The following is a 72,089-nucleotide window of genomic DNA, read 5'->3' as shown; positions in this document are numbered from 1 at the left end:
CCTGGTTCACAGAGTTCATTTTGACGACAAAGAGAGTTGTGCTTAAGACACAGCCCTGAGGCACACCGTTCTCTTGAGTAAAAGTTTCTGAAAGTGTGGTACCCAAACGAACCTGAAAAGTTCGGTTCGATAGGAAGTCGGACAAGCAGTTGAGCATCCTTCCGCGAATTCCAAGATCTGCCAGGTCTCGTAAAATACCGTACTTCCACGTTGTGTCATATTCCTTTTCAAGATCGAAAAATACTGCTAAGCAGTGCTGCTTGTACAGGAAAGCTTCTCGTACTGTATGTTCAAGGAGAACAAGGTGATCAGTGGTGGAACATCCTTTCTTGTAACCACATTGGTGAACATCTATCAAGTTATCGGTTTCTAGGATGTATGTTAGCCTAATATTAATAACGCTTTCGAAGGATTTCGCCATAGAACTTGTAAGTGCTATGGGCCTGTAGCTTGTTGGTAATGTAGGGTTTTTTCCGGCTTTGAGAAATGGAATTATAATGGCTTTTTTCCACTCTGTTGGCATTCTGCCAGTGATCCAAATAGCGTTAAAGAAGTGCAGCAATGCCTTCACCGCTTCCTGGGACAAATGGGCGAGCATTTGATAATGTATTCTGTCTGGGCCAGGTGCTGTTTTTTTACCTTGAAAAAGCACTCTGTTAATTTCCTGCAGGGTTAAGGGGGAGTTGTATGATCTGTCTTGATAACCTGTAATAGGAAGCTTTTGTTTTTCTGTAGATTGTTTATGTTTTAGAAAAGCTGCCGAATAGTTTGCTGAGCTCGAAATAGCGCAAAAGTGCTGCGCTAGTAGGTCTGCCTGTTCGCCTAAAGTTGTCTGGATGCCAGGGGATGAGAGAATGGGGATGGTGTATGAACTGTAGTTGCCGTTAACCTTGTGCACCTGATCCCACATTCTTTTGGATGTGATGGAGCTGTTGATGGATGAAATGTACTTTTTCCACGAGAGTTTTTCAGCCTGCCTGCGAATAAATCTTGCCTTTGCTCTCGCCTTTTTAAATGCTAGGAGGTTCTCTCCTGTAGGATGTTTACGAAAAATGACCCACTCCTTGTTTTGCATTTTTTTAGCTTGTGTGCACTCTTTTGTCCACCAGGGTTTAAGTTTTTTCTTTATAATGCCGGAGGATTGTGGTATAGTTTGTTCGGCTGCGGCAAGTATGCAGGCGGTGACTGTCTCGTTCATTTCCTCTATGCTTAGGCCATCAAGCATCTCTTTTTCTAGGGCAGCTTTTTCAGTGAACAGTGGCCAGTCTGCCAGATGTAGTTTCCAACGCGGTGGTCGGGATTGAGTGGTGGGGAGGGTTTGTGTTAATTTTATGAGAGCAGGCATATGGTCACTGCCATAGACATTATCTATCACGCTCCACTTTAGTTCGCAAAAGAGCGAAGGTGAGCACAGCGCTAGATCTAAGCAGCTAGTGGCTCCTGTGCTTGGGGAGCAGTAGGTGACGCTACCAGTATTTAAAAGACATACGTGATTGTTCAGAATAAAATCTTCGAGGGTTTGTCCTCTGGTGTCAGTTGTACTGCTTCCCCAAAGCATACCGTGCGCGTTAAAATCCCCTGCGATAACAAACGGTTCAGGCAGTTGGTCCAAAATATGCTCTATATCTTTAATCGAAAAATGCGTGTGTGGGGGGATATAAATGGAACATATGGTGATAGTTTTGTGAGCTAAAATGGTGACGGCTACGGCCTCGATGTGACTGTTGATGGTGATCTCTCTCACTGCAATTCCACTTTTGACGACAATAGCCACACCACCAGACAACCGGCTAGCGTGGACGCGATCGCGACGTACTACGGTAAAACCTCTGAAGAAGTTGGTGTGTTTTTCTCCCAGATTGGTCTCCTGTAAGCACATAGCCATTGGAGAGAGACTACTTAGCAAATCTTTTATGTCACCTATGTTGTGAATGAGTCCTCTACAATTCCAATGGAGGAGAAAAGCCATTTTGGGCAGTGAACTTGAGCAGAAAAATGGAGTAAGAATTGATTTGTTGGCAATAAAACCTTGGTGACATGCGTGTGATACTAAAGTCAAAACAGAATGGTACCATAACCTTTCAGGTTATGGAAAACGAAACTTATTTTACAGGGCTTTTTGGAGGCCCTGTAATTTGTCTTTTGTCTTTTTTGGAGCGGTCGAGAGAAACTCGCCGCTCCTTCGGCGCTGCACGCGCCGTTTGACTGGCGGTTGTGTCCATAGCTTCATGAGAAGCGTTGGACCGTTGCTCTGCCGAGCAATCCCTGGGTGTTGTGGGCTTCGGCTCGAGATACGAAGCCTTCACACCCTCTACACCGGACGTCGACGGGGTTCCTGCAGTCTGCCCGTTGCCTTGGCTCGTGCCAATGCATGTCGACGCCCGTGGTGGGGCCTTGTTGGGTAAGGCCGGAGCAGCCTTGGCTGCTCCCGCAGTAGGGGCAAGCGGCGGTCGCTCCAGCACGCTGTGCGTAGCTTGGGCGGCCACCTGATGCTGTCGTGGTGCTGCCCCCTGTTGCACCACTTCAGCAAATGATTTTGCTGCATAGAAAGGGGAGACCCGATGCCTTGCTTCGCGGAAACTTATGTTGTGGGTGACTTTAATGGTAATAATTTCTTTTTCTTTTTTCCATGCTGTGCAGGATCTAGAATACGCCGCGTGTTCTCCATCGCAGTTCGCACAGTGGGGTTCGGCCTTGCAGTCATCATCTGCAGAGTGGCCTGTGATACCACACCGTGCACAGGTAAGCTGCCCACGGCAACTCTGAGAAGCATGTCCGATTCTTTGGCACTTGAAGCAGCGCCGCGGATTCGGAATGTAGGGTCTCACAGACAGTTTTAGATAGCCGGTAACTAATTCTTGCGGTAGTGTGGAGCACCCGAAGGTCACAATTATGTGCTTGGTTGGAATTTCTTTGTTTTCTCTTCTCACTACGATACGCTGTACGTGAACGACGTTTTCGTCCTTCCAGCCAGCCAGAAGCTCATCATTTGTTAGGTATTTTAGGTCATCGTCTGACACAACGCCTTTGACAGTGTTCATCGTTCGGTGCGCAGAGACGGTTACGGGCTTGTCCCCAAATGCTACTAATTTTTCTAGTTTCTGAAACTGTGTCTTGTCTTTAACTTCCACTAGCAAGTCTCCACTTGCCATCTTTGTAGCCTTATAGCCAGTTCCAATAGTCTCGGTTAGGCACCTGGACAAGAGGAATGGGGAGATGTTGCGAGCTTTTTTGTCCAAGCTTTCGCAATGAATAACGTGGTATTTAGGGAAATGGTCTTGCTTTTCTGAAATTGACATTACATTTGCTTCGGTGCGCCACCTTTTGAAGGGGCGATCAATGGATAAGGGGTTTCGTGGTCCCATAGAAAAGTGCAGTTCCTTCAGTAGTGGCGCCTACCACCCACCACGGAGCCCAACAAGGGGACGTGGCAGAACATGTAAACATGTCTGCACAACGCCAGTAGTACGCCACTGCCATAACCTAATATATCTATCCGAGTTTGGATATTTACACCAGGTTAACCCTTGCCGCCAGGAAAAATTGGAAGTAAAATGAAGTGAGGAGAAGACAGGAAAGATGTAAAGTGAGAACAAAAGACGAAGATGTAGGGAGAGAGAGATAGGAAAAGGCGACTGCCGATTTCCCCTGGGTGGGTCAGCCCAGGGGTGCCGTTTATGTGAAGCCGGGGCCAAAGGGGTGTGTTGCCTCTGCCGGGGGGCCTTAACGGTCCAATCACCCAGCGTCAGCTCAACCCCCAGGATCCCCTTTTCCCCGGGCACGGCAAAGCCACGCACGGCTAGGCGTGGGAGGGAGTAGAAACTCCCCCGTTAGCTCGGGTCCGTGGTGTCGCTACACACCAAACGCCTACTTGCGCAGGCGCCCCTGCGGGGGATGCAGCAGATAGCTGCATGGTTTCTGCAATATGCTGATTTCCGTAAGCTGCTTATCGGGTAATTTAGCATGATATGGCACTTTCCGTAAGCTGCGGATGTCCGCATCTTTCTGCACGATATGGCGTTTTCCGTAAGCTCCGGATGTCCGCATCTTTTCGCATGATATGGCGCTTTCCGTAAGCTGCGGATGTTCGCATCTTTCCGCATGATGCTGCTTTCCGTAGTCCAATAATTGCGTATGTACGGATCCGTATATGCGGAACGTTTCAGTAGGGAGGGGCGGATGCATGGACGAACGCAGGAACGGACGCACGCACGGACGGGCGGATGGACGCATGGACGGTCGCACAGACGGAAGCAAGCAAGAACGAATGGATGGACGAATGTTTCGCCCCACTCTCCATTATTCTCTCCGTGGATATGCTGCCAACGTTTTTCTTTTTTTCATTGGTCATCGTTGTTTTTGTGTCTACTGTCTTGTTCCTGTGGGATGGTTTGAAAATGCTGGCTTGGACGCGGTAGAATGAATGAACACAATGAATGCCCGACCGCGTAGGAGCGTTCCACGGCTGCCGTCAGCTCAATGCGCCGATCACAGAATCGCGGGAACGCAAAATAATATTAGAGAGTTTTAGTACTGCGCACGCTGTGTACGTGACGGCGTTGCGCGCGTAAGGACGCCACGTTCTGCATAGTGCGCATACGCAGACGCAATGCGAAACGCCGGCACATTAGCCCCGCATCTTGTGGCGATTCGCATGGAAAAAAATTTAAAAAATTGCTCACATTTCCTTATAGCGTCTATTTATTTATCTAGATGTTTATTATTCTCTTCAAGCAACAAATACATAAACTACGCATTTTGTAATAAATAATTTTTGCCATGTCACTTGCTACTGATGGCAACGTCAGAGCATAGTCGTCTACGTAAAGGACCAACGTCATTGTATTGCCGTGTACGTAGGGTCATTTATACGCACACGTCATGCCCTCATTCTCTGGGCGCGCGCCCGCAAAAGGCAGGTGGAGCAGCGTTTATCTTAAAATTTGACCCACATCCGCGGCGCGTCGCGTTGCAAATTTTGGCAGACGTGATCATGAATGCCTCGTCTACGCATTGCGCTTGTCAGCTCAAAATTGTCAAACTTCGTGAGTGGCCTTTTAATTAACACGCAAAAATCAGTCTTTAATTAAACATTTCTTTCTTTATTCATTAACGAAGGTCTCGTACTGGCAGACTTAGTCCCTCGTATGTCTTTAGGTCACACACGAGGGACTATTGGTCAGCTGCCAGCTCGTAATAAGTTCACATGCTACTTGACGTCAAACAGGCTCATAAAAAGTTTGCCACACTCGCCGCCCCGACTATAGGAGGCGCTGGCTGACACTCCCACGTTTACAATTTGTATATATAACCAATAAAGTGGCTGGGGGGGTTAGCCGCCATGGTATCTCAGTGGTAGATTATCGAACACGTTATTCGAAGGTCACAGGTTCGGTTGCTGCCCCCAGCAAGTTATCGTTTCCCCACTTTTCTTTGTTCACATTTACATTTATTTCGGTTTCATAAGTTCCCCTATGCTTTCCTTGGTATTACTGTCTCTTAGATGTCAATACTATTGTGTTAAGCAGAAAAAAATTGGGCCCTTAAAAATACACTTTTTTTTCTTACTCATTAACGAAAATCTCGTACTGGTAGACTTGGTGCCTTTAGTTTGTATACGAGGGACGATTTGTCAGCTGCGAGCTCGTAATAAGTTGGTGGGCTACGTGACACAAAACAGGCTCATAAAGAGTGTGCCACGCTCACCGCCATGGCTGATGGTGGCACTGGCTGACACTTCCACATTTAAAATTTACATATATACCCAATAAAGTGGGTGGGGGGTAGCCGTCAAGGTAGTTTAGTGGTAGAACATCGAACGTGGTATTCGAAGGTTGCAGGTTCAGTTCCTGCTCATGGCAAGTTATCTTTTCACCACCCACTTTTCTTTCTCAAGATTTGCATTTCAATTCTGTCAAACTACCTATATCTATCTATCTATCTATCCATCTATATATATATATATATATATATATATATATATATATATATATATATATATATATATATATATATATATATATATACATAACTAGTACTTGTGATATCACGTAATAATTCAAAATAGCCTCGACCTCATCAGCAATTGGTGTAATAGTTGGCTAATGTCTCTTATTTCAAGTAAATGTAAAGTAATGTCCTTCTCTCGCAAACATTCTAACTCGAAGTTTTCTTACTTTATTAATGGCAATCCCGTATGTAGTGTTGACTCTTTTAAATATTTAGGTGTACCCTTCACATCTAACCTTTCTTGGACTACCCACATCACCAACATCTGCAGTGACGCCTCACGATCATTATGCTACATACGCCGCTACCTACGTAAGACGCCCACAAATATACGTGCTTTAGCTTGCGTAACATTCGTTCGCCCTCAGAATTCGCTTGTGCAGTTTAGTCCCCCCATTACAGCTATTTAACTAACATACTGCAATTGATCCAGAATAGAGCCGCTAGATTCATCTCATAAAACTACGATCATAGCGCAAGCATAACACAAATAAAAAAAAGCTTATCACTTTCCCTTTTTGAGCAGCCGACGTGATCTAAACCTCCTTTCATTATTCCATAAATACGTACATGAAACAAGGCCATTACCAATGACATTGCAAACATCTGCATTCACACCAAAGAGACTAAATAATCATCTTTCATTCACACGCATATACGGTAAAACATACATTTTAACTCATTTGCACTCCCCCGTGTCATCCGCATGTGGAACAGCCTTCCAGATGAATCGTAGCAGAACGCAATCGGGAAAAATTCCGGCACCTTCTACACAACCATTTCAAGGATTAACTGCTCGTTTTATTCTTATCAAAATTGGTACCTACGCGTTTATTCACTACTAGTATCTCTTTTTTTTTCTCTTACTTTATTCTTATTTTGTTTGATGGTTTGAATACTCACATGCCATTCAGTTCTGTTGTGTTTTATTCAGTGATGTTTTCTTTTGAATAATGGAAAGTGTTTTCACAATTTGTGCTTGTTTTTTAGCTTGTTTTACGTCATTATTCTACGCGTATACTAATCTGATGTTCATTGCCATTCCATTCCTATTAAAATTATATTATTATTTTCTCATTGTTATTCCTGTTAGGACTTGTATGATAATTGACATTTAGTTCATGTTAATTTTTGTATGAAAATTGTACCAATTCATGTATGTATTCTTTTTATGGTCACCTTACTCAATGCCCTGTTGGGTCTGTAAAGTCTTTTGAATAAATAATATATATATATATATATATATATATATATATATATATATATGAGTCTCAATGTCAATCCTCTAATTATATTTCGTATACAGCCTTAACTTGTGGATTCCATTTTCCCTTCAATATATTGCATCGCGTTCCTTGGAATGAAGAGCCAATGATTTTTCGAACGAATCTAATCTAAATTCGCAAAGAGAAAACCTATAAATGTTCCTCGGATGATTGTTGGTTCGTTTCACTCACAATAAATGCATCGCAGAGTATATGGCGGCATATATTGCAGAATTCAGTCGCAATTCGTGATGTCCACATTGATGTCACTGACTAGTGTTTGTACTCTGTTGCACAATCGTAATGCCACGCACACGCGTATGTTTCGCTTTTGAGGAGGAAATGCCGCAGGCTTCTAGAGTTGGCTCGGAATCAAGCTCTTACGAAACTGCTCCTGTAGGGTTTCTCGTTGAAGACAAACTGCTAGGTACGACACCTTCCACATTCCACTTCACAAATGCTTCGGAATTGTGACAGCCAGGTTTTTTGATTTTAGATGCGGAGCATCTTATGCTCGCGCCTTGTAGTGCGCCGTCCGCGCCGTCCGCGCCATCCACACCGCTTCTCGAACATTCGACAGCTGACGCGCGCGCATGCGCCGTCGCGCCGTCGCCCACTCTTCCACCATCTGTGCATCCCTTCCTCCTCTACACACCGCGCGCGCTTCACTCCTCCACCATCTGTGCACCCTTCCTCCTCTACACACCGCGTTCGACATCTACAATTCTCCTGATTCTCCAGTGGACGCGCATGTGGCGTTGCGCTTCGAGAACATTCAACAGCTGACAGTGCATGCGCCGTCGTGCTGTATATATACTCAAGGTCGGCGCTCGCTCGCTCAGTTGCCGCTCGTCGGTTGGTTTGTACGGCGCGTCGACGTCCAAAGTCGCGGTGAAATGAATTCCAACGAATCCACAAACACAATGATCGACGTCCCTTCGACCAGCGCCGCCCTTTCGCATACGTGTGTACGTGTTCACTCATTCAACACCCCCTCCTACAACCACGTTAACCAATTTAGCCATCGACCCAAGTAAGTCGCAATTTAACACCCCATTTCACAACCACGTTAACCAATTTAGCCATCGACCCAAGTAAGTCGCACTTTAACACCCTGTTAACCAATTATATGCTCCGCATCCTCCTCAGTGTTCCCCCGAGGGAAGCTGCGTGCAATTTTTTGAAGCATAGTGGCCTTACCTATTATGCCATTTTATTTTATTTACATGTTTCCGGAGTGCACAGGACTTTCATCTGAGACTTTGTTCGCCTACATACAGACACGTTCCGACTAAGAAATGAATGAATGAATGAATAAACTTTTTTTGAAGTCCGACACGAGTTGGCGGAACAGGAGAGTAATCCCTGAGCCTTGCCACATACCGTTGATTATGAGGGTGGTGCCTCAAGGGACCGCTCAGTCTTTAGACGTGAACGGCATCTTCGGCTTGCTGGGCGGCCCAAGGCTGGTCGATCAGCAAATCGCTGGTGAGTGCTGCTGATGCTGCCGATCCACAACACTGACCACCGTATCGCCGGAGGCCGGCCCCTGCCCTTGTGTGGTGGTGGCAGCACCAAGTTCGTCCTTGCCTAAAATGCGTCGCGAAGGGAGCGGCGGCAGCGACAATAACTTTACAGCACACTCCCGAAACATGAGCCGCAGTGTGGCTCTTTTCCCGCACGCTTGAGACGCGTCCATCGGGTATAGATATAGATAAAACAGGTGCAGGATCGCCGGGCTCGGGTACATAGTTGTCTGTAATAATCTCGAAGTTAGGGCCTCTCTTCTGTTAAATTTCTTGTGTTGTGGTGGGTATTTGCGTCTATCTATAGTCTGCAATATTGTGTAACGTCGTTGAATGTGGTCAGGCGACCACCCCATCACTAGTCCGGTTGTTGCTGTTGCGTTGATAATGTTGCGTCACCCCGCTCTCGGAGGTGGAGGCGGCCACCGAATCGGCCGTGTAGCTACGGTGTGGGCAGGCTGGTTGCCTGCGAGTGGCACGCCGGGGTCCACAGAAAGAAAACAGCCCATTTTCAGTTTTGAGACACAAAGACGACGACGCCTGAGTGATCGCTCCTCGAAGACCGCCGCCGTCCTTGTTGCTATAACTTGACTGAAGTATCCAGGCCGCCAGACACGAGATGTGACCATGCGTGAAGCCACGGACGGCAGCTTGTGAGGCGCTGATCACGACCGCAGCCTCCGATGCTTTTACCAGTGCAAGAGTAATCACCGCCTTTTCGGCCACCTCTTTGTGTTCCATACGCACCGTGGCGCTCGCGATGCACTTGCCCGTGTGATACACAAAGGCGATCACGTAGGCGCGCCTGCCCTCTGCGTATCGCGTGACATCCACGTACACCCCCTCGTCACTGTTGCCATACATTCTTTGGAGGTCACTCGCTCTTTTGTTGCGGTGCCTGACATGGTGTGTCGGATGCGCGTTCCTGGGGAGCGGTGGGACGATGAGACGATCGGTTACCGTTAGGGGAACCATCGTCTTCTTTTCCCATTGCGTGTAGTATGTTATGCCTAGAGATTGGAGGATGCGCTTGCTCGTCTTAGACTTGGAAAATCGCTAGTATTTTGCGATGTTGCGCACCTCGATCAGTTCTCCCAGGCTGTTGTGCAGGCCCCATTCGGAGAACATGTTGGTGCTCGTGTTGACAGGTATGCCAACCACCCTCTTGAATGCCTTATGACTCATGAAATCGACCTGGTTCTGTTGATACGCCAGCTAATTTAGGTAAGCGATTACGAACGTTATGCGACTTATCGCATACGCTTGTACGAGGTGGACGCGCAGCTTCCCCGCATACCACTGCGTATGTTTGTTATACTCTAGAAATTCTTACACGCATAAGGGTGTATTTGTTTTGTCCCATGGGCAACACCCTTTTGGGATGTCCAGGAAGACCCTAAACAATAAGGTGTTTAGAAACACCCTGAAACCGTAGGGTTCAGGGTGTTTCTCTAGTCGGGCAAACGACTGAGACGTATGGCGTTTGATAGACACATATACAATAGAAAAAACACGTAGAAAGAGTAAGCGAGTTTCTGGAGTCACATTTACAACCTATTACATCTCGCAGTATAAATTTCGACATTAAAAAAGAAAACATTCAACAAGGTAGTGTACTTGGGGTTGTATTAATGTAATGTCAGTGTTTGTATACTTCTAACTGCAAAACCCCTCGTCACTGCTGCTTGAACAATCATCTTCAGCTGCTGAGATGACTGGTGTCTTCGAGAGAAATGGGGCGAAGCTGTTCTTTCTGTAGAGGAAATTCAATCCCGGAAACCTAAAATAAATACACAAGGAACAATGACTGAAATTTCACAACGAGTGCAACACTCAGTGTGCACCATGCATAACTAACTGCTTTCTTATGTGTAAGTGTAAATTGAGTGCATAGCAACCATATTCATAGGCATCGGGCTCCCCTGCAGTGAGAAATGGTAGAAAAGGTATGCTGAGTAATAAACGCAATAAAAAGCGCGTTGTGGCAGAATCATTATACCTTTCGTGCCGTAGATATGAACCTTACTTTACCCCTTCAGCTTGCTCACGCAGGCGAATAAAAAGGTGCTGCTCCAGGTTGATAATGTTCTATTAGCTGCATGCAACGACCAATATAAATGAATGTCAAGTTCTATGCTTAAGTATGCATCAACACAGCTGCATGTGTACTCCTGCAGATCTACCATGGTACTCATTCGATTAGTTTATTAAAAGGAATACAGTACGACGCGCAACAACATATACATATTTTATCTGTATTGCACAAAAGCACAATGCCACTGCGCATACATGAAGGTATGCGCATTGAGAAGGTATTCAGTTCAGGTAACTTGTAAAATCAAGTACTGTACATTTATACGTAATGAAAGGCGCATGATACTAGTGTTCTTGGGCTGGCTCACATTGGCACAATTATATAATGGAAGAATTGGCTATTGAGTCATTCCACATTAGACGTACAAGCCATTTTGGTGACCACCACAAATGTATTCGAAAAAAATTGCGCTGATTTTATTGCTTTAAAAAACTAACTGTTGGATAATTTCGCAAACAAATAAATTATTGGCCACGTGGCTGCCTCCTGAACTTCCCGGAATCTCGTCTGAATGTTTGTGAAAAAAAATTATCTCGTAAGTATCTCTTCTTCCGTGCCAAATTTGGTCTACAAGTTAAGTGAAGTGCTTGCGTAAAGTGTTTGAATCTCAGTAATTTTATTACCATCTTTCGACCACATACGCCTCAAATAATTTAGCTGAAATGTGTTATATCTGCATTTTCCTATATCAATACTGCACTTTGAATGAATTTCCGAGGAGTGAATACTTATTCCACATAAGGTTTATTTGCAGTAAAAAATATTTTAGACTTCTCAAGCTGTCAAACTTTACGAGAAAAAATCACAAATTTCAGAAAATAATTGTTTTATCTATAATGACACGCAACTTGCACCATGTGGTGGTTGAATTAAAATAGGCATTGTACCTAAGTTGAAGCAAATAAACAGTTCTTTTCATGTGCGAAATTTTGTCATAGCAATTTATGTTTTGAGAAAAAAAATCACAGCATATCCACGGAGTGAATGATGATGAGTGGGGCGTAGCGTTCGTCTGTCCGGACGCACAAACGGATGGACAGACAGTCTGACGTCAATACGAACGAAAATAAAAACGTACGGACTCACGGACAGACCGACACACAGAAGCCCGGACGGATGGATGCACAGACGAATGGACGAAAGCACAAATGTACGGACGAAATATTCGCCGCACGAATCATCATTTTGTCCGTGTATATGCTGTGAAAACCACTAACGTTATCTATTGTGCAACTCATCAACTGGCGACATAATACTAGTACGACTACAAAGGAGGGAACGACACATGGCCTGAAGAGCTTTGTACATAAATAATTTTTGAAGTTCCAAGTTCCCCATGCGCCATTTGGTCATACAGCAGCCAACGTCTCGAAGTTTCCCATTGCCGTTGATGAGAAAATTCAAAAAATAGTTTATTTCTTGAAATAGAATTGTAATGATGAAACTTTTCACATACAAATAACTGTTTATTTGCTTTCAATTTAGGTGAAAGGTGACTTTTAATTGGATCACCACACGGTGCGAATTGCGTCTCAATACGGACAAAAATGACAATTCTGTGAAATGAGTGATCTTTTCTCGTAGAGGTTAACAGCTTAAGACGTCTAAAAATAATTTTTCATCAAAATATGATAGACATCACAGATTTCTGTAATATGTTTTATCACCGTGAGATTCATGTCATGTTCTTGTTAAGTTAGTTCTATCGCAGAAGAGTGGTGAAAGCCTATTCATAATAAATGTCTATATCAGCCCTAGACAAAAAACCAAATTTAGGTCACTTTTTAGAAAAAACGATCAGCATTACTAAAAAGCAAGCACTGGTTATAGTAGGAGATTTCAACGCGTTGCATGCGGCATGGGGTTATGACAAAGAAAACATCAAAGGTAGAAATCGCTGGATCGACGCCCAACAGGAGGGCCTTACGTTAATAACCAATCCCCTTTTCCCAACTAGGATTGGAAACAGCGAATCCGAAGACACGTCTCCAGACCTCACGTTTACTAAGAATATCATCATATCTTATTGGCTTAACAACACAAAAAATATGGGCAATGCCTACTATATAATTGAGACCACGTTTAAAGCAGGTCCACGTAAAAGAGGAGGCAAAGAACTAAGGATGGTTGAGTGGAATAGTTTTAGAAAAATAAGCGAGAACAAAGCATGCGATGTCATCGAAGACTTAGATGAGTGGCTAGGGAACCTTAAGCAAAATATTCAAATGGCAACTAAGAATATACCAAAAACAGAAAGACTAGAAAGCACAGACAGTAAGCTCCTACATATGTGGGTGGCAAAAGAGCCAAGAAAAACGGTGAAAACACAAAAACACAACAAACGGCTTAGAAAAAGGATAGCCACTACCAGCAAGATATTGAGAAGTACGCGGAGCAACTATGCAGACAACAATGGGAGGGAAAATGTGATGCGCTGGAAAAAAAATGAGTCTCTCTAAAACTTGGAACCTGTTAAGATGTCTGATAGACTCGGAAGCGAGCAAGACAGCACAACAACAAAACTTTATTAGACTTGTCCGTAATTACAAAGGCACGGAGGAACAACTGATTGAAGAAATAAGAGATACAGAGATACAGAGGGGATACAACCAAAGAGCAATTAAGCTCGTACAGAGGTAAAGAAAATGATTCTCTAGACCGACCCATATTATCGGACGAGGCACGATCGGAACTAATGAAACTGAGCACAACATCCGCCCCGGGCTCCGATGGCATCACGAATAAAACGCTCAGAAATTTAGACGACAATTCTATCACGGCCCTTACCAAATATATGAACAAGTGTTGGGAAAAGGGTAAGATACCCAAGCAATGGAAAACGGTAACAATCATAATGATTCCCAAGCCAGGCAAGAAACTAGATTTTGATAATCTTAGGCCTATTTCCTTGACATCCTGCATAGGAAAGTTATTAGAGCATGTCATCCTAACTCGCCTGTCAAATTATATAGAAGACAATGAGCTCTTTCCTCATACGATGGTAGGCTTCAGAGTGAAACTGTCTACACAGGACATTATGCTTATAATTAAACACCAAATAACCGATTTGGGTCTCAATACACGCGACACAAAGGTCATAGTTGGCCTAGACCTTAAAAAGGCATTCGATAATACATCACATAAAGCTATACTTGCCAATCTTCAAGCGTTAGGGGTAGAAAAAATAGTATACGATTAAATATAAGACTTTTTAACTGACTGAGCTGCAAGAACAATACTAGGCGAAGCAGAATCCGAAGAGTTTAGTCTGGGCAGCAAAGGTACGCCGCAAGGCTCAGTCCTACCCCCCTTTCTTTTTAACGTGGCCATGTTAAAACGAATTGCAAACCGGCATTATGGTACGAAGGAAAATAATATGATAAGACTGGTACAAGCTTTTGTCATCAGTCATGTTACATATGTGATTACGTACCTCAGACTGCAAGTGGCTGAGAGAGAAAAGATTAACAGAATCATTAGACGAGTTTTCAAACAGGCGATCGGACTTCCAATAACTACCTCTAATGATAAAGTACTTCAATTAGGGCTTCACAACACATTAGAAGAGCTTATAGAAGCTCAAAGAATCGCGCAATATGAAACACTAACGCAGAGTAAAACAGGTAGAGCCATACTAGAGAAACTGGGTATAAACTACGCAAATCAATTTAGCACCGAAAAGGATATCCCGTATGAAATCAGGAAATGTTTAGTAATCTTACCGATTCCGAAAAACATGCACTCCGAATATCACTGTGGCATAAGCCACAGGAGCGAAGGAAAGACACGCCTGAACGATAACCGATGCCAGCCCGTAACGTGAGCCGTGGCTTCACGTGCCACGGCCTAGCGCCTTTTTTATTTTCTTCTGTCGCCATCGCGCGCTCTCCGGTTTGCGCGCCCGCCCGAAAGAGGGCCCCCCGTGTAGACTGGAAGTCGGAATGTGACATGCCGTTTGTGGTATTCCAACGGAAGATCAGTCGTAGATGAGAGGCTTTCTAGGGCGGTCTCCAGGTACGCCGGCTTGAGTCGGTCCAAGCTGACTGTCTCTTCACGGCCGCTCTGAAGTAGAGTGGCAGTTTTGGGGATGCGGTGAAGGACGCGGAATGGTCCGTCGTAGGCTGGTGTCAAAAGAGGTCTGACCGCGTCGTGGCGCACGAAAACATGTGTTGCAGTGGCCAGATCAGGGTGGACGAATATGGTCTTGTGTTCGGAAGGTCTGGGTGGAGTGGGCCGGAGGTCTTGAACGCAGTCGAGGAGGCGTTGTAGGAATTGCTGTGGCTGGTCTGGTAGCTTCGTTGACGTGAAGAAGTCTCCCGGAAGCCGTAGAGAAGTGCCACACACCAGCTCTGCTGTTGAGCACTGCAGGTCTGCCCGGATGACAGCTCGTAAACCTAAGAGCACCAGTGGCAAGGCATCAACCCAGGTGGCTCTATTGAGGCGGGTAGTCAAGGCAGTCTTCAGTTGTCGGTGAAGGCGTTCCACCATGCCGTTGGCGCAGGGATGATAAGCCGTGGTACGACAATGTCTGGCTCCGAGGATGCGATTAAGGCAAGTAAACAGCGAGGACTCAAACTGACGTCCGCGGTCTGTTGTCACGGTGCCAGGACAGCCAAAACGGGCTACCCACGTAGAAATGAAAACGCGGGCAACTGTCTCGGCTGTGATATCTTGAATTGGAACAGCCTCTGGCCAGCGTGTGAAGCGATCGACCATGGTCAATATATAACGGTACCCCTGAGACACTGGTAGAGGGCCCACAATGTCTAGATGAACATGGTCGAAACGACGGCCGGGTGGAAGGAAAGGTTGGGGCGGCGTCTTAGTATGACGGGAGACCTTTGTCATCTGGCAGGGCAGGCACATGCGCGTCCAAGCGCGCACATCACCGTTGATTCCGGGCCAGACATAGCGCTGGGTGAGAAGACGCTGAGTAGCCCGAATGCCAGGGTGACAGATGTCGTGTAAGGAGTGGAAAACGGTGCGTCGTAATGAAGCGGGAACGAAAGGGCGGGGAACGTCAGCTGAGACATCGCACCACAAGCGCTCAGATGATAATGGATGAGGCACCAGGCGTAGTCGGAGAGAAGGGGGGTTCTTCCGAAAATCGGCAAGCTCTCTATCATCCTGGTGTGCCGAGGAGAATGAGGCCCAGTCGATGGTTGGCGGTGGAGAGTCAACCGCGGCTATACGAGAAAGGGCATCTGCGGCGGTGTTGTCAGCTCCTTTCACGTGGCGGATGTCAGTCGTGAACTCCGATATATAAGCCAGATGGCGGAGTTCACGGGGCACGTACTTGGATGAGTTAGTGCGGAAAACATACGCCAGTGGCGTATGGTCAGTCAGCACGTAAAACGAGCATCCTTCCAGGAAATGCCGAAAGTGCTGTATTGCAGCGTAGATGGCTAGTAATTCCCGGCCAAAGACGCTGTAGCGGGTCTCAGCAGGAAGTAGCTTCCGAGAGTAAAACGACAAGGGTCTCCACTCGGAGTTAATGCACTGCTGTAAGACGGCTCCGACGGCCACGCTGGATGCGTCCACCATCAACCGAGTAGGGGCGTTGCTGCGTGGATGAATGAGAGGCACGGCGTTAGCGACCGCTTGCTTAGCAGCAGCAAAGGCGGCCTGGGCCTCTGACGACCAAGGAATGGCGGAGGACGGGCCGGCGATCGACCGAAGGAGGTCGGTGAGCGGTCGTAGCTGTTCGGCACAGTGTGGTATGAAGCGCCTAAAAAATTCACAAGCCCCCAGTAATTGGCGTAATTGGCGCAGTGTTGTAGGCTGAGGATAATCCTGAATTGCTTTAACGTGGGACCAGAGAGAGCGTATTCCTTTGGATGATATGTGATGGCCCAAGAACTCGAGCTCAGATGCGCCGAAAGTACACTTAGAGGCGTTCACAACGAGGCCGTACTGCTGAAGATGTTGGAACAGAGCGCGTAGATGGTTGTCATGATCTTCAGGTGTGCGGCTGGCGATGAGGACATCGTCAAGGTACGCAAACACAGTAGGAAGACCCCGTGTGACCTCAGAAATGAACCACTGGAAAGTTTGAGCCGAATTGCGGAGTCCAAAAGGCGTCCGCACGTATTCAAACAACCCAAAGGGCGTCGTGATGGCGGTATTGGGTATGTCGGCGGGCTCGACAGGAATCTGGTGGTACGCCTTAACAAGGTCCACTTTGCTAAAAATTGTGCAGCCGTCGAGGCGCGATGTAAAATCCTGGATGTGAGGGAGAGGATGGCTGTCGTGGACAGTCTTGGCGTTCAACGCTCGATAGTCTCCACAAGGACGCCAGTCACCAGGATCACGCTTTGGCGCCAAATGCAGCGGGGAAGCCCAAGCGCTTGACGACGGGCAGATAATGCCGAGCTGCAGCATGTGGTCAAACTCCCGTTTAGCAATGGCTAGGCGGTCTCCGAACAGGCGGCGTGGTCGAGCGGCTGCCGGTGGACCCCGGGTGACGATGTGGTGTGTCACCATATGTTTAGGCGGCTGAGTGAGGTTGCACGGTTTAGTTAACTCCGGGAAACTCGCCAAGATTTTTTCGAACGGTGAGGAAGGTATCAGCATGCGGATGGCCATTGGAGCGATGTCGGACAGGACTCCCGAGATGGAGAGACGAGTCCTACCATCTATGAGGTGGCGCCGCCGCACGCTGACGTCCAAATCGAAGTATGAGAGGAAGTCCGAGCCGATGATCGGTTGAACCACGTCTGCGATGACGAAAACCCACCGGAAAATGCAGCGAAGGCCGAAGTCGACGGTGAGAGATCGGAGTCCATACGTTGCTATAGACGAGGCGTTGGCAGCACGAAGCACTTGCCCCTGTGACTTTGAACGATCAGCCTTAGTCGGGGGCACAACGCTAATTTCCGCACCCGTATCTATAAGGAACCTGGCGCCCGATAGCTGGTCCGTAACCATGAAAAGGCGGCTGGGACGAGAAGGGAGATCACACGCCGCCATCAGTGATCCCGGCAGGCGTTTCCCTGCCACGAACATGGGGGTGTACACTTCGTGGCTCGGTGTCGGAAACGCCGGTGGTACCAGCAGAGGGGTGGAGGGCTGGGACTCCGAGCATCTCGTGTGCGTGGAAGAGCTCGACGACCGGATCGAGGCGAACGAGTCTCCTGCAGGGGGCTCCGGAGTGCGGCAATGGAGGCGGCGAGTTCGTCGATGCGGGCCTCGAGGCGCGAAATCGCTGTGTCTGCTGGTGGTAAGACAGCGTTGACAGATGGGGAGGTCGCTTCATGAACCTGATCGGTGAGCTCCGCCAGGCGGTCGAGATTGACGTCACCGGCCACCGCGAGGACGAGGCGGATTGGCTGAGAAAGGCGTTGGAGGAAGAGCTTGCGAAGCAACGCTGAGTGGGCAGAGACGTCGTGTTTCCCAAGAAGCTGTCGCATTCGGCGCAGTAGTTGGGAGGGGCGCCTGTCGCCAAGGTCTCCCTCTGCAAGGAGCTGCTGTAGGCGGACGCGTTCCGAAGGCATGAATCGCTTTAGCACCTTGGTTTTAAGGTGCTGATATGGCGTAGTGTCCGAGGGGTTGGAGATGACGTTGGAGAGCTCGCTGGCAACGTCAGTATGAAGGACGGAGGCTACGTGGTAGTAGCGTGTCGTTTCCGAGGCGATGCGGTACAGGGAGAATTGCGCCTCGACCTGATGAAACCAAACTTGCGGGTCCTGTGGCCAGAAAGATGGGAGACGCAGTTGCATGGCCGAGACGTCCTGCGGACGTGAGGTTTGTTCGGTTGAGGGTGCATTCGAGTCAGTCATTGTCTTCGTCCGAGGTCACCACTTGTAGGCTTATGCCACAGGAGCGAAGGAAAGACACGCCTGAACGATAACCGATGCCAGCCCGGAACGTGAGCCGTGGCTTCACGTGCCATGGTCTAGCGCCTTCTTTATTTTCTTCTGTCGCCATCGCACGCTCTCCGGTTTGCGCGCCCTCCCGAAAGAGGGCGCTATATCACAAAGCAAGGAGAGCTGAAAGAGCGAAAAATATACATAACAACATAAAATATTTACCGGAAACAACATACGCAGACGCGGCCAAATACAAAGGAAATGACAACATGACTATAGCAGTGTTGGACTAAAAAGGAAATCATAAGGACCGCGGCTCGGTGAGAACGAGCTTTGCAGAAGAGCCAGAGGAAGCAGCTATTGCAATGGCCATGCCATAGCATCCACCTCGACTTTCTAATTGTTAGCGACTCGCAGACGGCTGTGAGAAACTTTGCACGAGGGCGAATATCCCAAATAGCTTTAAGAATATTGGCTAGATGCAAAGACCAACAAAATATAGATATAGTCTGGGCACCCGCTCACTCCTCCTTACACGGCAAAGAGGCTGCGCACCAGACAACTCGAGGACTTACAGACGGAGCCTCTGGATTGCCCTGGTCAAAAGGGGAAAACGACGAGAGATTTGAGCGGACGACCACTTACAGAGATATTACGCAGTATTACAGGCTAAGCAGGAAAGTTTATCCTTCCGCACATTCGTCATTGAACAAAGGACAGGCGGTAGCGTGGCGCCTCCTTTAGATCCACACGTCTCGTAGTCCGGTAACAATGAACCGCTGCGTGCCGGAACTTCATTCGGACAAGTGTAAATTTTGCCACAACAGGGCGGACTTAAGCCACATTTTATGGGCATGCCCGCAGGCCCCCATGAGAGGCGAATTTCCAGACGGGAGTGGATGGGATGCCGCGCTCCTCAGCTCTGAGTCTCAATTACAAGCCCGCTTATTACGGCAGGCCGAAGACGCCGCCAGGGCCCATGGGATTATAGCCGTCGTTTAGGTTTGGTCCTCCCTTCTCCTCTCGCACCTGAAAGGGGAGGAGGACCTTTTTGCTAATAAATGAAGTTTGTTCATCATCATCATCATAAAAATATCTTTTTGGTGAAGTAAGTAGTCACAGCTCAGATATTCATACAAAGTGCAGTATAGCGATGAGAAAATGCGAACATGACACAGTTTGGCTAAATTTTTGCAGACGTATGTAGCCGGAAATATGTATTAATATCTGAGTTTCAAACGCCTTACATAAGCCCCTTTGCTTAACATGTACCAAAATTGGTATAAAAAAGGTGCGGTACTTGTAAAATTTTTTTTTCACAAACAACACTCAAACAGCAGTCTGAAAAGTTTCAAAGGCAACCACGTGACCAAAAACTTTTTTTCAATCCAAAATATTCAGGCAGTTTACTGTTTTCAGTGCGTTAAATCAGCACGAATATTTTTTCAAACACATCTGCCATAGCCGCAAAATTGGCAGGGAAATGTCGAATAAAGTGACCCTGTTACCTTCACTCAATGACCATTGCATACTGCTAAATTAGGGCCATTTGTGTCAATCATGCTGTCAGGGTGAGAAAGCATAACTCCTTCCCGGTGCAGCGTAGGCTGTTCAGTGGCTGTGCGTGTTGTGTTCCCAGATAGATATGCTGCCCTGTCTCACATTTTGGCTGCAGCACATGCTTAGATACCGTGCAGTATGTATAACAATAAAGTGTTTTTGTGCAACAAAAAGCTAATAATACGCTTCACATAGCGAAAATACCTTTAACATCTGAAGTACTTAGTGAAGTTAAAAGCCAAAAAGAGGCGATGGCAATAAGTCTCTGAATAACAAAAATGTTTTGAAAATTACACATGATGGACACCATCTGAATAAAATGTGCTCGAACGTTAGCAGTTATGTTAAAACAAGCGTTTGCGCTGTTCAAGTAGGCGATTCGACCACACACAGAATAAAGGACTGTTCATACAAACGTCCAGCTTCAGCGGTCGATCTGCTACACAGTGCCACGTTCCATTTCCCAAGTTATGTTATCGTCCCAAAACACTACTCAATTCTCAGCGCAAACCGTGCCTGCAGTTTTCGAGAAGCTTGCGAACTGTAGTAGATCATTTCCATAAGATCACGCCTACTCTGCGAACTTTACATAATATTTTGAAACCTACGCCACCAGCTGTGATAACTCTAGAACATTCGACGGCAAGAGTACAAATGCCGACGCGCTTCACCGCTTGTCAGTAGTTGATCGACGGCCGATGCTCCGTTCACTGCTATCTGTGTAGGACTGCTACTGTAATCGAACTTTCCGTTTACCAGGCACAGGTTCGCCCAAATAAATAGGTAAATCCCAACATAAAGTCTCCTGTCTTCGGCCACGTCACGACCTCGTGACATCTCGTGGACTCTCCTGTCTTTGTTCATGTAACGGACGCCCTCGTCAAGCCGTGAACCCAGCCCACGTAGCGGAGAAGACAGCGACGCCAACCAGAAGCAGCGAACAAGCCATCGACAGCAAGGGCTACCATCGGAGTACGGGCTTCTACAAGACAAGGCACGGAAGGCCAAGGCCATGACTGCGACTGCAGCGACAATGACAACCGCAGCGTCCCAGCCCACGATGGTCAAGCATCAACTTAGTGTACCACCAATTTTCCATGGGTCATCGTTCGAAGACCCGGAGTGCTGGCTAGAAACATATGACCGCGTGGCCGCCCTCAACCACTGGGACCATGACGAAAAACTTCGTCGTGTGCTCTTCTATTTGGAAGACACCGCAAGGACCTGGCTCGAAAATCGGGAGTCCACGCTCCGAACGTGGGATGTTTTCTGCGGCGCATTCCTGCAAACGTTCGCCAGCGTCGCTCGCATAGAGAGGGCCGCTGCTTTATTAGAGACTCAGGTTCAGCTACTAAATGAAAATGTCGCTATTTTCACAGAAGACATGACCCGACTATTTCGTCACGTGGACCCAGACATGCCTGAGGAGAAAAAAGTTCGTTTCCTCATGCGAGGGGTCAAACAGGAGCTCTTCGCGACACCGATGAGAAATCCACCGAACACCGTCCAAGAATTTGTAGCCGAAGCGACCACTATCGAAAAGACCCTGTACATGCGCTCGAGACAGTATAATCGTCGCCTGACTCCAGAATGCGCTGCTGCTCAGACCAGTAACTCCGAAGACCTGCGTGAAATGACCCGAGCGATCATGCGGGAAGAGCTGCGCAAGCTGTTGCCTTCGGCGCAGCCTCAAGTGGATTCGATCGCCGACATTGTGCGAGAAGTTCGGAAATCGCTTCGAGTTCTCCAAGCACCGCTGCCCGAGCCGGAAGCTATGAGCTACGCCGCTGCAGTGCGCCACAACGCTCGTCCCCGTCCACGCCAAAACGCCGCCCCATCGTACTTCCGTCGACTGACGCCACCGTCGCCACCACCCCCACCGACGTCATGCCGTTCGCCAGCGGCCCAACGCAGTGCACCGAGAAACACTGACGTCTGGCGCACCCCTGACCACCGCCCGCTCTGCTACCACTGCGGTGAGGCCGGACACACATACCGCCGTTGCCAGCACCGACAGATGGGACTGCATGGCTTCGCCGTCAATGCACCGCGTCCACAGCCAGGAGAATGACCACGTGACATTGCCGACTAAATGACAGGAACTCAGTGGACACCACGAAGCCCTTCGCGTTCCCCGTCGCCCAGCCGCCGCACGCCACCGCACCACCGGCAGTACTCTGGCCCTACGCGGGGCCGGTCTCTTAGCCCGCATTCGGGAAACTAAGGGCAGCAACCGATGGAGGGGTGGTTGCTGTGCGACGAACTACCAAAGATCCTCCGACGACGACGATGCCGCGATGGAGTGGAGCTTTCCGAACACAACGCCAACCAGGCAAAGCCCTGACGGCGAAAACTCACTTACCGAACGTGACCTGACGACGCAACATGGAAACAGTGTAACAAGCCGACGCAGTCGTGACCCGACGCCACGCCCTCACTGTATTGCGAGACGACGAACTAGCGACCTCGACGCTCTTATCGACGGCCACAGTGTGACCGCTCTCGTCGATACTGGAGCCGACTACTCCGTCATCAGTGGGTCGTTCGCCACGAAGTTAAAGAAAGTTAGGACAGCTTCGGAAGGCACTGAAATCCGCACAGCCGGAGGTCGTCTCGTAACGCCTGCAGGAATCTGCACAGCAAGAGTCACCATTAACGGCCGTATTTATCCTACAAACTTCGTAGTCCTACAGCGTTGCTCGAGAGATGTCATCCTTGGCATGGACTTCTTATGCCTCCAGGGTGCTGTCATCAACCTGAAAACAATGTCGATAACATTATCCACAGAAGAAGCACTACCGCCGCGCACGCCGTCAGGAAACCATGCCTTAAATTTGCTGAAAGAACAAGTCACCATTCCGCCTATCTCAAGCGTCATTATTTCAGTCGGCGCTCCTAAATCACTTGACTTAGAAGGCGTCGTTGAAGGCAGTCAGCATCTGTTTGTCACCCGAAATATTTGCGTCGCAAGAGGAATCGCAGAGCTGCGGGGAGGCAAAGCAACGGTTATGCTCACAAATTTCAGCAATGACTACGAACATGTGAACAAAGGAACAACGGCCGCATACATCGAAGAAATTGTCGAAGCCACCAGTGCTCTCGTCCTCGCCAATTCTGCGGAAACTGCTCAGAGGAACCAAGCCCCTCCCATAGCTTTCGATGTCCATATCAAACTTCTGAACCATAAACAAGAACAGCTCAAGGCCCTGCTCCTGCAATACGAAGATTGCTTTTCGTCGTCATCAAAAATTCGGCAGACCCCCATTCAGAAACACCGAATCATAACCGAAGAAAATGCCGGACCACTCTGTCTGAGTCCTTACAGGGTTTTGACGCGAGAACGTGAGGCCATGAAGAGACAAGTTGAAGAGACAAGGCCGACGTGGAGTTCAAGTGGTAAACGCCGCAGTAACACGCTTTCCAGGAGCTTAAACATCGCCTCCAGACGCATCCGTTACTTGCCCATTTCGACAAATTCGCCGAGACAGAAATGCACACTGGCGCAAGCAGCGTAGTTCTTGGCGCCGTTATTGTGCAGAGGGCTGACGGACTTGAAAGGGTTATTAGTTACGCCAGCCGATCGCTTTCCAAAGCAGAAGCCAATTATTCCACAACAGAAAAGGAGTGCCTTGCTATCATCTGGGCTACGTTGAAATTTCGCCCCTACCTCTATGGCAGGCCCTTCAAAGTTGTGAGCGACCACCATGCCTTGTGTTGGCTAGCCACCTTGAAGGACCCTTCAGGTCGCCTCGCACGATGGAGCCTGAGACTTCAAGAATATAGCATTACTGTCATTTACAAGTCCGGCAATCAACACTCCGACACCGACTGTCTCTCTCGTGCACCTGTTGACCAACCACCGCCCAGTGAGCCGGATGACGACTACTTCTTGGGAACGATAACTACCGACGACTTCGCTGAACGACATCGGGCCGACCCAGAACTTAAGGCCCTAATAGAATACCTCGGCGGCAGGACCGCCAAAGTCCCGAAGGTATTCAAGCGTGCACTTGCGTCGTTCTTCTAGTGAAACGGTCTTCTACAAAAGAAAAACTTTTCACCGCTTCGAGCTAAGTACCTCCTCGTGGTGCCTTCAGCTTTGCGACCAGAACTCCTGCAGACCCTGCACGACGATCCGACGGCAGGGCACCTCGGTGTTTCTCGCACGCTCGCGAGGATGCAAGAAAGGTACTACTGGCCACATCTTACCACCAACGTCACTCGTTATGTGAGGATATGCCGGGACTGTCAGCGACGCAAGGCACCGCCGACAAGGCCAGCGGGACTTCTGCAGCCAATTGAATAACCTTGCCGACCTTTCCAGCAGATTGGTATGGACCTACTGGGGCCGTTCCCGACGACGGCTTTCGGAAGCAAGTGGATCGTGGTAGCTTCTGACTACCTCACCCGCTACGCCAAGACAAAATCCCTTCCCAAAGGCAGTGCATTCGAGGTAGCTAAGTTCTTCGTCGAAAATATCGTCCTACGTCACGGCACCACGGAGGTCCTTATCACCGACAGAGGAACGGCATTTACTGCCGACTTAACTCAAGCGATCTTGGCATACAGCCAGACAAACCACCGCCGGACGACAGCGTACCACCCACAGACCAACGGCCTCACCGAGCGGCTTAACAAGACGATCGCCGACATGATGGCAATGTACGTCTATGTCGAACACAAAACGTGGGACGCCATTCTTCCGTATGTGACCTTTGCATACAACACGGCGGTGCAGGAGAAGACGCAGATATCTCCATACGAATTGGTCTACAGAAGGAGTCCGGCAATGACGCTCGATGCCATGTTACCCAACGTCACCGTCGAATAAAACCTCGCTGTAAGTGAGTACCTTCAACGCGCCAAAGAACAAGAGTGGCGATGTGGGCTTGTTGGTGAAACATTTGAAAGAAACTTATGTAGCGCGAGGCGAAAAAAACGAACACAGGAAGGAATAGACTGAGAAGACAGAGCGCTACTTGAGACTGAGAAGACAGAGCGCTACTTGCGTTGTTGATAGTAGCGCTCTGTCTTCTCAGTCTATTCCTTCCTGTGTTCGTTTTTTCGCCTCACGCTACATAAGTTTCTTTCAAGCGCCAAAGAAGCCCGACCACTCGCGCGTCTCCGTATCAAGAATCAACAAACGACCGACAGCCGCCGTTACAATCTTCAACGACACTTCGTGGAATGCCAGCCCGGTGAACGTGTTAGAGTGCGGACGCCGATACGCCGACGTGGACTAAGTGAAAAGTTTCTGCGACGGTACTTCGGACCGTACAAGGTGATTCGACGTCTCGGCCCACTTGATTACGAGGTTGTCCCCGATGGCATCACGAACTCTCAACGACGCCGATAGCGACCTGAAGTCGTCCATGTCGCGCGCCTCAAGCCGTTTCATGCGCGTTGACAAACTTAAACAGTGCTTTTGATATTATAATTGTATCGTAATTTATTCATTGTACTTTCTTGCATTATTGTTGTACCTTCAACTTTAGTTAAAGCATCGGGACGATGCCTTTTTCAGAGGGGGGCAATGCCACGTCCCATTTTCCAAGATTTGTTATCGTTCCAAAACACTACACAATTCTCAGCGCAAACCGCGCTTGCAGTTTTCGAGAAGCTGCCGGACTGTAGTAGATCATCTCGATAAGATGACGCCTACTCTGCGAACTGTACAGAATATTCTGGAACCTACGCCACCGCCAGCGATAACAATAGAACAATCGACGGCAAGAGGATAAATGCCGATGCGCTTCGCCGCTTGTCAGTAGTTGATCGACGGCCGACACTCCGTTCACTGCTATCTGTGCAAGACTGCTACTGTAATCGAACTTTTCGTTTACCGGACACAGGTTCGCCCAAATAAGCAGTTAAATCCCAACATAAAGTCTCCTGTCTTCGGCCACGTCACGACTCTGTGTACGGCTGTCAGCAGTGTCACGCTTCGTTGTGGGTGAACGAAAATACCGGTGCAGACAAATTTAACAAAATTGAATGTATTAGCAAGTAGACAAACTTCGCGGGCGCACCTAACGCAAAGCAATATGCTGTGTTGTCACGCAATGCATCAACCCGAGTTATCACGGTAGTGTTACTGCACAAAACGAAAAAGAAGAGAAAAGAACGACATGAACACCACGCCCTTCTTTTCCGTTCTCGGTCTTTTTGTGCAGTAAGAAAAAAAAATAAATGAACTACCGACATGCCCAAGCATATGCGTCTTACATACGGTTGATGCTTAAAGCTAACAGGCGCCGTCCCCACACATGTATTCATTAGTAAAATAAAATTGATGAGCAGCACGAGCGGGCCTCATTAAAAATGGCTGCCAACAAAGGACGCCGCAAAAATCTGTTCAATTTCTTCGCTGAACCTCAGCGGCGCACGTTCGCTCTGCTCTGTACTCTAAACAATCTAAACAAACAAACAAACTTGCCTCCAATCACACTTCGCCATCATCCCCGTGAATCAGTTCGGACAAATATTCTCGCTAAGTAAGCAATTGCTGATTTGTCATCAAATTATTGAAAACAAAATTGTTTGAAGGCGTTATTCTCGTACTCACGCAGTTAACAAAGCGCTGAGCGGAAGAACGTGAGAGTGGTACTCACTATTCTACTTAGAGTGCTCCACAATATGAATTCACAGGTCCAGTCTTCAGGATGGTGCACCTTCGCAATAATCAGCACTGACAGAACACACTGGTGGAGCACAGAGCACAGGCGCATTTCAAACTAAACACTGACTAATCAGTCCTTCCGATCGAGAAGCCACGTGCACTACATGCACACACATGGGAGTGTTTTTCGCCAGCGCACGCAGTGACATGTAAGACGATGTTGACCCCTTTCCCGCGCTGTGCGCCCGGCACGCAGCAATACCGGGCTGCCAAGGTTGTCTAGGCGACGAGACTTCCTGGCATCGGCGTGCTTTCAAAGCGGCTAGATGTGGTTTAACGCTAGCTCCGGCCCTTTGCTGATAGCGCAGGCGCTGCATTTTTTCGTGGTAGTGATTTGTTGCGTTATATTCGTTTTTAACAATGCATCTGAATCACAGTGAACTACGTGACAGTGCAGTGCGGCCAGCATGAGTTACTAGTCAGAACGCGCACTTGTAATATTCAGGAGCAATGTTTAGCGCACCTTCATCAACCTAATGTAGTGAATTTTGGTAAAAAATGCTTTTTGCTTTGCTCTATGGGTCTTTAGGCACTGCACATTCAAGGTCACGCAGGCGATATTTTATGAGCACTTTCATTTCAGTGAAGACGTTGCAACATTGCATGCAACGACCGTCACACTATTCGATGAGAACATATATTGCCACGTGTGTACTGCTAGGAAGACGAAGACGACAGCGCATACGCGCATCTGCACGCTTTTATACAGCAAGCAATAACAAGAAAGAAGAGGAACGCTCTGGTACGCAGTAAATCAAAATACTGATCTCCTGCTACTTTCTCAACCAGTTAATTACTACTTCTGTCTTCACGTTGCGGCAATACATTTGTACTTAGCTTGCAGTCCTTGAAACAAGACCACGGCTGAAAATATTTCATCAATGTTGTTTTCTCACTACCTACAAAGTCAAGGCTTTGACCGAAGCACGTCTGCTGAAAAGTTACATAAATTAAAAGAAGGGGATCCACAAAAAACGGAAAGAGAGAGAGAGAGAGAACTAGAGAATGCGTTTCGGCTCCCCTGGCGAGAGCTTTCTTCGTAATTTAGTCCACAAGGCTCCCGTCATTGTGAACAAGGCTGCATCAAGGTCACCGAAATGTCCTTATTCTGCACATTTTTCTTTATGATCGTGTCCTCTTTCTAAGTTCCATGACGCACTCTAAAGGACACACGAAGAGGAGCATTGGCCACAGTAATTAAATAAAACGTGCCTACTAAAAATACACGACGTCAGTGTTCGTTTTTAAGGGACGAGATGGCCTGCTGACGTGGTGGTTATGGCTAAACAACTGTGCTGTTGTTGTTTTGCAGGTGGTGGACGTTTTATATCCAGCTTTAAGAGCTTCGATCTTATGGGGGACGGGGGGAGGGGGAGTGTTCTATGCATGGCTACACCAATATGCGCCACATTACCTTGTTCAGACAAATGAGTGCACTTTATAAGTGTTGACTAATCACGCAAATGACACAAATGAAAGAAACAGGCACAGGAGAATCGGCCCTTACTCTATTGAAGAAGCATCGCTCCTATTGTATCTTCCATCTTATAGTAGTTTGCGTGCTTTATCGATGAAAACTGCGTTTCGCTCACATTACTTTCTGCTTCGATTTAATATACTAGACTCGCAAGCAGCTAGTAGTGGGAGCCTTGCTTGTATCAAGATGGTTAACGTATACTAACAGTATAAGAAAAACGGCCCGAAAATGTCGTGCATTTGAAGCCTTGTAGGCACGTGTGCTCAGATTTGGGTGCACGTTAAAGAACCCCAGGTGGTCGAAATTTCCGGCGCCCTCCACTACAGCGACTCTCATAATTGAATGGTGGTTTTGGGTCGTTAAACCCCACATACCAATCAATTGTAGCCTTGTTCATTACACCCCAGATATCAGGGTGTAAATAAGGTGTTTTGAGGGTGTTTTAATTACGAACAACTCAAAATTTAAAAATGCGGCGTAAAAGGGTGTTCATATGGGTGATTTTATAGCGTACACCCGATTTACACCTTTTAGGGTGTATATTTTTTCAGAGTGTATGGGGCGCAAGAGTCGAATTGTGTCGTCTATCGAACGTTTTAGACCATGTAACAACCTGGCAACATGCCACGCTCATGATGCCCTCGTGGTTGTTTTGCTAGCTTCATATATACGAAATTAGGCAATACGTGACGGGAACAGACGACGAAGGTAAATGACTTGTGCAAGCATGATAAGCATGAGATGTGTTTCACGTAACAATATGGCAACATATTCAACGCTCATGATGCGCTCGCGGCCGTTTCGCTAGCTTCAAATATACCAAATTTAGTGTTAGGTGATGCGAACGAACGACGAAGGCAAATCACACGTCCAAACATGGTAATCATGACACGCGTGTCATCGAACAACATGACTACTTGCCACACTCATGATGCACTCGTCGCCATTTCGCGAGCTCCACATAGAGCAGAGTTCATATTACGTGGCGCGAACGGACCACGAAGGTATATGACGCGTCCAAACATGATAATCATGGCGTGCGTGTGATGTTAAACACCACAACCTGGTACGCTCATAGCATGCTAGCGGTCATTTCGCTAGCTCCATATATACCAAAATTGGTCTCACGTGAAGTGGATGGAAGGCGAAGGTAAATGACACATCTAAACGTGATTAGCTTGACATGGAAGTTATGTACGGCATAATTGAGGTTGGCCTCGTAACGTTGCGTTGATCTTAAAGTGATATATCAACGTTACTTGTGCACGGTTTGCATATACCATTGATTACCACTGCCTGTGGGGTATGCCAATTTTCTCTCAGTGAAATCACCGACTTTGCGAAGTCGGCACATTTTCACGGGATGCAAAATCTTTAGCTGACCAGGGCAGCCGCATTCACGTTAATCCAGTGTCACCAGATACACGAAAAAAGCGTTTGATAAACGCTGCGACAGAATTCTTGGACTGCTTCTCCAGAGCATTGAAAGTTCAGTTCACTGCCGTTAACAAACACCACATTGTAACCGACTCCTCGGTGCAACCTCTTCGCCAACATTCATACCGTGGGCCTCCGAAAGAAACATACGTGATTAAACGTGAAGTTTAAGAAATGCTGTGTTATGACGTCATTCAGCCCTCGACAAGTCCGTGGGCGTCGTAGGTTGTCGTAGTAAAGAAAAAACACAACACACTACGATTCTGCGTCGATGACCGACGGCTTAGTGAAGCACAAAATTCGACGTTTATCTTCTACTACGAATTGATGGCGCCTTGGACTATTCGCGCCATGCCCAGTTTTTTTACGTCGTTAGATCTCAAACAAAAGTGCTGCAAAAACGTCAGGCCTGCGTGCAAGGCGCAGCACAGTCACAGCGAAAAGTATAAAAGCAGCCTTTCAAAGTGTTTTTTAACACTTATTGGGTAACTACTGCAAGCGTACGCGCTGTATACCCACTGAGTCATTAATAATAAAATATTTGGGTAGGATGCTGGTGCTCGCTATGCTATTTTTTATCATTCTTCTGAGAAGCGCGGTACCTAAACACTTGCAAAGAATTAGGTGCCAATTGTTCTTGCAGTGGCTCACGACAATGAGGAATTATGGCTGAACTGGGTATGCGCCACAGTTTTTAAGCGAACAACAGCAAGCTTCTGTGATAGATTGGAGCAGTGGACGGCCCACTCGTTACGCTATTCGCATTGTGCGATGAATGGTTGCTCTTCCGCTGCTTTAAAACGCTTTATGAGTCGTATTAACACGATTTCTTTCCCGACATCAAGCCTGCTTAAAGCAAGCACCGGTGTAGCTCAGTGGCAGAATACCCGGCTGGCACCCTGTGCACCCAGGTTCGAGCCCCATTGGAAGGCAGCAGAGGGTGCTAAGAATCTCTGGGTTTGGACAGGCCGCCATTGTAACATGAACTTGGCAACGTTTAATTCTAGAACCTTATGTAGCGCGGCAAGTCTTTCTGTATTATTTGAGCTAGAGAGTGTTGAAGGGGATATAATAGGATTCAGTAAGGTTAGGAGGACAGATGAGGCACATACAGTGCTACAAAATAGGCACGTCCTTTGCTATCGTGGTTTGGCTGCCAGAAGAAACTCGGCATGGGGTTGCTTATCCACAGGAATATAGCTGGTAAGACAGAGGAATACTATAGCTTTAATGAAAGGGTGGTAAGTGTGGAAATTACACTCAATGAGAGAAATGAGACGAAGGTTGTACAGGCTTATGCACTTACAACCAGCCATGATGACGTGCTAGTTGAAAGCTTCTATAATAACGTGGAATCGACAATGAGTAAAGTAAAAAGAAAGTATACTATACTTATCGATGGCTTCAAAGCCAAGGTAGGGAAGAAGCATGCTCGTGACTACGCAGTTAGAAACTATGGCATCGGTACTTGAAATTGCAAAAGGGAGTTCTGATTAGAATTCGCCAAATGCCATAATTTACGAATTATGAATACTTTCTACCGAAAACGAGGCAATAAGTTGACATAAATGAGCTCGAATGGGGAAGGTGAAAACGAAATAGGCTTTATACGGAGTGCGCACAGTGACATCGTGTAGGATGTCAAAGTGCTTGGAAAGGTACAATGCAACTGTCTTATAATAGTAAGGTTTCATATTAGCCTAGACTTGAAGAAGGAATGACAGACACTGATATGCAAGAAGCCAATCAATGAGTTTGCAATAAGAGAGAAAGTACAGGAATCTAGACACTCGGCTCTTATCGAGGATACAAGCCTTAGCGTTGCCACAATGAATGATAATACGACGAGTATCAGTGTGGAGTTCACAGTGGAAGTTGCAAGTACGGTGGTTGAACAGGACACGGGTAAGCTGTCCCAGGAGACAAAGAATCTCATTAAGAAACCCCAAAGCATGAAAGTCTCAAACACGACAAAATAGAACTGTTAGAGCTTTCGAAGTTGATTATTAGGTTCAAGGCATGGAGAGAGTTGAACATGCTCTAAAGAAAGAAGGAAGCGTCAAAGCGGCGAAGAGCAAACTAGGCAGAAACGAGACGTATGTACTAAGGGGGAAGGAACGCAAAGTAGCTACCGATGTAGACAAGATAGTTTAAATGGCAGAGACGTTTTACACAGATCTCTACAATAGCTGAGAGAACCACGACCATAATGTAAGAACTCGCAGCAATTCAGAAGACATCCCGCCTCTAATGACAGAAGTCAGAAAAACCTTCGAGAGAATGCAAAGAGGGAAAGCTGCTGGTGAGTAGCTGCTGAAAGACGGAGTACAGATTGTGTTAGAAAAAAAAACTAGCCACCCTGCTTACGAAGTGTCTCCTGACGGGGAGGGTACCGGAATCTCGAAAAAGTCCTAAAATTACCCCAATACATAAGAAAGGAGATGAAAAGGACTTGAAGAATTTAAGGCCGATCAGCTTGCTTTTTGTCGTATACAAGCTATTTACAAAGGTAAATGCTAACACAACTAAGAAAACGTTAAAATTCAATCAACCAAAGGAACAAACACTATTTTGAACAGACTACTCAACAATCGACCACATCCATACTATCAATCAGGTAATAGAGAAAGGCTTCGAATACATTCAACCACTATAAGTAGCCTTCATAGATTACGAAAAGGCATTTGATTCAGGAGAAATCTGGGCAGTTATTCAGACACTACAGAATCAGGACGTAAAGTAAGCTTATATAAATATTCTAGCAGAAATATACAGAGGATCAACTGCCACCATAGTGCTTCAGAAAGAAAGCGACAGAATACCAATGGGAAAGGGTGTAAGGCAAGGGAATACAATATCGCCAATGCTATTTACCGTGCGCACAGAAAGTGTTTAGGGGCTTAGAACGGGAGGAGTACGGGATAAGAGGTAAAGCAGACCACCTAAGTCACCTGCGCTTCACCGATGAAACTGCTTTGCTGAGTAACTCAGCGAAGGGATCGCTACTCATGATTACTGAACTTGACAAAGAAAGCAGAAAATTAGGTGTTGAAATAAGTTTGCAAAAAGCAAAACCAAGGTGCAACAACCTCGGGACAGAACAGCGCTTCCAAATAGGCAATACTGCACTTGAAGTTGTAAGAGACTATATGTATATGTCTACCTAAGACAAGTAACAACCTATGAGCCTAAGCCCAACATTGTAGTAACTTGAATATTAGGATTGGAGTGGAGCAGACTCGGCAAGCACTCACGATTCATGACTGGTAGATTGCCACCACACTTCAAAAGGAAGGCATATGACAGCTGCATCTTGCCGGTACTTATCTATGAAGCAAAAACCTGGAGGTTTACAGACAGGGTTTAGTCGAAATTGAGGACGATGCAACGAGCGAAGGGAAAAAATGATAGGTGCAACCTTAAGTGCCAAGAAGAGACTAGAGTGGGTCAGGGATAAAACTGGTGTTCACGATATCATAGTTGAAATCAAGAAGAGGAAATGGACATGGGCCGGGCAAGTAGCGCATAGACAGGATAACGTCTGTTCACGAAGGATAACTGACGGGTTTCCCAGAGAAGGCAAGCGGGTTAGGGGGTGACAGAAAGTTAGGAGGGCAGATGAGACTAGGAAGTGTACGGGTTTAAAATAGCACTAACAAGAGCAGCACCGATTTGATTGGCGCATTATGGAAAAGGCCTTTGTCCTGCAGTGGACGTTCTCAGGCTGATGAAGATGATGATGATTATCCTCATATCAGTATGACCTTGAGCACTAGAAGGGGCCGTTGGATGCGAACGCTTAGGCCTTGATTCGTTCACTTCTACCGGAACCAGCGCACCACGATGAAGATAATCCCGTAGAATATGTGCTGCATGCAAAAGAATTGCCAGATTTATATTTTTATGCACCGCAGTTGGCAGACAGCCCAAACAATGACACTCTCGAGGGGCAGCACAACACTTAGATTCTGTGCAGCTGGCCTAAACAACTCGGGCAGGAGCAACAGGGCTTCCTGCCGTACTTCAACTGTAGATACGAACTCAATGTGAGTAATGGACTGATTTACTTGGGCCATAGGGTGATTCTGGCTGAAGCAGTGCGGTCAAATATTCTTCAACTGCTTCATGAGACTCATTCCGGCACGACGGTTATGAAGCACCTAGCACACTTATTGTTTTGGTACCCCAGATTACACCACGACATTAAATAGTTGATGCAGAGCTAGCAGCCATGTGTTGAAAATCGGTCCATGCCAGCAAAGCAGGCCCTTATTGGCTGGCCGAAAACCAACAAACGTTGGTCACGCTCGCACATAGACTACGCTGAGTCCGTGAGAGAGGACATTATCTTGGTCGTGGTGGAGGCGAAAACAAAATAGTTTAAAGCAGTACACGTCAAAACAGTTAGTCCAGAAAGCACAATTGAAGTACTGTGTGAGATTTTCACAGGTTTTCGCTCCCTTCAGACTGTCGTCTGCGACAATGGGCCACAATTTCAGAGTTCAATGAATAAAAAGATTTTTGAACATGATAAGGCACGTCAATTTACACTCCGCCCCATACTAATCTCAGTCAAACGGATTGGCAAAGCTTGCTGTGCGCACTAATAAAAAAGGCATAAATCAAAACAAAATGGGTAGTTTGCTCAGTCAAATGGAAATCTTCTTACTATGTTACGGGACAACACCGAATCAAGGTGGCCAATCGTCCGCTGAGATGATGCTCGGTTTTCAGCCAAGGAGCCGCCTAAGCGCTCATTTTTCAGAGAGTGTGGAGCAGGACCCTGTGGCGAAGATATCCCCAGCGCTGATGCTGTGCTTTCCTCAGGGGACGCCTGTGTGGGCAAGCCGGTACACTCGAGCCAGCGAGAGATGGCTTTCTAGCAGACACGATTACGGCATCAAGAGGCAGCTGCTTGGTCCAGGTGCTCACCACCGGAGGAATGCAGTGTCGTCACATGAAACAATTGCGACCACGACACCACACATTGATGGCAAATCAGGAGCTCTAGGCACTTCAATCTTCTGAGCAACAACCCTCACCACGTGATCCACTTTCACCGGACGAACTTCTGGTAGGCGACAACATCAAGTCAGCAGACGTATCGCTGGGCACATCGCGGTCTCCTGTTGAATCAGGTTCAGGGGCACAGACAACGTCTGAATTTACCAGGCGTTCTAGGCGCATAAAAAGGCAGTCTGACAAACTTGGTTTCCTTTAAGGGACTGGGCTTCGTTTAGGTGCCATATCGCGGCATCTATAGCGCTGACTCGGCACCAACGTATGTGCATGCGTGCGCGAAGACATATAGCATAAGTACAGCAACGCTACCTGGAATAAACGATTCGTGTTCTGACGCTTACGAAGTCTGTACAGCTACGGTGCGATGGAGGAGTAGGCATTCCGAACAGTCTAGGAAGTTCTTTTCGATATTTCACGCGAAATTAGCACAAAACGTCATGAGAAGCAGAGCGCGTAACATGCTTACAACAGGATTCAGGTTATAAAGTTTTGCGTTTGATCTGCGGAGTGCCTGCTCGTGTGGAAGAGCCGAGTGTTGCTTCGCCGCGTTTGCAACAAATGAAAAGACGCACTTTTCAATACAGCAGAATGCTCAGAGCTTGCTGTGCTTTTGTATATACGATTGGTCATTTCGAGTGGTCAGTGACCACCACACGCTCTGTTGGCTTGCCAATCTACGACATCTATCAGGCCGCCTTGCCCGCTGGAGCCTCCGGCTTCAAGAGTACGGCACAACTGTGATCTACCAATTAGGACGTAAGCGTACGATTGCTGACTGCTTATCGCGTGCTCCTGTTTCCCCGACGTACTCCAACACTGAATAAGATTTACCGTTTCTTGGCGTCGTCAATGTGGTACAGATGGCCGTACTTGAACGTGAGGACACTGAGCTAGTTCCTGTCATTCAGAGTCTTTAAAGAGAAGAAGTTATTGTCACACGCCCGCTCTCATGTCTACTAACATCGTGTTGCTAGTGGTACCATTTCTTCTACAACAGAAATTTTGAGCACAGCCAGGAAACTTTTCTCCTCGCCGCTTCAACGGCCCTGCGTGAGGACATTTCATAGCCGTTCCACGAAAATTCTTCCGCCCGTCACTTGGGCTTTCGAGGATATTAGCGCGCATACGACAAAATTTCTGCTGGCCACAGCTGTATTCTTCCATATAGCACTACGCTCGAACGTGCCGTGACTGTCAGAGGCGCTAGGTTCCATCCGTGAAGCCCGCCATTTATCTTCCACCTTTAGATACCTCTCCATCACCGTTTCAGCTAGTGGAGATGGATCTTCTTGGTTTATTTCCAACATCACTTTCAGAAAGTAAGAGGATAGTTGTCGCGACCAACTACCTAACTCGCTATGCTGAAATCAAAGCTGTGCCTACGGAAACTGCTGTTGAAACCACCAGATCCTTCGCCCATGACGTTGTTTTGCGTCATGGCGTAGCTGCTGTTCTCATAACTGATTGCAGAGCTAGAATTTACTGCAGAGTTCCTGAAGCAAGTGGCCAAGTTGACGCATACAAACAACCAATAACACCAGCTTCCCATCCACAAACCAACTGCTTGATGAAGTAGTTAAAAAAACACTACCTTGCATGTTAAGTTTGTTGATGTAGAGCACAGAACGTGTGAACAAATTTTGCCGTACGTCACATTTGCTTTTATTACCGCAGTGAAAGAGTTCACACAGCTGCCACGATTTGAGTCCCTTTATGGACGTCCCGTCTCAACACCGTTAGATGCGATTCTCTTAGTAGACCAAGACACAAGCTCAAATGACAGCGTTAACGACTTTGTTCAGAAAGCTGAGGAAGCCCGCTAGCTTGCACTGAGTTGCATTCAGACGCGACAAAATACCGACGCTCGCTGTTACAACCAACACCGAAGCAACGTCCACTACCAACTAGGCGGTAATGTAAGGGTGTGGACACCTTTACGACATCGTGGGCTTTCGCAGAAGCTATTGCAAAGCTACAATGGTCCTTGAGAAGTCGATGATGATAATAATGAGGACTAATTAAGGACAAATGGCGCAAAGCACCACGGGGAATCGGCCGCAAAGTGTGCACCAGTAGAATTTGTTAAACAAAATTAAGAAATAATCAGTAAGAGAAAGAGAGAGCAGAAAAAGAGATAACCAGAAACACAAATATTGTGATAATTTTTGTGTCTCTTATTGCAATGCTACTTAAAGCTAACCAATGAACTCAATAATTGATAGAGTTAAGGTGAATGAATAAATGAAAGATAATGTGCTTAGCCACACTGCGGTGGTCTAGTAAATAAGGTAGTCGGCTACCGGCTCGCAAGTCACAGGATCAAATGCTATCTGCGGCGGCTGCATTTTCGATGGAGGCGAAAGTAGTGTAGGCCCGTGTGCTCAGATTTGGGCGCACGTTAAAGAGCTCCAGGTGGTCGAAGTTTCCTGAGCCCTCGACTACGACGTCTCTTTTAATCGTATGGTGGTTTCAGGACGGTAAACCCCACATATCAGTCCACGAAATATAGCGTTTTAGATGTACTGATAGTATTAACAGGGCGTTCTCTTTGATACTTTGAAAAAATAAAATATAGCATCGTGATTGACCCAGCTACTGTGCCCTAGTGCCGACGCCCCCAGGGAGAGCAATGCTGATGTAAAACGCGCAACGGCACTTTTATGAAAACGTACTTTTAGGAACGTTTGCCTTACAATCCGATATTTTTGACACTAAATTAAAAAGTGCTTGATCATTTCTGTTTCACTAGAAAAGTTACATTGGGAGGGGGAAGAAACAAATTCAGGCTTTTGTAAAAAAATTACGACGGTAGTCTGCATTCTAATTTTGTTAGCGTGACTTCAAATTGTCTTGTTCTGCACCATGAACTATTCCATCGATACCTAAGGTTCCGGAAACTTGTGCACTGTCTCAGTGATGTGAATTACTAAGTAGTGCCACACAGCTCTGATACCAGTTTAGGCTGACGACGTCCGGGTGCTGAGCTAGTTCGGGTTCCTCGGCATGTGCAGCTGAGCATAAGCGGAGCACATGAGTCCGTCCCCCTCCCCAGCTCCAGCCTAATCAGTGTTCCCGTGCACTATGAATCCACAGCAAGACGACTTTGTACGTCTTCCCACCCACCCACCGACACACACACACACACACACACACACACACACACACACACACACACACACACACACACACACACACACACACACACACACACACACAAATCCTGCTGACTCACGTGGTTCCATATGGTTTTCTACTGTCCATGGTTTCATATCATTTTCTGTATCTAATGCTAATGATTTTTAGTAGTCGTGACCAGTAATGAAAAGCGGAGAAAAGTACTACGTAAAACTGATTAATTCGGTACTCTGGAACCAGAATAGTCAAGAGGTAACAGAGCAAGAAAACGCCATGCACCTCGGCAAGCCTCGACGAAGAACACCTTGGGCTTTCCCTGAAGTGCCGGGCAACCTTCATTGTCGAACAGGGAGATGATATCGTCCTCCAAGTGAAGCGGCAGAAGATCCGTGCCAAAGATCACGTTTTCTGAGCCATGTGACATCAGGATGACTACGAGGCAGTCAGCTGCCGCATGCTCTTTGAATTCGGCAGTCTGCTGCAACTTGCTTTTCATATCCTGGAAAAAGAAAGACCTTATAGTAGCATTTTGTACACGGTTTTACCTGCAGGGAAATATATGACATGATTAGGTTGCTGAAGAATCTAGCTACAGAATTCCGCAGCAATAGGTGAATGGTCTCGAGACAGTGTGTAGCGACTCCCATCTCTCTCCAAGCTACCCACATATGTGGTGTTTTGTACAGCTTCGCTGCCTATTCACTTTCCTGTAATACAATGGCAGCTATTTTGTTAACTGAGAGAAGAATGAATTACGGACTGTGACACCAAGCCGCGCCTGCCAAACCACAGATGCCCGTTCTAAGGCTGTCCCGCACGAGTTTCTTCCCACGGTCCCGACGTGGGAGTCGCCCGCTGCGCGCTGACGCACGCCTTGCAGGACCTCAATAAAGTTTCGCAACCAACCAACCAAAATTCTTTCGTGGACACATATTTAAAGACGCTGGGTATTTTCTGGGCTACTTCTGTCCAATTTCCACTGACGGTGTTTCAGAAAAAAATGAAAATGTTCCCAAGTTTTCGAGCAAGCGTTTCACTAGCGTTTGAAGTTGGAAGAGTTGCCAAGGTATCATTGCCTAACGAGCTGCATAGCAAGATGACTTAAAAAGCGGAATAGACATAGAGAATTGAGCAAGGACTTGGAAATATTTACTGGAAGTACGAAGTAATTAAAATAGGGCTCAGGAACAACCACGTGCCGCCGTTAAAAGATAAAAGCGTAAAATTGTTTCAAATAGATTTCGAAGAAGGCCTCGCAGTTTACTGTATCATGTAGACAGCAGCAAAGGTACTCTTTGCTCGACATACTGCTAGAAGATTGACCCTTGCCTTGTTATGGAAGATCTGTTATTATCTTGTCGCCTGTGTATAGCATTTTTTAGGAGACAGTTGTCCCATTATCCCAGAGGAGCTCGCAACAATACTATCGGTAGTGTGCTACCAAATGTAGGCCTGGGTTGCTGGAAACCAATCACTCATTGTCTTATTGTTTCCGCTCTTTCCAATGGCCCTCTTATTAGTTGTTGTACTAGGTAGGTATTTAAACTTTTCGATACAGTACAACATAGGGTTTCCAATTGAGAACTCAATAATTGTTAGAGATATTCTCTGTTAACTGTGATTCTTGCTTCTTCCCAATCTAGAGCGGTCAAGTACTTCTTCAGAGCATGCAGCTATCCACGTTGCGGATCGATGTGGTTCGGCTGATTGGTGTGGTTCTATAATATTCAAATTAGCGTGAAGTAGAGTGGAATAAGCAGAAACTTACAATGCTTACTCGTAACCGACAAGCTTGTCAAAAAACACGAAAATAAAACATAAAAAAGTGACACAAATAAACTGCACAATCGCCACCACGTGTGAATTTTTTCAAAACCACAAAAACAAGAAAACTGAAAAGAACAAGCAACATGAACGGTAAACAGTTTTAATACCGGTTATACAGCAACAAAGTGCTACAGAAATAAAAAAACACATACACAGAAAAGGCCAAGAGCATCAGTGTTGTGCCCCGCCCCCAAAAAACTGATTTAGGTTCGCGACAACGCCACTGATGAAGAGTTGTTGCAACACTTTCCAGTGTTCCTAATAAAAAGCTCTTTCATAACTTTTCGCACCACGTCATGCCTGTGCCTAGAAACAAGTGTAGTTTTATCATTACGAAGCTAGCTCTTGCAATTGTTACAACGAGCAGCTAAATGGGACACATAATTAGCACTGAAATTAATTTTATGCATTTTAAAGTGGGTCTTTGAGTAGTGGCCTATTTGTTCTATATAAACTAACCCAATCACCACTGAAAAATTGTAGAAAACACTGAAGCACCTACACAAACTGAATAAGATGTTTCGTGCTACGCTCAAATTTTCGTGAGGTAGGATTCTTGTTCTAGTTTATTATAAAGGCAGTGCAAACCCTGCTAGTTTATTAGGGCAGCTAAAAACCACCTGTGCGCCATCGTGTGCATTGACGTTTTTTGAAAATGAGAAAGATTTGGCACATATGGAATGACAGCAACGTCCATTTTTTTGTTTCAATCTTACACTGTGATACAAACTTTGCTCTAACTTGCTTCAAAAGCATTTGGCATTTGACTACCAAGGTCTCGGACAGGAAGACAGAAAACTGCAGCCTATTGAATCGAAGAGAAAAGATAATGCTACTGAGAGGACTACATAGATTAGTGAGTGCATAAAAAAAGTAAGAAAGCCCAATACTCTTTTTGACTGTCTTTGGATGTGAAGACGTACCTCTTCTGTTGATCTGCGGCAGAACGTCCGACATGCGTGGTCATATGAAAATGCTAATGAAAGATCCAGAAACTGTACACGTTGGTCTTTAGAAAGTTCTAATGTGAAAGTGAGAGGAAAACTAGCATGCTTGAAAACCTTTGCAATATCTGCAACAAGCCTTCCGGTGTCAAATTTTTGGAATAAAAATAACAGAATCGTCGACATTACGGAATATTCAGAGAAGGATGGACCGACGGCTGCAAAAGACACGCCGGTCTAAGGCTTCGACGCATCTGTGTAATATTCAGGGCAGGAGTATCTTGACTGCAGCTCAAGGAAATTCGTGTGGATATGGGCGTCTGGAGCATGCTTATCACTTCCGTAAATGTCGTTTTGCAGTCCACAATGTCTCACAACCATGACGAGAAGGGTTCAGATGCAGCTATTAAACGATGCTCAAGAAGTGTAACCGACATATCTTCACACAGCCGCCTAACTCGAAGTGAAAATGGCTGGCTCTCTTACTGCGGGTTTGTTGTGAAAAAGTAGTGCAGAGGAGGTATTATTGATGGTGGGATAGCAAGGGTGGTGTTTGTTAGAATGTACATTCTGGAAATAATAAAAGCACAGTATGAACGTTGTAGGTCAAGAGACCACTCATTGGACTCGACATATAGGCTTTGGATTGGGCTTGTTCTGAAAGCACCCGTGGAGAGACATATGCCTAAATGATTGTAAGGATCCAACATCTATTGGGCGCTTGGTGTAGCCGATTCATAAACTACAGCGCTGTAGTCTAGCCGTGATCGAACGAGGCTTCTATAAAAATTTACCAGGCATTTCCTGTCACTACCCCATGATTTGTGTGACAAAATCTTTAGGACATTCATTGTTTTGAGGCATCTAGCCTTGAGGGATTTTGTGTGGGGAATAAAAGTGAGCTTGGAGTCGAGTGTAACACCTAAAAATTTTCGCTCTGCATACACCGTTAAGCGTTGTGCATGAAGTTCAACAGCTGGATCTGAGACCAAGCCTTTGTTCCTAGTAAAAAGGACAATGGAGCTTTTTTGCACACTAAGTTTGAAGCTACTTTCATCAGTGCGTTTTGATACTTTGTTTAGGCTAACTTGGGCGTTTAGTTCACAGATAGGTTACAGGACCTGAATCCTGCTTGCACATCGTCAAAATACACGGAGTAGAACATGTCTTTTAGAATTGAGTTTCACAAAGAAGTCGTTTTTACAATAAAAAGGGTACAGCTAAGTACACCATCTAGTGGTATCCCTGTTTCATGAATGAATGATCCTAAAAGCTTGTTACAATTCCCGACATAAAATGTATGTTTTAATGAGTAACTCTCAATAATTTTAAGCATGTTTCCGCCAACAAACATTGTAGACAAATCACGTATATTTCCATAGCGCCACGTCATATCGTACGCTTTTTCAATGTCAAGAAAAGCTGAGAGGAAGTACTGTTTATGAAAAAATGCCTTACAAATGTAGATCTCTACACGCACAAGGTGGTCAGTTGTCGACGAAAATGAGCATGTTGATCTGCGGCATAACGTCCGACAAGCGCAGTCATGTGAAAGTCCTAGTGAAAGACCCAGAAACTGTACGCGTTGGCCCTTAGAAAGTTCAAATGTGAAAGTAAGACAAAAATTAGCATGCTTGATAACCTTTTGAATGCCTAAAACAAGCCTTCCAGTGTCAAAATTTGGAATAAAAATAACAAAATTGTCGACATGACGGAAGATTTGTTTCTTTAGGTCATGCAGTTTATCTTTCAGCATCGTGCCACATTTTCTCAGATAAATGTCGCACTATTTCGGCGCCATTGTAGAGAAATCGGGACGAATTCCATAGCGCCTCGTCACTTCGCACGCTTTTTCAATGTCGAGAAAAACTGAGAGGAAATACTGTTTATGAACAAGTGCATTACGAATGTAGGTCTCTACATGCACAAGGTGGTCAGTTGTCAACCTGCCCTCCCTAATGTCACACTACGGGTCTAGAAGGTTGTTTGTTTTAAGGTGATACAATAGGCGGGAGTTCATCAATTTTTTAAACACCTTGCTGAGGTAGCTAGTTAGTGCAATAGGGCGGTAGCGTGTTGCCAAAGAGAGGTCTTAGCCCTGCTTTAATATGGGAACTAATATAGCTTCTTTCCAAGTGTATGAAATGTGTTTATCAGCACGAATTTTGTTGTAAATTGTAAGCAGTGTAATTTGTGTGTCAGGGTGTAGAACTTAATTATATCATATACAGTTTGGTCAGGTCCCGAAGCAGAGCTCTGACATGAAGAGAAGACAGCCCTAAACTCCACTATGCAAAAATGACAATTATAGTGTTCATTCTGACGGCATTTATGATCCAGCGCTTTGAGTTCTCGTTTGTATTTGTATTTTTGGTATGAATTTTAATAGTTCATAGAGCTCGCTACACGTTCGAAGTGCTCTCCTAGGGCATCTGCCTGATCTTTCGAGGTGTTTCCCTCATCATTCACAAGTGGCAATAGTTGGACTTGTTGCCCCTTTAACTTCATCAGGTTATTCCATACTCTAGATACTTGAGTGTGCGAGCTTATGCAGGAGAGGAACTTCTCCAAGCTTGTTCGTCGGGCCTGCTTCCGCGTGTGCCTTCCCTGTGATTTGATCAGTTTAAACTGTACCCTATTTTCCGCAGTTGGATGTTTCCGTAGGGAACAACATATCTTATTTTGCTTCATTTGCGCTTGCTTGCAGTCGTTGTTCCACCAGGGAACTCGTCGTCAGCTAGAGTGTCCATTCGATTGTGGTATCACTTTTTCGGTTACGTCAAAAATAAAAGTGGTAAAATATGCAACAGCAGCGTTGATGTTAAAATTCTCAATAAAATCTTTTGACAGATAAGTGGATTGTCTGAAGAACTCCAAGTCAACTGAGTGTAGTCTCTAGTTGGGGGTATTTGGCAGGAAATCATCTTGCTCTGTTAACTGCAGCCTTATGGGAATGTGGTCGCTTGCAAACAGGTTTTTCACATAATTACACTCAAGATAGGGAAAACGAACTGCTGAATCAATTGCTAGGTCAATAGATGAGTATGAATTATGTGATATATTGTAATATGTTGGTTCCTTTTTGATGAAAAGGCATAGATTAGAGATTGTGAGAATATTCTCCACAAGGTGACCTCTTGCATTACAGTGCAAGTCGCCCCAGAGTATGTTATGTGCGTTGAAATCCCCAACAATAATGTAGGACTCAGGAAGCTGGTTATTCAGGTTGTGTAATTCTGCTTTAGTGAGGGGGTAGTTAGTTGATATGTAAATGGAGCAGATGGTAACCAACTTATTAAACAAAATAGTACAGATTGCATTTACTTGAAGTGGCGTTTGGAGAATTACATGATGGCGAGGCACAAACTTGTCAACAATGATTGCCACATCTCCTTGTGAAGAAAGAGTTTCTTCATGATCTTTCCTTTAGATGGCATAACGCTGGAAAAAATTCGTGTTTTTAAGTTCAAATATGTCTCCTGGACACAGAACACCTCGGGCTGGTAGGAGCATAACAGCTCATTTAAGTCGTCTAGGTTGCAAATGAGGCCCCTGATATTTCAAAACATTATTTGTGTCGACATATTAGCAAAGATAGAGGTGTTCTGTGTGTGAAAGTACTAGACGTCGTTGCTCAAGGGTCCTTGGGAGGACCCACGAATTTCTGCTTTCCTTTTTTATGGCGGTCTGCAGAGTTGCACCACTGTTTCTGCGCCAAAAGCACCGGAGTAGTGTCCGTTGTCTTCTAGAAGGCACTGAATGCCCGCTTATGCAGGCTGATCAAGTTTGAGACCTTGCTTGGTGAGACGAGGCCTTGTGACCTGACGACTCTTGAGTCGCCGAGTACTGTTGTGTTGGCGGAGCAGGTTGAACTACTGTCGCCTTAGGGGCGGGTGTCACAGCCGATGGCACGCATAACGCAAGCCGGGCTGCGGCCGTAGGCTGATACGACGCTGCCTCCTGATGCGCCTCTTTCGCATTAGTGGTGCCATAGAACGGCGAAACTCGTTTCCAGGCTTCCTTAAAGTATATGGTCTGTCTGACCTTCAATGAAATTATTTCTTTTTTTTCATGAATGAAATGTTCGCGAGTATGCTGGTTGGTTACCACCATTGGTTCACCGACTCCGTGCAGCACAAGGGGGCGTTGACAGCGGCCGCGTCAGTGTTTCTGCGCGAGTGCGACTGCCATAAAAGCACCGTCTCAAGCATCGAGGCTTTCATTTGGCAGCAGTGGCGAACTACGTTCACAGCGTCTAAGGCATTTTTCTGCATTCTTGCCGCAGATCACTTCTGCGCAGCCTGCACAGCGCACCCGATCTTCCTGGACAGTTGGACACGTGTCGGCCGAATTTCACCGACTCCGTGCAGCACAAGGGGGCGTTGACAGCGGCCGCGTCAGTGTTTCTGCGCGAGTGCGACTGCCATAAAAGCACCGTCTCAAGCATCGAGGCTTTCATTTGGCAGCAGTGGCGAACTACGTTCACAGCGTCTAAGGCATTTTTCTGCATTCTTGCCGCAGGTTGGTGCAAAGACTTTTACTGTTCCGTTTACATTTTCAAAGATACATTGTCACTGCTGCCAAGCTGCGTCATTTCTGTTATATTTTGCCGTGTGTTGTGTGCTATTTTTGTTACCCGTAGTTTCTTTTTGTCATGTCGAAAGAAATTGCAAAGATTAAGGAAGATGTCAAGAACGATCTCTTGAAACTAAGAGATGAGTTTAAACAGGAAATGAAGATGTCGCGGGAATCGTTCGAGAGGGAACTCAGAAATGAAATGCGTGAATTTCGAACTGAACAACGCAACGTTGCTCAGAGCCTTGAGTTTGCTTATAAAACTATAGAGGATTTGAAAAACCAGCTGGCTGCTGCAGCAGCAAAAAATGCTGAATTAACCACGAGAAACAAGGAACTGCAGGCGAAATGCCAGACTCTTGAGACCCATACAGGGGACCTAGAGAGACGGCTGGTTCACCTAGAGCAGTATTCCAGAAACTCAAACATCGAAATTCAGGGTGTTCGAAAAGAAGAAAATGAGGATGTTCTGAGTGTCCTCTCAAAAATCGGGGAGGCTATTGGTGAGCCTGTTCAGGGGTCTGACATAGAAACATGTCATCGGGTGCCTACCCGAAATCCGGACCGCAGTAACATTATAGTTCAGTTTAAGTCTCGGGCGAAACGAGACCTTGTACTAAAAAAAGGAAAGAAGATGCGCATCCGCAACAATGACATCGGAGTGTCAGACTCTGCGCAGATCTACATAAATGAGCATCTCTGTCCTGCTCTGAAGCGTCTTCTAGGCATGGCAGTAAAGCGTAGGCATGAAAAGCACTGGAAGTCTGTTTGGTGTTTCAGTGGTAAAATTTTTGCGCGGAAGTCTGATGATTCAGATGCCATACAGATATCTCGCGAAGCTGATCTTGAAAAAATAAACTAGTAGAAGTATCACGTCCTGTACAGTTAAAAAAAAAAAGATCGAAATGAACTACCATAACCTTGCTCTACCACAAAATATCTCGCTACATTGTCGATTGCAGAAAACCACTTTACATCTGAATGCACGTTCCGCAGTTGGGAAAAAAGATGACATCACTTGCTTTATCAACCAGTTCTCGTTTAAGTTTGACATAATCATGATGACTGAGACATGGTACTACGATGGCTGTGATATGCTTCGTCTGGACGGTTACTCGCGCTTTTTTATTAATCGTCCGAATCGCCGAGGAGGGGGCGTTTGCATCTTTGTTGACGCTTATCGGACCCATGAACTTGTTTCCGATTTTTCTGTGATTACGGATGACTTTGAATTTTTAACACTTAAAACTGACTCAGAAATTGTTGCTGCTATTTACCGTCCCCCAAATGGTAACATCGTGAATTTTCTTAATTTTTTTGAGTCTTTCTTAGAATATATCAACTCAAACAAATATCGGTTTGTGTGCGGTGGTGATTTTAATATAAACCTTTTGGAAGACACTCAAAGCACGTGCGAGTTCATATCGTGCCTTCACTCATCTGGATTTACAAATCTAATATCAACGCCAACTCGTATCACAGTAACCAGTTCATCACTGTTAGACATGATGATTACGAATGCTGACACACTTGTTTCTAACGCCGGTACTATTTCATCAGACATAAGTGACCACTGTCCAGTGTTCATGCAATACAGTTCCTCAAAAACAGAAAAGAGGCGTCAACATCAGACTGTACAAGTACAAAATATCACTGATGGGTCACTGCAGGCTTTCAAGCGTGCCGTTAGCATGCATGACTGGTCTTTCGTTTATATGATTAGAGATGTTCATGAAGCGTACTTAAAATTTATAGAATCTTTTACAAATATCTACCTCACTCATTTTCCTTTTAAAACGTTTAAACCGTCAAAGAAAATAAGAAAACCTTGGGTCACATTTGCTATTAGGCGTTTGATAAACCAAAAAAATAAGCTTTTCCATGCATTCTTGAAATCGCGAGAGGAAGAATTACTACAGCAGTATAAAGCTTTCAGAAATAAACTAAACAGCGCTCTTCGAAAGGCGAAGATAGCGTATTATGAAAAGTTGTTTTCTGGTATCTGTACAAGGTACCCTGATGCAGCTTGGAAAGCAATAAACAGTGTTTTAGGACGCCACAAGGCAGACTTCATGCCACGTGAAATTACGTTAAATAATCGTGTACTAACTGGTGCACTACTTGCCGATTCTTTCAATAAATATTTCACTTCTGGTATACCGCCAGTTAAGAATACCCTGCAAATGACTAGCTCAATTATTAGAAATGCTGAAAGCATATTTCTCAACCCGGCAGACGAACCAGAAGTATTCAGAACATTTATGAGTCTTAAGAATAGCAGTGCATTAGATATTGACAATCTTCAGATCGGTCCCATAAAATTTGTTTTAGAGCATTTAGCCCCTGTACTTGTGTACATATTTAATTTAGCAGTAGAGTCCGGGGAATTTCCCCGTGAAATGAAGCGCTCTCGTGTGTCTGTTCTGTTTAAAGGTGGCGACAAAAACTTGCTGGGAAATTATCGCCCAATATCGATTATTCCGGTGTTTGCTAAGGGTTTCGAAAAAATGCTACATTCCAGATTATCCAACTTTTTCACTAGAAGTGACATTATAAGCGACGCTCAGTTTGGTTTCCGTAAAGGAAGGTCTACGGAGTTAGCTTTGTTAAGGCTAAAAGAAATTATTTTAGAGAACATCGAAAACAGGCTATTTACATTAGGTTTGTTCATTGATTTCACCAAGGCTTTCGATTCCATTGACCATAGCACGCTACTTCTTAAGTTAGAAATCTATGGTGTTCGAGGCACTCCCCTGGCTTTAATAAAATCATATTTAGCAGAACGATCACAATGTGTGTGTTTAGGTAACCATCACTCATCTTCATTGCCTGTCAGTAGAGGTGTCCCGCAAGGAAGTGTATTAGGGCCCCTTCTTTTCAATGTTTTTATAAATGATATTGTTAATATCAACAAGTCGGTAAAATTTATAATATATGCTGATGATGCCACGGTCTTGTTTTCCGGCGCAGATACAGATAGGTTGATAGAAAGTTGTAATCGTTTCTTTTGCAATATTACATCATGGTCACTATCAAATAAACTTAAAATTAACCCTAAGAAAACGAAGGTTATAATATTTAGAGCTAGAAATAAATTTCTGAACGTTAAACAAGATATTATTTGTGCAGACCAAAAAATAGATATTGTAGAAGAACATAAAATTCTCGGTGTAACATTTTCATCTCATCTAAGTTGGGACTCTCACGTAAGTCATTTATGCAAGAAACTTTCTTTTACAGCGGGAGCTCTGTCGCGTTGTCGAGAAATTCTCCCTACACAAATAAAAGTCAGCATATATCAAGCACTGTTTCAATCACATATAAGTTACTGCAGTCTGGTTTGGCTTACTACAACTCAACGCAACATCAACAGAATATTGGTTTTGCAGAAGAAAGCTGTCCGTCACATTGCCAACACTGGTTATTTATCACCGACATCGACATATTTTCGCAAGTACAGTATAATTAAAATCCAATATATGTACGAGTTCCGCATCCTACGATCATTTTACATATGTTCTTCTTCATTTAAACAATTTATCGAGTTAACTGCTGCACTGCAACGCAACAGTCATGCTATCAATACTCGTAATGTAGGAGGATGGCTCATACCGCGCTTTCGCACTGACTATAAACTGCAGTCATTGAAATATAACCTCCCATGCATTCTTAAAAAGCATAATCATTTACATAAACCTGCGCTAAATACATTACGTGAAATATTTCTGAATTACTAATGTATTTCAATTATTTGTTAATGTTGTACTACATTTCACTGTATATTGTTGTATATGATTAGCTATCATGATTTTCTATTATTATATTGTGTTGATATTAGTGTTTCGTGTAGTTTACTGCCAGAATTACAGGTGTACTATTGCTTGTACTATTACAGGTGTACTATAGACTGTGTTCCTTGTACTTGTAGTATTAAAATTTCTTTTCTGTAAATAAATTTTGGTATTTCTGTTGGTCTTGTTCGTTGTGAGAGATGTGTTTTAGTCAAAAAATCATTCCCTGTTACGCTTACACAGATATTGTTATATGCTTTGTTTTTGTAAATATTTTTGTACAATGTGTGATATATCTTGTAATTTGGTGCAAATATTTTTACCGGTCACTTGTTGCCATGTCTTTGGTCTTCTGGGCCCTAGTCAAGCTGTTTCATTACAGCTTTTAGCCCAGGAGACCATCCAGAATGTAATGTTTTCGTTTTATTCTGGAAATAAAGAGAGAATGAATAATTGACACAGCAGGATGCAGCCTCGCAGCGTTCAGAAACGTGGTCCGTTGAGGCACATACGGCACAAGTGAACTGACCTTTGCAAGTATGGGAGCTGTGACCGTACCGCTGGCACCTAAAGCATCTACGTGAGTTGCTACGTAGGGCCGAACTCGTAGTTTCGTATAATCTGTCTCAATGGTTTCTGGCAGTTCACTTGATTCAAAAGGTAATATTATGTGCTTGGTTGGACTTTCTGAGTTTTCCCTTCTTATTTTGATTTGCTGTACGTTGACAATATTTTGCTGTTTCCAACCAGCAAGTAGCTCATGTTCAGAAAGGTTCAGGATATCTTCATCTGAGACGACACCATGAACGGTGTTCAAGACCTATGTGGGGCGACTGTGACAGGGAATACCCCAATGAAGTCAAGTTGGAAAGCTTCTCATACTGCGTCGTGTATTTGAGCTCAAGGACTAAATCGTCACTTGCCATCTTTGTCGCTTTGTAACCTGGTCCTAGTTTTTCAGTGAGGCTTTTCGCCACCAGAAATGCTGAGACGGTTCTGGCTTTTTCGTTTGATTGCTCGCTGTGTTATTTTAGAAAACGTTTGGACATCTTGGACAATATAGCAAGGCTGTTTCGGTGCGTACCCTTTTCAGGGTACGATCAAGTGTGGCAAAGGATGTCCTTAATATAGTAAGTGTTTCTGTTTCGGCAGTGGTGCGAGCCATCCACCACCGAACCCTACAAGGGGAAGTGACAGGAAATGTGCGATGACAATCCTGCCAAGTTCAGCTGTACACCACCGCTATAACCAAATATAGTAAGTCAAGACTGGTCAGCCACACAGAGTTAACTCTAGCCACCAAGAAGTTTTGAAGTAAACGGAAGAGAATAGAAGACAGGACAGATAGAAAGTGAGAGATAAAGACGAAGATGTAGGGAGAGGCAGATAGGAAAAGGTGATTGCCAATTTCCCCTGTGGGTCAGCCTTGGGGTGCCATCTACGTGAAGCCGGGGCCGATGGGGTGTGTTGCCTCTGCTGGGGGGCCTTAAAGGTTCAATCACCTGGTGTCGGCTAAACCCCCAGGATACCCTTTCCCCCGAATACGGCTCAGCCACGCAAGGCTACACTTGGGAGGAGGTCGAAGCCTCCCCGTTAGCTCGGGTCCATGGGGTCACTACGCACCAAACGCCTCCTTGCGCAGACGCCGATGCCGGGACTAACCCTAAACAACTGTACCGATGCTTCGAAATTGTGAGCTCGAAATAGGTCGGCAGCGTTCAGAGCCAATAGTCGCTTCTGAAGATAGCCTGAAACTGCATATTGCCATGTTATGCATTAAGCCACAATGGGACGCCTTCTTTGCGAGTTTTAATAAAAACAATGATTTCCAAGTAAAGACATTTTGCCATCTTCACGTCATTAGCAGATCTGGCGAGGCAAACTTCATCTAGAAGCGCTAAAAAATTTGCGTTAACGTATGTTTTTCTTTAAGCAAGGTCCGCATAAAACTGTTTGGTTACGCTTGTCTCCGAAGAGACCCTCGGGTAGCACACCGAAAAGCATTCTTTGTCGGAAGTCAACATTCTGTGCTGGTGAGAAGTGGCAAAATTAAAAAAAAGAGCGGAGTCGTCTTTGCGAGGCTTACAAGAAGAACGACCCAGAACACCACCACACTATTCAATGAACCTAATCTTTCGACCCCCAGGAACGAACTGAGAAACAGTCATAGCAATACATACTTTTCGGACATTTGTCTGCGTGGCGTGAAAGCAAAACTTTCGATGCATTTGAAGTTGCTTACAGCACATGAGCTCAGGTGCGGTATAGTTTAACACCGTCACTTTCACTTCAACATTCTTGGTCTTCTAGGCAGATGGGAAAGTATGTTTATTTATGTTCCTTTAAGTATACTTGTCAGTTTCTAGTAGGTGTTGTGAGTGTCTACTTTTGGTTGTTTAGGTTTCGCTGCTTTGAATATTGTGGATATTGCCCCGCCTTGTCTCGCTCATTTTTTACCTTAATTCGATAGCTTTTTTGTGGAGCCAGGATGCTAGGGAGTCTTTTTAGACATCGGCCTAAGTACTCACTTAGATTTAGGTGATCTTTGTCGGCTTGGTGCTTTTGACTGCTGCCATTTTTCATGAGCCAAATGCTTTTTTGTAGTCTTCATAAAAATACGAGGAAAAAAAGCGGAGCTAGCACGCCGTAGGGAGCACTCGACACATATCGCACACCGGCGGTTCTTTAACGCACACGCAAGTCTGAGCACATTGTTCTTTGGCGCATTCTCTCCAGAAAAAATTGCAGCCGCCCCACTGTACAAGCTAGAAAAGCCGCTGACCTACGAGTTTCTTTTAGCATAGCAAAATCAACATCCATAGACATATCGTGAGAAATGTTAGAAAAAAAACTTCTCAGGTAAATGAATGATATATTCAGAAAAATTTTCAAAACTTTTCAGGTAAACCTATCATAATTCAAGGAAACGGTATAAGCACGAAAAATAACGTCATATATCAAGATATAATCTTTCTGTCTATTCCACATGTTGGAGCACAAGCATTTCACACACGTCACGATGCACTGATAATCTTCGGTGTATTTTTCGCCCCTTGTTTTGGTTTCCTGTTGAGAATATACTACACATCCGAAACCAAACAAGGTTGACCCTTCTGATCCATGGTAGCAATTAGTGCATTCAACAATACGGACACAGGGGAAGAAGAGAGAAAAAGAAGCGCAGACTTTCAACTGACATTCTTTTTTTTTTCAATCGCCTTGCCACAGTGGCTTAGTGGCTCAGGTACTCGGCTGCTGATCCGCAGGTCGCGCAACAATTCTGGCTGTGGCTGCTGCATTTTGGATAGAGACGGAATAGTGGTAGGCCTGTGTGCTCAGATTTTGGGGTGCACGATAAAAAACTCCAGGTGGTCAAAATTTCCGGATATATATAATAGAAAGAATTATATACCTAGGGGCTCGTTTTTCCATGTTTTGACACAATTTATTGTGCTCTACCAGACAATAATAGACTTGGTGCCTAAGGTTGTGTACGAGGTACTATGGGTGAGCTGCCAGCTTGTGATAATTCTCGTGCTACGTGACGCCGTACAGGCTCATAAAATGAGTGTGCCGCACTCGCCGACATGCCTACTGAGGGTGCTGACTGACACGGCCGCGTTTAAATTCACATATATACCCAATAATGTGGCTGGGAGGATAGCCGCCATGGCAGCTCAACGGTAGACCATCGAACGCGTTATTCAAAGGTCGCAGGTCTCGTTCCTGCCCACGGCAAGTTATATTTTCACCCACTTTTCATTCTTCACATTTGCATTACAAATTGGTCTAATAACTTTTCCTATACTTTCCTTGGCAATATTGTCTGTTGGATCTCACTTATATTGTGTCAAAACACGGAAAACGAGCCCTTAAGTATACATTTCTTTTCCTCTCTCTCTCACTCACTCACTCTTTCTCTCTCTCTCTCTCTCTCTCTATATATATATATATATATATATATATGTATGTATGTGTGTGTGTGTGTGTGTGTGTGTGTGTGTGTGTGTGTGTGTGTGTGTGACGCTCTGATGAATAGGAGACGTGGCCTGGCTCATACGCCACGTTTATTCCATTCAGCACTTCTTCTTTCTCTGCCTCTACCAACCGCCACTACCTTCATACGTCACGTTGTTCCCCCTCTCCTCAGAAGAATTCGCATCAGACACTTAACAAAACAACAAAAACGCAGAGTGTTAAAACGAAAAATGTCGAAATGCACCGTAGTTCTATTTCAGAAGGGAGCTCCCCAACTCGCACAAAAAATCCACAGCAGAGGGAAACAGTCCGGCCATATCTAAAAGAACTCGAGTAAACGAGGCTGGCTGTTGCGTCCTGGATGGCATAACCACACCCTGGAGATCTGCACTGGTGATGATATCGGTTGAGTTCTTGTGAGTAACGGGCAAGGTTGGGAGTCTCTGTAGCATATCAGGTTCGAATGTCGAAGGCGTCGAACTGTGTGTCGTGGTGGGAACACACGGTGTGCTTCCAGTTTGCGAGTGCGATGGCCGCGGCTGACGGAATGGTGTCTTGGTCTCTGCGTTCTACAGATGATGCCCTTTCGTCTCTTTTGTCGTTTTCTGTGGTTTCGGAGCTGTAATCGTGGGCGCAGCCTTGACCTTGTGTGCAAAACGCATCTGTGGCGCCGATACCTTATGTGTATATGCCTCACGTCTTGAGTTTGCTTTAAGAGGCTCACTTTGCGTCGTCGTTCTTGTCGCCGTATCTCTTGGAGCGTCTAGAATCTTTGGACTAGCTTTTGCTGGCGTTGCTGCAGTTGTACTCGAACGTGCTGAGGTGGGAGCGCTTCTTGAACATCATGCCTGTTTTCTTTGCAAACTGATGTAGTGCCCAGTCGGCAGCTAGTAGTCTGTGGGCTGTTGTACCGCTTTTCAGGCAATGAAGTTAATAGGACAGATTTGACTGGAGGAACATCAGAGGCGCGTGCGACAGCATTCATTAAGTAGGCTTCTGGCACCTGGCAACCTGTAAGAGTTGCTTCCGAGCCTCCTGTGTTTGGGCATTCAGATGACTGTGCTCTCAATAGCAACATCGCAATAGGCGTGGTTGGGTCAGATTCTAGGTGGGAATGACTGTCTTTCTGTACAACGAATGATGTGAGCTCTTCTGGCGCATGAAACTGAACTGTAAGTCCCGGGCTTGACTGAGTATTCTCCGAGCTTCTCTGCTCTATTCCGACCATAGTGAACGTGTGAGACGTGAGGTGCGTGTTTTGAGCGACCGAAGATCCACTGATGAAAAAGCAGGAGGTTGGTCAATCCGAGAAGACTGCTTTTGACTGTGACGACCGAGCGCGAGGGTCTGTGGATGGTGGGTTATAGGCGAGTCTTTGTCGTAGTCATCGTTGTATTCTTTGAACCAAACAATCATTTCTTGTTCCCATGACTCGTCGTTTGTACCAAACGATGATCTTTTCCCATGACTCGTCGTTTTGAAATATGTGGGTGAGGTAGGAAATGAAGGCCTCACCAGAGACATAGTCGGTAAAGTTGGCGACTATCTCCCGTTCCGACCAAGATGCAGCGGTAGCGTGGAGCTCGAACAGGTCGAACCAGTCTTGTACTGGTCCATCGTCCGCTGCTTCGGGGTACTTGGGCAAGGAAAGGTCAGTAGATGGTTCTGACATGATGCTGGTCGATGCGTAATGCTAGGCGCTTGTACGGTAGTCCGCGTGTAGTCGGGGCGTCTTGCGGAGAACTGCGTCGATGCTTAGCGACTGATGAAGGAGCAGGCAGGTCTCCATCCTGTCGACTCGTGTGACGCTATGATGAATGGGCGACGTGGCCTGGCTCATACGCCATGTTAATTCCATTCAGCACTTCTTCCTTATCTATCTGCCTCTACCAACCGTCGCTACCTTCGTACGTCACACACACACAGACACACACACACACACATATTATATATATATATATATATATATATATATATATATATATATATATATATATATATATATATATATATATATATATATATATATATATATATATATATATATATATATATATATATATATATATATATATATATATAGCTTGTCGCCGGACAGTACATGCGCAAACCAATTTTTCGCCCCCTCCACTATTCTACAACCAAGGCGCATCCACATCCCAAACTTCAGAGTAGAGCAAGATACACAATTTCTTTATTATGGAGTCACCGACGCCTTATCGAGGCATGATTGCGGCAGTTGTGATATGTGCCATAATGAACTTATTTACAGCGCAACACCAGAAAAAAGAACAGGTTAGCAAAGGAGCAAAAGAGAAAGAACAGACGGCGCTGACTCACAACTATTGTTTTTTGAAAAAAAAAACTGGGTGAAAAGTATATATATATATATATAGGTACTGGCAGCCTACAGCACGACATGCGCAGAATACGAGGTGCACCGAGGTAGCGTTGTCACATTCATGGCAATAAACAAGACTGGCCTAAATAACTTAATTCTTTTTCATGCAGTGTGACGGATGGTTCACTAATGCACTTGCTACCCCTAATCTTTATATGATATGCCTCAGCGATTTCTCTTGTTAGTTGGTTAGGATGCTTGAAGATCGTGGTGGTTCTCTCAAAAATGGGACGACAACCGCATGACCTGCAATGTTCCGGCAGATGAAGTCGTGCGATCCCTTGAAGAGATAATTCATGCTCCCTTAAACGAACATTCAAACATCGTTTCGTTTGTCCCATGTACTCCCTACCACACGATAATGGAGTTAAATACACAGCTTTTTACGCATGCGATGTACTTGTTCTTATGATTCACTGCGTATCTCCCTTTGGCTTGTTTGTTCCTCAGCGCATTATCAACCATCGGGCAAATGCGACCTACCTTACGTTTAGCGGAAAAAAGAAAGTCGACATCATACCTTGAGTCTACGTTTTTAAGCCCATGCGCTAATTGGTGTACATAAGAAAAAACTGTTCTTTTTCTTTTTCCATCAGAATTTCCTTGAGCTCCTCTGTGTTTCACGAGCTTAACGCTCCGAACCGTCGACTCACACACAGACGAAATCACCTTGTGAGGATACCCGGCATATATTAAGCATTTTACCTGGTTACGAAAAGCAGTATTCGACACCTGCACACAGGATTTCCTGAGTGACGCATTTATTATTGTCCTTGCAATCGCTCTCTTCGCAATCTTAGATTGGCCAGACTTGAATTTTAAGATAGGCTTCACTCATCTTGGGTCATATTTCCTACACAAATGATTTTTACCAAAGGTTACTTTTAAGTCAAAAAACTGTAGCTCGTAATCCTTACAGACTTCGTGAGTGAAGGCGAGGCCTATACCATGCTGACTGAACAACTTGAGAATGTGATCAATGTCTTTATGGTGAATGTCATTGCGGGAAAAAATTACAAAATCGTCGACATAACAAAAAATAGCACTGCAGTACTTACTAAGGTGACCTTCCAGTTGCCAGTCAATGTAGCCTAAAATAATATCACTAATATTAGGGGCCACGCACGACCCTATGCAGACACGAGACTTTTGTACACAAAAATCCCCCCGCCACGACACAAAGGTACTTTCAAGCTAAAATTACAAGAGTTCAAGAAATGATTCTGAAAAAATGTGTGCGCTTCCGCAATCACTTCGTGTGCTTCTTGGTTTCAGAATAGAAGCTGCACTGAAACACCAACTAACGGCAATATAGTACAAAATTTGAAATATCCCGCCATTTCTGGTGCTTTCTTATTTGCACGGTAGGCGCAGCACCATTTAGCCGACATATACGCAGTTGAATAACAAATGTATTGAAAAAAAAACCCTACAGCAAAAAAGGTACGTAGCTATATACATGCTTATACATTGCAACCAGATTTTGAAGCAACCTCATTTTGTATGCGGCGATTCACCTTGGTGCACAGTCTGCTCAACTTGTTTGGCACCGAGATCACAGTCCGTACACAATAGCGGGAAACCACTTTTTTAAATCGGTGAGGGAAACCGTGGATGCAACGCTGTTTGATAGCATGAATTCACACCCACTGGTCCGGCTATACGTGAAAGTTTCGACAATGAATGTACTTCTGGTTTAAGATGGATGCACAGTCCGCTGTATTTGGAAAAGTTTCTTCACTGCGCGCACCATTTAGAATAGTTTTATTTGCACAAAGAGATGTTTTGGCTGCTTGTGGTATGCTCAACTCTGCGTAATGTCAAGATGAGCGCGAATGTTTGGGGCTTGGTTGATGATAGAGCTCGCATGTAAAACTCCAAAACGCTGTGTGTGGTCATGTGGCCTAAATGAATGGGGTGCTGTAATGAATGTGCCTCACCAGTAATTTACATATTAACGTAATAATTTGCATGTGTTTGTATGTTTTTATTGTATGTATGCGCTTGTCAGTGTTGCGAAGGGCTTTCTCATTTACATTTGTCAAAACATTTGTCAGTTACATTTGTCAAAACAGACTACCGCCAGTCAGCTTCCAGCTGATTACGACGAAAGGGACAGTGAAAACTCCACTGGTCATCACACTGACTAAAGAAGCTTGGGAACATGCGAACGCGAGGGTTTCTGCTCATGAAACATTGCACAGTTTGCGCACACTAACGAGACCTGTCTCATCGGTGAAATAGGAAGGCAAGACGAAGTATAAGGATAGTTTTCTGAATAGGTTATTTATGGCGCATTGCTTGAAACGTGAAGGCGGTAAGGAAGGAAGCATCAAAAGGGAGAAAGTAGGGAGGTCAACCAGAAAGACATCCAGCTGGCTACCCTACGTTTGGGCAGTAGGGAAAAGGACAAGAAAGATAAAAAAGCGGTAAAAGAAGTAAAAGAAAAAAATGAGAAACTGACAGTAATTTCATTGCAGCGTGAAGAACTCCGTGGCGTGTCATAGGCGTTCACATAAGCCTGTCTTTCTCAAGAAACACAAGAGGACTTTCACTGCCTTGTGGGCTGTCGAGGGATGTGGACGCTTGTGTAAGAACACCTGCACAGAAAGAGGCCGATCATCCGTTTCCCGCATCCCGTTGGTAAGTACTTGTCTGTCTGAGGCAAATGGAAAACAGTAGCACAGCAGGTGTTCCATATTTTCATCGGTGCCGAAAACATCGCATGCCACAGTGTAACTCATACTAATTAACGTGTATAAGCTTTCGTGAAAGCAACTTCCAGTCAAAGGTGATAGAGAAGCGAAGCTTCACGTCGATGTAGACTGGGTGGAGGCTGGAGTTGTAGTGAAGAGTCAAGCTCGTGTAGTCTTGTACGTCGTATGCTTTGTGTGCTACACTCAGTGTGGGACTGTGGGTCAGTTGACGAACCTGCCTCGCCGCGTCTGCTCCTGAAAGTGAATTTGGAGCGCTGTTTGCTTCTTGATGCGGCGTGCGAGCAGCATGATTTGCAGAATCATTTCCGCTTATGTCAAAATGCCCAGGCAATCATTAAAAGACGATGTCGTGGCCTTTTTTATTAAGAGTTGGTGAAGTTTCATGGTTTGGCAGGTCAACTGGTCATGGTATCCACGTATGAGAACTGACCGCAGGTACCGTAACGGTGGTTTTGAGTTAGAGAGCACGGCCCATTTACCTGGTCTGTCTTCAGAATTGAGGAGTTCCAGTGCACTACGCAGAACCTCGAGTTCTGCCGTCGTTGACGTCATGGCATGTGAAGTCTTAAAACTTCTTGTTAACCCTTGTGATTGTATAAGCAATGCTCCACTTGAACTGAACGGTGTTGTCGAGCCATTCGTGCAATTGTGCATGTGATTACTGTATATTTGTTCCAGTAGGAATAGATCAGTTATTTTTAGGCATTTGTCAGTAAGTCCGATTTTCTCTGCATTCCTGGGATCATTAGGTAGACTCGCGGCCGGCTCAAGCTCCAAGAAGGAAGCAGTGACTTTGATGCAGGTACGTGCGTCTTTAGTGAATGATGAGCGATGCTTGCAGACAGTGGCACCGTATGTCGTGCAGGGCCTTTCAGCAGGTAGCACTCCTTCCTGAGTAACTCCTTCTTGAGGAAATTCAAAGTTTTTTTCCTGGGGAACTTCTAGGCTGCTTTTATAATCAGGTGTCGGGCAATTCACTGTCTTCACATAGAATTGTCTCGGCTGTAAATAGCTGTACAACCACATATATATCTTGCAACCTAGACCTGCTGTTTCCAAAGCACTAAAGATGGCTCTATGGGCGACATTGTCGTAAGTCCCATCAACATCTAGAAACAAGGTGCCACACAGTTTTTTACAGGCTTTCTGGTGTTCAAAGTATGTCACAAGATCAACAGCGTTGCCGAGTGACGAATGGCTGCGCCTAAATCTGGTCATAGATACTGGATAGATTTTGTAGCACTTTAAATACCAATCTATCCGTGCCAGAATCATTTTTTCATTGTTTTTCTGACATAACTGGCATGCGCTATAGGATGGCATGAGGCAATATCCAAAGGAGATTTACCAGCTTTTAGGGATGGAATGAGGCTACCTGACTTCCATGCTTGGGGAAGCGTACCCATCTGCCAGGAGTCGTTGTATAGGTGCAAGAGTGCCTTCCGAGATTCGTCTTCAAGACTACAAAAGGAACGGTACGTAATGACGTCAGGTCCGGGTGCTGAAGTACGTCTGCACAGTTTCAGTGCCGCTAATAGATCATCCATAAAAAAACAGGCATTCCATACGGGGACCACGTGAGGGCGGTGGGTTGTCATGTGTTTCCATTCTTGTTCCTGTCAAAGTGTAATCATCGGCGATTCTTCTACAGAAGAATTCTGCAATGTCAATCTCTCTGTCTTGTAGGTGAAGTGCCAGAGATGTAAACGGGTGTCGCTGACAAACGTTTGTGCTAAGACCTCGGGCAGTTCACCATATCAGTGGTAGGGGCTTTCGCGGATCCAACAACTCGCAGAGGGATGTCCAACGTCTCCAGGCCAGTTTATCTATTTGCCGTTGCATTTTCTTTTGAATGCGTCTAGACAGCCTCAAAACATCTATGCGCTTTGTCCGTCAGTATTTACGTTCTGCACGACGACTTATTACGAGAAGTTTCTCGGGCTCGATGTCAACACCGGTGCGCTTGTAACTAGTCAAAAGTGAAAGCGTGGTATTCTGCAGGGCACCCTTTATCCAGTCCTCTTAGGTTAGAGGACGAGCCGTAGCTACAACAGTTTCCCAATAGGACTTCAAATTTCAATTAGAGGTCTCTGGAGGTTTTGGAACTGGTGAAACCTTCTATCTGCAGGTAAGTTGGAATATGGTCGCTGCCCCACGCACGCTTCCAGATCCGAAAACCAGTGCACTTTCCGGTAAATGAGTGAGAAACCAATGTGAGGTCCAAGCAGCTGTTACAGGCTGATCCGCGTAAATATGTAGGGCTTCTATCAATGCAAACGCAAAGTTCGTACGCCGCGGCAAAGGACACCAACTTTCTTCCTCTAGAGTTTACCATCGAGCTTCTCCTCCAAAAAGGGTGGTCATTAAGGTCACCAGTGATTACCCATGGGCTCATAGTCGATGTCAGAATACCACGTAAGTGCTCGCAGTCGAGGCAGTGTTGATGGAAATATGTAAATTCCAAGAATCAGGAGAGTAACCTTATTTTTTTCACAGTAAGACACACATATTGATTCTCTTCATCAGGCAAAACTGTGTGGTGGGCGTAAGTGAGGTCATGGCAGATGAATACATTAATCTTGCTCAGGAATTTTGTGCTTAGCGGGATTGGGAGAAAGGCCGAGGAGTGCCCACACTCAACTGTTTATTGACAGCAAAGACTGCAAACCAAGTAAACTTCCGAGCACGTGCAGAGACTTAAAGGGATGAATGCATGCCAAACAGAAAACTGAAATAAAGAAATTACTCCTGTCTATATAGCACAATCACTGTGTAACTGACACAGGCAGACCTTTTCCCTTTAACGTTCAATGCTTCTCGTAATTTTCTTACCGTATCGTCTCTGCTCTTGCCTATTATCCTTATGATTGATTGATATGTAGGGTTTAACGTCCCAAAACCTCCATATGATTATGAGAGACGCCGTAGTGGAGGGCTTCGGAAATTTTGACCACCCGGGGTTCTTTAACGTGCACCCGAATCTAAGCACACGGACCTACAACATCTCCGCCTCCATCGGAAATGCAGTTGCCGCAGCCGGGATTCAATCCCGCGACCCGCGGGGGAGCAGCCGAGTACCTTAGCCACTAGACCACTGTGGCAGGGCGCCTATTACCGTAAATTGCACAAAATCTGGCACCCATGAGCAAGACTTATCATGAGCAGGAAGATGCGCACCGTCTGATATACCTATGCTATTGTCATGCTGCTTCAGATAGTCATTAATACACCGTCTCGTTTGTTCAATAGAGGACTTGCCTAAGCTCAGGGGAATCTCACAGACAGCACCTACTGAACAACGCCTGAAATGTTTGCGTGCTTCTTTTGGTACCCTTGTTGCTTAGCACGAAATTCGCTGGCACCAATTTATTTGGAGTGGTAAAGAAGACAGAAATTCTATGGCTCTTCACATGTTATGTAATGTTTGTGTGCGTCAGGTTTTGCGCAAGCTAAAAGAATTGGCGAAGCTGGAACCAAGCAACGAGAAACACAATACAATCGTTTACTGTTATGGATAAAGTGTATAATGCGTCAGTGTCACCTAAGATGTGTTACATGGATCCAAGTTATCCCTTTTTCAAACATTGCTTTCCGATTGACACGTATGTCGTCACTCCACTCCCCTGCGCACGCTCAGAAGTTTACTTACTTTGCAGCATCTGCTGTGAATAAAAGTTGGTAGTAAGCGCGCAATTGTGTTTCTTCCTTTCCCGTCTTCATGTTCCAAGAATTGTGCCAAAAATAACATGTTCAGCAATTTTACACACCTACTAAGGAAAAAATTCTTCTAGTATAAAAATACGTTTACAGGGAACATTGATGCAGTTGCGCTTATATGATGCAGTTCTATACACGTTTTCGTAAATACGTGGGAAGAATTACCTGGGTAAAAAGGACGGTGCTTTAACGGACTTTGAATGGAACATAACTAAATGTGATGGAAACAAAGCGGTTGGTTCTTTGATGCACTCTACAGACATTACCCTCATTCAAGCGCCAGCGCAAGTGACAATGTTCATGTCATGAGCATGGCCATTTTTCACGAGTGTTAAAATGCCAGTAGCAGCAGAGCTCAACTATCCTATGAAATGCCTTAGGCTGAAATAATTGATAGGCTGGAAATAACTACTGTAAAACCGTTGATCCCTCTCTCCTGTAAGTATTTAGGCTATCTACAATAGGTTGTTGGCAAAGTTTGCGCAGCAAGCACGGTTATAAAGAGATGTTGCTTGTACATGTGTTTCCCTGTTTTTGGAATAAACATTGTTGCAAGCTAGTGTCTGTGTGTGTCACATATTTCTTTGTCTGTTGTTTCGCGTTTACCCTAAAACGTCAGTTTTTACCTCCAGAAACTTAGTATTTTGTATTACGGCTCATTAAGTGAAACTTCTCAAAAGCTTCTACTGATACGATGAATGCTTCACGCAATAGGACATTTGTAAACACGCGTCCGAAATTTCCGCTGTATTGGCCTCTCCTTCTTCTAGAGTATGCTCTTCCACCACTTACATGGTCCAATAAAGTCAAAAAAATTGCCCGCAGCTTCCCTCGGGGGAACACTGAGGAGGATGCGGAGCATATAATTGGTTAACGGGGTGTTAAAGTGCGACTTACTTGGGTCGATGGCTAAATTGGTTAACGTGGTTGTGAAATGGGGTGTTAAATTGCGACTTACTTGGGTCGATGGCTAAATTGGTTAACGTGGTTGTAGGAGGGGGTGTTAAATGAGTGAACACGTACACACGTATGCGAAAGGGCGGCGCTGGTCGAAGGGACGTCGATCATTGTGTTTGTGGATTCGTTGGAATTCATTTCACCGCGACCTTGGACGTCGACGCGCCGTACAAACCAACCGACGAGCGGCAACTGAGCGAGCGAGCGCCGACCTTGAGTATATATACAGCACGACGGCGCATGCACTGTCAGCTGTTGAATGTTCTCGAAGCGCGACGCCACATGCGCGTCCACTGGAGAATCAGGAGAATTGTAGATATCGAACGCGGTGTGTAGAGGAGGAAGAGTGCACAGATGGTGGAGGAGTGAAGCGCGCGCGGTGTGTAGAGGAGGAAGGGATGCACAGATGGTGGAAGAGTGGGCGACGGCGCGACGGCGCATGCGCGCGCGTCAGCTGTCGAATGTTCGAGAAGCGGTGTGGACGGCGCGGACGGCGCGGACGGCGCACTACAAGGCGCGAGTATAAGATGCTCCGCATCTAAAAGATTCCTTATTTGTTAGTTTATTTTGCGTGTGGGACGAAGCTGCGCTCTAACCGATCTGTCTTTAGACACGCCGTGGATTCAAACCACTTTCTTATCATAAGCAAATAAGAAAATGAAACCATTAGGAACAAAGTTAGGACACTGCTGCAAATTCGTTTAGCTAGTGGGACGACACCTCTGTATTGGAAACAAAATGATCGGTCTCGTTGTGTCTCTGCTCTCGCATTGGGATTACAAACTTGCCTTTAAAGAGGGATTACTGCAAAAATACTCACAGATGCAGTAAGGTTCGAATGCTCCACGCATTTGAAGTGGAGATCTTCGAACAAAAGTTTCATGCGCTTCACGTCATGCTCGGATCCTTCTCGTTTCTCCTTAAGACCTTCAAAGGTATCGTTGTTGAAGATGACGCAAATGCCCCTCGATGAGTGAACCATGGGGTATACCTGCACAGTCAGAAAATATGGCAGAAAATTACACAGCTTGTAACAAGAATGACACTATTGCATAGAGCTTGCTCTAAACCACTTTGGTTCCATTTAAAGTGCCTCATTTTCACTTGGAAAACTTACACCACAATGCTATTCTGCAATAGATCTAAGTCGCAGCGAATGAAGAGGAGAACAATAATGCTAAGTAGTCTCCACGAATAGCAAACAACGTCATATTTTGGAATGTATGGAAATGAATCAGTGATTGACCCGCCACTTGAGTGGAAAATTTATCCAATGCAACCATGTATAGGATCTATTTAAAAACATTCTTGATTGATGAACAACCGCTTTACTATAATAATAGTTTGATATGCAGTGTTTCCATTCTGAATGTATTTGATTAGATCAAGTACACTGGAATATACGCGTTAACGTACAACGTACAGCAGATATTGCACGTGTACACCGTTATTTTAACAGCGAACCATCAAGGAGCGCAATTTAATTTTGTATTTTCATGCAGAACACAAAGATCCATAATTGCCTCGTGACGACAGCCGTCACTTTGTCGAAAGTGACACATTTCGCCAATTCCTGGTTTTTAGCATGAACCAGCATCTAGACTTATTGCTATGCTGAGACAGCCATCAAGTTTCAATTTTTTCTAGAACACCACCTCTTTCATACTTATCAGGTTCGACATGAGACATCTAGAAAACAAAAATCGTGGTACACCAAGACAACTTCCACTAGCAACATCGTACACAAAAAGCAAAGCTGTCTTTTTACTGGGTATATGTTGAACTTGAAGAGAAACTGTGAAAAGTGAATGTATAGTGTAATTATCACGCTTGACTGTGTGAACAGACGAACATCGATACAGCAATGATTACCTTTAGGCGCTCCGATTTCAAGGCCACTGTCAGAAAAAAGACTTCAAGGAGAACATTTGTTTTCACAAGGATATGAGGGCGCCCAAAAGTCGTGGTAAAAAGTAAAACTATGCAAGTTGTTACAGCGCTTTTATGCGAACCGCGCTTATAGCTTCGCCCGCAGGCTAGGCTGTTCAGAAGGAGTAGCTCTTTGCAAAGCTGCAATATTCCAGCACTACCACCTGAAGGATTTAACTTTGCGACTTCGAGTGATGGCAACAGTGATTGAAACCCTCCTTTCTTCATCAGCACAACTACAGTGGTTAGCACAACCTCAAAGCCTAAACATGTAGCTTTTTTCTTAAATGTTTTTCTAGGGCCAGCAAGAGGAGCCAGTCGTTGGCATACGCCCCGCCGCGGTGGTCTAGTGGCTAAGGTACTCGGCTGCTGACCCGCAGGGCGCGGGTTCGAATCCCGGCTGCGGCGGCTGCATTTCCGATGGAGGCGGAAATGTTGTAGGCCCGTGTACTCAGATTTGGGTGCACGTTAAAGAACCCCAGGTGGTCTAAATTTCCGGAGCCCTCCACTACGGCGTCTCTCATAATCATAGAGTGGTTTTGGGACGTTAAACCCCACATATCAATCAAGTCGTTGGCATACGCTTATCATTATGAAATCATTTTATCTGCCCTGTGAATTCAGACAAGCCTTTTCCTACTTTCTGTCATTTATATAAAGATAGAAACCTTGCTCGCGTGTTTTCTCTCAAAATTTTTATTTATATTGTGGAATGTTTTGAAAAAATCTCTACAGATATGACGTGAAGTGGTTTTGTAATGGTTTTGACGGTTTGTCGGCGTCAAGGCTAGAACTTTTTCAAACCAATAGCACCACAAATTTCCCTATACATCACGTATCAAGGCAGCTGTGGACGATTATATAATGCACTTTTTTTCACCTTGCCGTGCCCCACCATGGTGGTCTAGTCGCTAAGGTACTCGGCTGCTGACCCGCAGGTCACGGGATCGAATTCCGGTGGCGGTGGCTGCATCTCCGATGGAGGCGGAAATGTTGTAGGCCCATGTGCTCAGATTTGGGTGCGCGTTAAAGAACCACAGGTGGTCAAAATTTCCGGTGCTCTCCACTTCGGCAGTTCTCATAATCATATGGTGGTTTTGCGACGTTAAACTTCACAAATCAATCAATGACCCCTGCCCTGACTCCTCAAGTTATGAGACATACTGGCAAATCTAATCATTGCTGAGCTCTCATGAGCGCACTCGATGATCTCAATTTCACCCAGCCATGACCTGTGAGACAGCACGCCGACAAATTGCGCGTTATTTTTGAGACTATAGACCAGCGAGCCCAGTAGCTAGCACGCCGTCTGGCAGCAGAGACGAAGATCTTGGAGCAGATGATAACCAACAGGTGCCATCACCCTAAAGCCGAGCTTACTTTCCTGGTTGAGATCGTGCTTGGCGTGGATGTGGTATCGTCAATCGGCTGTTGTAAATGTGTTTAGGTGAACCGTAGTGATCTGCAGTGATTTGTAGCTTTGACGGGTTGTAATAAATTTGAAAATATACACAAGACGCTTAACTAAATTCGTAAATTACCTTTAGGACTTTCTATACCTGTCTGATGCGTTTGTACAAAGTCGCGAAGATTACTTCAGTGTCCCAAAAAAAGCCTCTAAGATACAATGCCAACAAAACCCAACGGGTCCTTACATCATCTCCGCGTTCCCATTTTGTAGCCGGAACTACTCGCAACTCACACTCGCTGGGTCCAGCTGCTGTATGATGACCTGTAAGAAATGAAGATTCAACAAAACAGTGAAGAAAAATTTTTGGTACCATAGCTGTTTGTACAGCTCACATATTATTCGCATCACTGTGACATTATATCCGCAAGAATTGTAACAAAACATACACTGAGACACAACAAAGTATTAAGATGACTCATTTCAATTCATTTTCAAACTGGAGTATAATCTTCCTCCTGGTGGGAGGTTGTTTATGAAACGTTAAATTTAAGCAGCCAAAATTCCTTTTATCACGACGCATGCTTATTCTGCGTGTCCACGGATGCGCACTGCCGTGACCACAGATGACTTTACTAGTGACCGAATAATCACGACTGCCAGCGCAGTCTCAACAAACTGAGTGCACTGTCGAAGTGGAGGCACTAGCTAAATGATAACAATAGCTTTGGTTGCCTACCTCCTTCATATATTCTGCTGAATAAAATTCCATTGCGGAAATTTTGGCAATTTTCAGATGCCCATGAAATCATAGCTCCGATACTTTGTTGAGGTACAAACGCGTCCCTTCCTGTGTTTTCTCAATCATACGGTGAACTATACAACGCAGGTATGGTTTACCTCAATGAAACGTGCAAATAGATTATTTTCGTGCAGCTTCTAGAATGAAGAATTTATTCTTTTTATTTGTTACGCTATAATCTTCAGCAGTAATGCCAATATTTTTATCATTTCTTATGCGTGCAACTCAATTGGGTTCGTGTCAAGTGCACAATCGATTTAAGTCATCTTGACAGCTTCTGATAGCTTCAGACAAATACAGCTTTTGAACGGATGGATGCCCATTGAGGAATTCTGATCCTCACAATAGATGAACTGGCCATTCGAAGCCACGTGGCACTGCTAGTTTGCGCGTCATGATCTCATGACGAAATAAACTCTTGGTAATCAGCAAAGTTAAGGCATAGTCTTTCCGAGCTAGCCGGTAATTCAGTCGAAACTTGAAGACAAAACTGTCATTGAAGCTAAAAAACTGCTACAGTATATGATTCTTGCTTGGCCGCCTCATAGAACTTGATTTTGAAAATATTGGTGACGTTTCTTTTCTTAAAAGTGATATGCGTCCATGGCGACTTGCTTATTTTTTACATGCGAAACATTTCTTAGCGAACTTCGGTGACATTGAGCGTGTCTATCCATCTATATAGCCGCCTACGACTTTTAGCTCTCCGGGCCGTTTCCATAATGATATCGATACCAAACTTGGTATAGCATAACATGACTACATGAAGAACATCTAGTCATGTGACATCTAGTGTAGTCATAACATGAAAATTTTGACATGGATTGCATGAAACTCATGATTTACATTTCATTTTTCCGCAGCTGTCGCCGTGGTTTCACGCACATGGCACATTGCAAAACTGGTATGGTATGACATGATTGCATGGCGAACACAAGCGACAGACCCTAACATAAAATCATAACATGTAGGTCATGTAACAACATGACTACATGCCAAACTCATGGTGCGCTTACGGCTGTTTCGCTATCGTCACATATACCAATATTGGTATTACGGTACGTGAATGGATGACGAAGTATGTGACTGGGGCAAACATGATAATTGTGAGATGCAATACATGTAACAACATGACTACATGGCATGCTATTGATGCGCTGGCGGCCGTTTCGCTAGCTTCCCTTATGCCAAATTTGGCATTACGGGTCGTGAATGGATGGCGGAGGTATGTTACTGGTGCAAGCGTGATAAAGATGAGATGCGTGTCATGTAACAACATGACTACATGCTACGCTCATGAAGTGTTTGCAGCCGTTTCGCTAGCTTCACATGTACCAAACTCGGTATTACGTGACGCGAACGAACGACATAGGTATGTGAAACATCAAAAATGATAATCATGACATGCGTGTCATGTAACAACATGACTACATGCCACACTCATGACGTGCTCGCGGCCATTTTGCTAGCTTCACACGTACGGAATTTGAAATTACGCAACGTAAATGAATTACGAAGGTATGTGACTGGTGCAAACATGATAATCATAAGACGTGTGTCATGCTAGAACATGACTACATGCCACTGTCAAGGCGCTAATATATTTCGACATGACGCAGTGCGCGTGCTTACCGGCGTTCATTTGGATGCGTCGCGCCAGCGTTGCGACGTCAAGCGCCGGTCTGACCATATACTCGCAAGTGCGCGCCGCACTGCGTTGGTTTACGCATGCGCGTTTCAGCGCGTCCAGCGTCCCTTCGCCATGAAAAGAGGGAGACGCAGTGTTGTCTGGGTAACGCATTGGCGTGAAATGCAGCACGTCGCATTTAGCCCCAGTTGCCGTAGAGCCGCACCCACGGACGCTGGTCGCGCCAGATGCGCCTGGTTTCAGATTATAGAGTGCTGCCGTTATGCTAACGTAGCGTTGCTGTGCCCAGCGTGCGCGCGTGTCAACGCTACATCGAAGTATATTGGGTACTTCATGATGCGCTCGCGGCCGTTTTGCTAGCTCCTCATATACCTAATTTGGTGTTAGGGGACGTCAATAGATGATGTAAGATTATGACTGGTGCAAACATGATAATTCTGAGACGTGTGTCCTCTATGAACATGACAACATACCACGCTTATAGCGTGCTCGCGGTCGTTTTAGTAGGTCCACATATACTAAATGTTGCATCACGTAACGTGAATAGATGACGAAGGTAAAGGACACATCCAGACATGATAACCATGACATGGAAGTCATGTACGGCATCATTTAACTCCACCTCTTGACGTTGTGCTGATTTTAAAAAGAGATAACCTCGAGGGGCATTATCAGTGACTCCAAAGGTGCCTGCCACTATATCGAACAGGGCTACGTTTCCTACTAAGCGTATAAAAGTTTGCAGAACAGCCAGTACTTATGTGCCCCCGCATATTAAACGGTCGTTAGGGCTCTATCTCATATGTGCCTCAATTGTAATGAGTCGGCTAAAGCGCTCTCCATGTGGGGCTAACAAAAATCTCAGAGGCGCTCTCCATGCTCCCGACAAAGATTGAATTGAATTGCGTTCACTCAATTTCAGAGAGGTCGCGTGAGACTAGGTAAAATAGCGACAACTGCAAATTTAACAGTCTGTCCACAAGGACCACCTGAGACCACATTGAGTACGTGATGCAGAGCTGCTGCGCTGGCTATATCACACACAGGTTGTCGAAAAAACCCGAAGTTACATACTTAGAAAAACTTGAGAAATGAACAGTTCCCGAAGTGCACTTGACGAGAAAAAAAAACAAGAACAGCTGCGCGCAGGCCAGGCACACCTGAGATCAGTCATTACAAAAAATATACACGTATGAAAAAAGCCACGCAATGAACTAGTTTTTACATTGAAATAAGCTATAGTGTATATAAATGAGAATAAGATTGCTGCTAATTACGGTTTTAAAGCCGTCATGGGTTGAGGGCTTGTATACGATTCAAATTTATTGTAATAAAAAAAAGCTTCGTTTCTTCGTCAGGTGTAATGAGTTCTATAACGTTGATATATCACGCATTCTTTGTTTTTTTTTGGGGGGGGGAGGGGACCGGAAGGGGTGACATGAGCAGGCCTATTTTTCAAAACAAGCTAATTTAATTAACGATTGATCATTTTCTTTTTATTTCTGTGGAAAGACGTGCGCAAAAGTTGATGGCGATAAATTTCGTGTATTTCAGTAAGCGTTCCGGGTGCATATGCTACAAAACATTGGTGGAGACACGCAGTGTCTTTTTCTACAATAAAAACAATCATTTAACGCAGTATCTGTTAACTCATACAAGGTCACAGTAATTTGTATAAACAGCGAATAAAGTGTAAGAGACTAGCGCTTTTATTGATGTAGAGAGAACTCCACATATGCAAGTTTTCGAATTGCAAACTTGGTATGGTAAACCGATAATTTTGATAAATTAATAATCATTACCAAGGTTATGACGTTGCCTACAACTTTGTTGTTTACAATATTTAATAATATGTTCTGTTTAACGAGGCGCCTGCCCTCTTGGTACAAGAAACGGACGTTTTTTTTTTTAATGGAACAGTTTTTCTTTGACTGCTGACTACGGTGTAAAAGCACTCATTTCACATGGCAATGATCTCCGTGCAAGAACATGAAGTAAAAGTACAGTCGTGTTGTCTTTGTGAATTGTAAGTTTTGCATTAAATTTATGCTTTCAACATCGCTAATGCAAATATTTGTATGGCAAAAAACAAACAAACTATGATGTGCCTTGTGATGAGTCGTGAAGCATAAATTGGTCTTTTGACTTGTGCTCACTTATTTGTACATAATTACATCCACTTGGAAGGCAAGACTTTAAAGCTTATGAAACCGTTGCTCGACCGACCTAATGAAAGGTAATATTGTGGTCAACATAAAGGAACGTTTTGCTCACGTCTAAAAATAAAGCAACAATACGTAGCTTTTTTTCTAAAAAAAATATAACAGTACCTTCTTTTTCATTCAGTAGGGTTGAATTTGTCGTCTTATTCTTTTTATCTTTTGAAAATTCTCTGAGAAGCAGTCATTATTACGTGCTTCCTAGAAAATAATTTTACTCATACGGACACAAATTCCTGGTTTAGTTTGTTTGCAAATCAAGGAAAAATAGAATAAACAGGTACACACCGACAATTACATATGTAAGCAACTTGTCTTTAATGCATGCTATTGATAATCTCCAGTCATATTCATTGCAGAAATTATGGCAGCTGAGATGCACAGGTGGTATGCGTGTACTGGTAGCCCAGTGAGTTGGAATGTTCTTAGGAGTCGAAAGCACATTGTGCACCAGATGTACATTTGAAGTGTGAACGAGGAGTGCGTGTTTTGATTTTGCATGATATCGGGATTAGGAAGTTTTGCATAAGAATCATGGTTTTCTTATGACATGAAGTGTCTATTGAACTTCACACCATTTTCCGGCGGCCCCGCCGCGGTGGTCTAGTGGCTAAGGTACTCGGCTGCTCACCCGCAGGTCGCAGGATTGAATCTTGGCTGCGGCGCCTGCATTTCCGATAGAGGTGGAAATGTTGTAGGCCCGTGTGCTCCGATTTGCGTGCACGTTAAGGATCGCCAGGTGGTCTAAATTTTCGGAGCCCTCCACTACGGCGTCTCTCATAATCATATGGTGGTTCTGGGAGCTTAAATCTAACTTATTATTCTTATCATCTTTCACCTGTTCCTTCATGGCACTTTGCGTCTTATACTTTAGTACAAGTTAGGCTACAAGTGCTTACAAAATAATTTTACGCCACATAATAGCGAAGAAATGCTCCTTGGTTCGGCAAACTTTTTCTTGTGATCCCCGGCTAACCAAGCTTGAATAGAGGAGCCATAGTGGCCCCCAGCTGCTAAAGGCTGCAGGGGTTCACATTATATAGGCACAGTGTAAGTGTTGGGCAAGCTACGGTTGCGTGTGTAAACAACCCCTAAAGACTAATTCAGCAGAGGAATATGTAACTGCAAATGCAAAATATAATAATGGCCAATGCTCCACGCTC

Source organism: Rhipicephalus microplus, chromosome 3 (genome assembly GCF_043290135.1).
Source record: "Rhipicephalus microplus isolate Deutch F79 chromosome 3, USDA_Rmic, whole genome shotgun sequence".
In the NCBI taxonomy this organism is placed as follows: domain Eukaryota; kingdom Metazoa; phylum Arthropoda; class Arachnida; order Ixodida; family Ixodidae; genus Rhipicephalus; species Rhipicephalus microplus.
Note: the sequence above shows the minus strand (reverse complement) of the source record.